Here is a 72,089-nt window from a genome sequence, read left to right as displayed (position 1 = left end):
GAACTACGTAGTTCCATTATATTACTGATATTTGAGTCAAACTGTGCAACAATTCTTTTGTTGTAAATTCAGCTAATTAATCATTGTCATTCCTTCTATTGTGCATCTAGAATTTCTTCTGTAATTTTTCTGTCTATAGAACAATATAGAACAGATACTCATATTCAGGGTGTACATAAGGTTTCATACAAGGTTTCTTTTTCCTCAAGAGGGCTAAAATAAGAATATGCACTTAATAATTAATTTTAATACCGGGCATCATAAATAGTTTTTCCTTACACAGAGATAGTTTTTCCAATCCCTCTTTTGACATGTGCAGTAATGAGCATCTTAACACCTGTAGGTGGGTTGTAGTTATTGCAGTTCAGAGAGTATATCCATACTCAGAGGGAGAAAAAAAGGCTGGAACCAAGCTAAAATATGCTGAACCATTGGTTCAATTTCTTTTCTCTTCACCGCTGTCAGTTAGTAAAGGTAAAAGCACCCATACTATGACTAAAAAAAAAAATCACTGATTTTCCTCACTTCACCGCTGTCAGTAAAGGTAAAAGCACCCATACTATGACTAAAAAAAAAAAAAAATCACTGATTTTCCTCGTGCAGAGAACAATCTATGAAGGCCTAACCTTTGTAGCTGATAGCAAACACATGTTTCGATTAAAATGCAGGTCTTAAAATACCCTGCTCTTGAACACATGCACTTACAAGGATGTTATGTCTAATTTTGGCCTTTTGGAAGGGTAGCTATTTTCAGAACCCATTTTATTGAAGTAGTGAGATACTTGCAGAAGTAAAGTACTACATGTTGATTCAGTAGAAACAAAGTTTCAAAAATCAAGATTTACCTGGTGCTTTCTCCTCACTTAAAAGAATAAAAGAAAAATATACTTTGCACCGAAAGCCAAAGACAATATTATTTTCATTAATTATGGTCTAAAAACATTCAGTGCTGTTCAAGGAGCAGAAAACCGAAAAAGCTTACAGCAGAGCTTCGTTTGGCACCTTTAATTTTTTCTCTTATGGAATGAAGACTTTAGAATTTTCATTACTAATTCCTGATGTTTTGCCCGTTACATCATCATTTTCAATAGAAAGGAAACATAACCTGCTTCTTTCAGAGCACTGAGCAAACCAACAAAAGTAGGAAAGGGGCTCCATTTACAAACAAGGTAAAGAATGGAATTTGTCTCTGAACTTTCTGGAAAACACAAGGGGCTAAAACCAGAGCGGTTAAGAGGAGGAAAGTTTGCCAGTTTTAAAACTGAAGAGGAAGCCAGTTTAACCTTGACTTAGTCAGTGTTTGTGAAATCCTAGCATCCATGCAGACCTTTAAATGAAAAAAATAACCCTGTTTCTCAATTACTCTGGGGTTATAGCAACTGCAGAAATTCTTTGGTTCTGGTGGAAAATATCCTGATTTTATTTTCCATCAGAAAAGATAAATTGTTTCATTCTCGGGTTTTGAACTTGTAATGGCTTAAGCACACAAGCAATCCTTCTGGTTTCTGGAACACCGTATGTTTTTCAGGACTGTGATTGTTTGTTTGTTATGTGTTTGTATTCACTTTTTCATGATAAATATAACAAGTAAAATTGCAAAAGCCTGCTTAGTTCAGCAAAACCACCCTGTTTTCTGCTTACCTAACGAGCTGAATCCACTCATGAGTGGTTGAACAAGTAATAGTGGCTGTAAAAAAAAAAAAATTTGGATCTTGGTGCAGAAGAAAGGGAAAGTGGAAATGGAAGCAGGGATACAGAACCTGAAATCCTCCTTTCCGCAGTGTGAAACTATTGGATGTGCTCAGAGATCTCATCTCTTTGTTGGTTTAAAGACCTGAGTATGACATAAAAAAACAAGCAATCTTCTGCCCTTTTTGCTTCCCTTGCTTCCCAGGGGTACAGTTCTGCTTAAAAGAGCTGCTTGGTCTTATAAGATTTAAGAAACATTTTTTTTAATTGATGTTCAAGCATTTCTAGTATCTCCACTGCATTGAACACAATCAAATAGGGAAAGACCTGCCTACTTAATAACTGCAATTCTTTCTGAAGCTAGTCAAGAGTATTGAGTCTCCTGACGAGACATTTCTCTACAGTTTATCAAAAGCAAAGGTTTTCTTGCTGTAAAAATTAAAACAATTTCTTTTCAGTTTCCATCCTCTCAAAAAACAGCTTGTGCAGCTAAACTTGAGTCCTTTCCAAGTACCTTTTTTGACTACACATCACACTTCAAAATTTAAAAGAGAAAAGTTTTCCTTTATGAAAGTCAGCATTAAAAGCTCTTAACAAAAAATTGGTTCACAACTTTAACCATAAAATTGTTACTGGAAGACTATATTCTCAAGACGGAAAATATTTTGGGGGAGAGAAACAGAAATTTATTTGCAAATAATCATCGAGACATACTGGCAGACTTTGCTGGCATCCACAAAATGCAGAAAAAATGTTGCCCTTTTCTATCTATATTTAAATTAGACTTTTGTTCAAAAGCCCATTTCAGATCTTTTTTTTTTTTTGCTTAAACCAACACTGGAAGAGGTAAACTATTTAAAAAAAGAAATCCTCCCAAATGAAAAAAGAGGATTATCCAATTTTATTTTCTGTCCAGTTTTGATGAAACCTCAGTGATAAAAAACCCTCATATGCTATCCTACATAATACATTGATACATAAGCAGCATGTGCAAAAATCCTAAAAATACAATAAACTTTTAATGCATATTAAATATAACATATCAAAGTCATCAGCCTTACACTGTAAAATAATACAAGTACAGAGACCAAAAAATCTCACAGGACAGCCTTTCATGCTCTCTTCTGCTCTTTTCCTGGACTAGAAATACTCTCATGGCAGGTCCTTTTACAAAATTTACCACGGACAAATAAAATACATGATATTTTCATTCTGAATGTTACATCTACAGACTCCAAATATACCAATAGTTTTATTTAAGCAGCTAAATTTTACTATTGATTGGAGAATGGAAAACAGATGTTTGTGTGTGTGGATGTATAGGAAATGTGAGTGTGGGAGGGAAGGAAAGCAGAACCAAATGTGAACTCCTGCATACAAAAGATGGTGGTAGCAAGTGTGGGGTATAACATATGTTGGAATACACTGTTCTTAATTTTAACATTCTTTTGGATGGGTAAATCCATGGCAATTATACCACCAAGATTCTTCAGCCATTTGCAAGCAAGCATAGGAATATAAGAACAGAAGAATGGTAGGAAGGGACTACAATTAGAGGGAAGTCATGGATAAATCAGCAGAAAATGTGCAGGAGTACTGAGATGATTGATGGACAGAAAGTGAGAAGTAAAAACAGTGTAACTAGAGACTCTCTAGAGTCTCCAGAGACTGAGGTTTGCCTGCTGAGCTCTGCAGCAGTGGGTCTGTGGCTACAAGAGGGGTGGAGCGTACGCTGAGTATGGCATGGAACCCAAGGAGACTGAAGGAAAGAGAGCACATAAGAGGAAACAACATCTTACTCAATTGCAAACACACTGTCAATTGTCCTCCTTGGTTCCTCTTTTTAGAGAAATGGTTTATTCCCCTGTTGAAGGTAACAGAAGAGGCCAGGAACCACTGAAAATTAGAGTTATATATACAATAATTCAATGAGAGACAATTAGGAATACTTTTCAAAGGCTAGTTGTTAAAGATCTTCTGTCTCAGATTATTTCTAAAATGGAGATACAATATCTAACTAATCTATACAAGATACTGAGTTGATGGCAGCAAAGGTCTTTTCAATACATAGGATACTATAAGTGTTATTATCATTACTACCAAGAAGAAGAAAAGAGTAAAATATGGTATTGAACAAAGGGCAACACTGCAATATTGTTACATCCTGTTTTAAAATAAATATATTTCTATCACTGTTAATAAAAATATACTATAAAATGGAAACTTGCAAAAATAAATCTCAGACAAGTAATCTAAGGAGGGTAGGAGTGATACAAGAAATTGGTATTGGTTTGCTTGATAGCTTTTATGCTAAATGACACAGGGATTGGGCTGAATACTCTGGACTGTAATATTCTCTGTTAAGGCTGATTTGTTCAAATCCATTACTCTTGTCAGAGTTTGGTCTTTTATACATCTACTGGGGAGAGAAATCAAATATTATAAACACTCAAGGCAATGATGTAACTCCTGCATTGTATTTTTTTCAGTTTGAAGGTACTGCAGGTCACTTAGATGTTGCAAATCCCTTTATTCCCTCCACAGGAGTATGAACACACTGACCTTTCTTTACTTTATGCAACTTCCAGTGGAATAAAGAATATGCTGGTTTACACTAGGCAGGGTAGCTTGGATGTACATATCCAAGCTGATTTATCTAACCAATTCAGTGACTGACAAAAGTCCATCCTGAGGCAGGATGAGTCTCAGTACAGACTGTTAAAGCCTAAATACATCAAACAGCCTAAATGAAACTCCAATCCCCTGTCTGGCTACACTGTGCTGGGTGTCCCCAAGAGCAGTTTTAAAGCCAGCTCAGGTGTATCCTGAGGAGCTGTAGCTACATTGCTAGACTGGAGTGTAGATGTATGATATGAGAGATGACTGCAGATATTCATCAGCTTTGAAAATTAAAAGTTGCTCAGGATAAGAGCAGTAAAGAGACAAAGACAAATTTGTAAAGGAAATAAGATTTTACTTTCTGGAAATTGCATTTGGACATAAAGTCTGATTAATGAAAATTTAGTAATTTTTTAGCATCTAATCACATTTACTCATGGTGGTTAGAGGGCTCACCACTACTGGTTATCCAGTAAATTCCTAATCAATTAAATACTTAATGTTTCCTCAGTTCCATCTGAAGCTTTGGTGGGAAGATTTCTCACAAGAAACAGATCCCAGGCCAAAAGACTTCTCACAGGAATGCACATATTCTGAAGATTTCTATCTTTAACTTCCTGGGCAACAAGCTTGCTCATTTGCATACTTTGCTCAGCAATTTTGACAACCAAAGGTAGCAAATGACAACTCAGATGGGAGCACTACTTCCTTATGTTTTTAGTTTTATTTTGAGCAAAATATCTCCACAGATATTCTATGGATAAAGCTAAAATCTTTGGGGAAAAAAGTATACAAAAGTCAGATACAACTTATTTAAAATTCATTAAGTACTTCAAACATTTTGGCATGCACATAAGTCCCAACAATATTTTTGGGAAGGGAGGGCAGCAGATCAGTTTCTTAAGAACTCTATCATTTTTGAGGAGAAACACCAGAAGTTTGTTGTATGAAATTAAGAGATAAAGGCAATAGCAGTTTCAAATCCTTTTTTTGGTTTTGAACTGATCTACAGCTACATAGTCAATCATGTGATTTCATTAAGATACCATTTTTTAAGGAACTTAAGCCTGCCAAATTTTAACCATGAATGATTCTATTACCAAGAATAAAATTATTGGAAGACCTTTATCTATTTGGATTCTAGATATTCAGAAAATGAATAAAAATATTATTTAAAAACTTTAAAGATATAGATAAATTTTAAATTAGAGGATACTATCTTTATTTTGATATGAACTGTTTTAGCAAGCTATATTTTTAGGCTTATTTTCTTAAACTGACCTGTTTTCTGTTCTGAAATTCCTTTTAATCACCTCCTTGTTGTACAGTCTTGCACACTAAGTCATTGTTATCACATAAGTAGTTCCCAAAGATGTGACAAATCATTACATTTCTGGACAAATAGAAGTGCTACAAAAACTCCTTCTAGCAGGAGCAGTTACAGTTTGATTAAAGGTGAAACAAAACGAAAGAGAATGCTAGATTTTTGTGCCTCTATAATGTTTTTCTTTACTTGATCTTTAATCTTTTAGAGAGATTAAAAGAAGAAGAAGACCGGTGCAATTTGTTTCAACAATAACAGTGTTAGTTCAGAAGGAATGCCTACAAAGATCTGTAGTGCCTGAGAGCAAGAATTACTAAGGACAGTAGTCATTAATGTAGTCATTAATTTAAAATACAGAGATATAATTTACAAATCTCATTTTGCTTACCTGTCATTGCAATTAGCAATATGCAAAATGGCTGTGATAAGTAGTCATGGTAATAGGAGACCCTATTTTTTAAGTCAGGATGTATTTGAAAGAATTTTTTTAATAGTATATCCTCTCTCTTCAGGGGATCCTTACTGCAACAAAATAGATATGAAAACATAATTGCAAAACCTTAACATTTGCTGAGGCATTGAGTATCTACAGCACTGGACTGGAAAGAACTATTTTTTTTTTCTCTATCTAATCCAGAAAATCTCAGAGAACACATTTCTGTCCTTTAAAAGATATCTATATCCATCTAGCTATCTATATATGTATGCTAAATATAAAGCAAAATATAATGAAATCGCTTGGAGAAAAAAAAAAGGTGTTCAATAACTGACCTAGAGAAGCAGTGAAAGTGCTGTTTATTTGCAGAGATATTTAAAACTAAATTGCCCAAAGCACTGAAAAAGTTTATGGCAGAAAACCATTTTGCTGGGGAAGGCAATGGACTACATAAAGTAATAAGTCTTTCCCATCTCTAGATCCCATGATTCAAATAGTAAATGAAGATGACTGATAATTTTTTTAACCAATAAAAATAAAAACATAATCTTTTGAAAACTATGTCCTTCCTTATTCCAGGAGACACTAAGGTTGAAAAGTCTGACAAGTCCACTAACAATTTTAAAATTGCAACAAAAAAACCATCTTTATAATTAAGCACCATTTCACAAGTACTGTATCATAATTACGCTTCTAAAACATGACTCTGACACATTCACATTTGATCGTGGTCCAACACAACTTGCTGTGAACGCCCAGAGCAAAGTGAAACGGCAAAGACACACAGGTAAACAAAGGGTACACAAGAGGTATTTAAGCCAAATTGGAGCTGTAAATCTACTGGTCAATTTAAAGCAATCACATCAGTGATTGATCACATCAGTGAGAATTCCTGAAATTACACAATGGCCTGGAGTCTTTCCAGCCTCATTTGGGATAGTAACCAAAATACCTAAATTTAACATTGCCACCTGGAGCTCCACCTATAACCATTCACAAGAGAGCTGCTCTGCCATGCAGTTCTGGCTACCTACAACCCTAAGGAAAACAGACTGAACAGGGAGTCTCAGTTATTGATCCCTGTCTCAAAAGGACTCCTGGGATCCCAGTTTCAAATCCTCCCATGGAAATGTTAGCAGACACTGCTCTGCATGACCCCAGCTACTCAACTCTTACAGCAGAGAGCTGTGATACGCAGACCCAGCTCTGGCTCCCTCCTCTCCACAGGGGATAAAAGGGTCATATCCTGGAACCATACAGAGCTTCCTACTGGACAGAAAGAGTAATAACTGGGCTGTGCACTGCCTCTGCCTATCAGCTACTCTTTATTACAACTTGGTGAGCCTTGAGCAACCTCAGGTTCCTCATAAATTTACCTCCCTCAGGATGTATCCCATGCACCTTCTTGAGAGCTTATACACCCCAGTCACCAAAAGTAAAAATTTGAGATCCATTCCTGTGGGCTGATTCTTCCTAAATGAATTATAAATAACTATTATGGACAAGGGTGGTTTAATCCTGTTTCCAGAGAGATAATAAGAGTTTCTTGAGCATAATGATCAATATTATATTGGATCGGAGTAGGAGAGTAAGTGGTCTTGCACCTTCTCTGTGTTTATGGAACAGTGCAAAAAAGTATGTTATTACTGTCCAAAGTTGTATATATTCTCTATAAAATAGTAACATCAATATATAGCATGATACACTTGCCAAATGCAACTTTGGGGGAGGGAGAGAAGGGCAAGATATTTGTGGCATGTTTAGTGCATCTGGATTGCTGAATTATATTCAAATTATTGAATATAATTTTTGCTGAAGCAAAATTATATTCAAACAGCATTCAAGGGAAGCTTATTATAAGAAGTATACATAGAAAGCAGAAATATTTATACCAAATCTGGAAACAATGCTCATATATTTAGATGTGTTTTTCTTTGCATGTATCAAATGTTCTAGGGACACAATTCAGCAAAAATACTTCAGTGTAAGATTACCTCTGTGCACTTTATTGGGGTTATCCACATGCTCAAAGAAAAACACAGGTTTAAGTGCTGAACTTAAGAATTACACATTTTAATGACTTTAAAATTACTGTCTTCAAATAAAACATAAAAAATAGATTTCATAAAATAGATCCTATAGAAATATTCGCAACTCATCAGCAACCTTTCCCTATTACCCAAAATCTGCAGGTATTCTCAACTTATCCACTTCTGGAGATAAATTACACCCTGATAAATAACCAAAACACAAATGTCCAAGATATCCTGATCTCCAGAGGAAGCACAGCAATTTTTTTTCAGAGCTCATCTATTAACTTTCCTAGAGGGAAAAACATATTTGAAAAATATACCTAAAAAACTGCCAAGAACACTGCCAAGACGGTTTCTTGATCCAATAAGTAAGCCCAAGTGCTTCTGCAAGAGGCTATCCCTCTGATCCTGACTAACAGTATCAGCAGCATCTTCCTGGCTTCTAGGCAGGACATGACATAAAAGACACAAGTCCAACAGATACATCACCATAAGTGTGCTCTGGCAACAACTCACAGCACCTAGACAGAAATCCTTGTAGGAAAATCTACCAATTTTTCTCATCTCATAGTCTCAGTTCTTTTGTCATGGATTCATCCAATCAAAATCCAAGCAACTCTATCTTCAAAACAATTTGAAAACTCACAGCAAGAAATGCTTAACTCTGTTACTGTTGGCAAGTTCTTAGATTAACCAGGTAGCTAAACACCAAGAATGCTCCTGCTGATAATGATTTCATATGTGCTCCTTAGGGCACAGGCACTTTTCTCTTCCCTCCACCACAAGCATAAGATAAAAGTTTTGGATTAAAAATATTTCTTAAATTTCTCTAAAACTGAAGCAAAATCTTCCACAACTGCCATCATAGATTTTTTTTCTTTTCTGTCTCAGATATCACAATTCTCTTGCAACAAAGCTGAAGTGCAGGAAATTTAGGTCTATTTAGTATTAACGGTTTAAGAATAGAATTTCAGCTCCCATCAGATCAAAACATCTGTCAATCTGCACTACTATTCTTCAGAGCCCTACAAAACATAGATATTACTAGGTTTCATGACAGACATTTAAAACAGAGTCTAAAAGGCAAAATACACTGCCACATCTTTAATACTGTTCATCAGCAGACATGACTTGGGTAGCTCCTTGCTCACATAGGATACCCTGCACTAGACCAAGAGCATAATCGTTGTAACAGAAGAACTGTCTTCAGCTCTTTTCAATTTTTGTTTTCCAATGAAGAGCAGTTTCTCCAGTCAATCAATGGTCCTTGGGAATGGGTGCTTGGCAAACTCCTCGTAGGCAGCCATTACGAGGGTCCACTGAAAAGTTGGAAAATTGTAAACAGAGTTGTTACCAGAAGAACTGGCCTCTATTCCACCAGTGGCTCTGCCACAGGTAAGTTAGGGCTCAGAAACTGTATTTTCCAAAAATTCAGAGTTGACTAGAAACGTAGGTAGAAACGCAGTGTTTGTTTGCTCACGACACATACACACTGATGATCTTGTTTTGAACACTTAGCATCCAAACTCTTCTACCAGTGTATTATTCATAACTCCAGAGCATTTCCCAATCCTTGCAGATGCCTGAAAAGAAGGACAACATAAGCATAGGCAACGAGGCAATGCCAGTAACTGTGTACTAAGAGGCTCAGAAGAGCCATAATACCATTCTGGGCAATTTAAATATTCATCCTTTCCTTGTTAACATAAAGCCTCTCCATGTTCAGTTTCTCAGTTAAACAGAAGGTGAAGTGGTTTACACAGCAGTGCTTTAGTGAGATGGAATCTGATTACACTTAATCTCCCAATACACAAAAGTGTGGTTTCCCAAGAGTTAATGAAAAGTGATGGTTAGAAATTACAAGAGTACTACTTCCAAAATGAACTTAAGATGAAGCAAAAGAATGTCTAATTACCAAATTAAAAACCTGCATTGAGAGGTATTAATTTCTCAAGCATGGATGGGTGGAACAAGCCATGATTACATTTCTCATCCTTTAGCATATGCATTTCTTACAGACCTACCTGCACTATTGCTTAGGAAGCTGATTGCTTCTGCTTCCTTTTCAAGAAACTAGCTGCCATAATGTTGGGTGTATGAGTAAAAGGATAATAATACCATATGGAGGCAGAGGAACTAAAATATTGATATTTCATTTTTTCATCCTACTGGGGATCTGTCATTCTTTAGATTGTTCTAATAAGAAACAAAGATAGAAAACATTTCATGATCACAAATTTATATGAGTGAGGTTTGTACGGCTAAAAGCACTCAGGGTTTGACCTTGCATTTCTGGATTTTTAGGAGCCTCTGAAGGACTCCAAAACAAAAATGTATTGCATATGCACATTGTATTATAATTGTATTACATATAAGCTGCCAGACAGGGCTTATACTACTCTGGAGGAACTGGCTGATCTTCAGAGGCATATCTGATTCTCAGCTAAAACAGACAATTAAGTAAAAGATGATCAGTCTTTATACTGAATATTCACAGCTTTTCTAGTCTCTAGCTGTGAGAATCTGTGCTGCTTGTATTAATAAAAATTTTCTCCTATCACATTAGAGGAAACCATATACAACTTATACTTGTCAGTCCAGGTAAGGACAGTGCACATTAAGCTACAGGTCACAGTAGGGTGGTGGGACTGCAGTGAAACAACACTGCATTTTTCTAAGCATAGCAGAATTACTGCTTTTGAAAGAGCATTTGAACACTGTCTTCTCTTTGTTGTTACCTACCACAATGAGTTAATGAAGAAAACAAGAAAGTCACAGGCCACACTTCTTTCCAGAAGAAGGGTAACTGTTGCAGAAATAACAAAATATTAGTACAATTCAATAGTAATAACCTAAATGCTAGTAAGTAATAGTCCAATAAAAATTGTCTATGATCTCTACACAAATCTTACTATCTGCCTGCAATAAAAATCATGAAGTGTATCTCTGCTTCAGGTGGAAGTTGCATGAAGGAGATGTAAGTAGAACCAATTCAGCAAATTAAAGAATCTTGTAAGATTATGGGGGTATTTTCTCTAAAAAAGAGGCCCATTACCTTAGAAATTCCTGAGTTTATTCTCAATATTAAGAAATAGGATCTTCTCAAAAGTTGTATGACTCCATAAATACATACACTCTCCAAACAAAATATTCGATACATGACATTGTATAAACAGAACAGTATGTAACAAAAAGACATTTGAGTAAAGCAAAACAATCCTGGTAACCAGCAAAAAGATATCATGATGCAGATAGCTTGGTCACATTCCCTATCCAGCTTGTCTATGTGGTCTTGGAAACCTGTGGGAAGTGGTCAGACATTTAGGGTTCCAGGAAGCTTTACAGTGGATCCACTAAAGGTCAAGGCTGAGCCAAACAACCAAGTTGAAATATATTCAAGAAATACAACAAGCTGGAGAGAGGAAGAGTTAGAAACAACAGAGGGAACACCAAATTTCAAGGAGAAGGAGAAGGAAGGGGAAGAAGGGCTCCATGACACATATCCCTGCAGTAGCTTATGGGACTGGAAATGATCTCACATTGAATCTTGAATACTGTACATAAAGGCACTTGAGGCATATGTACAGGGAAGAGTTGGAAGATTTTACCAATCTCTCACCCTTATAATTTTGAAGGTCAATAATTTGGCACAAAATCCATGGCACAAATAATCCAAAGCAATACTGACTGTAGTTCTTCGTGCAAAAGCAAAGTGCATCTGTTCTAGCTCAGAAAGGAGAAATGTTGAGATTAAGGTTATTACAGCTGTCTTGGCAATTTTAGACGATCTCAATCAACACTGGTTCCATGTAAAAATAAGTGGCACAATAACAAACAAGATGGCAGAAGGAAGAGACCAGGGAGGCTGTATCATGTGTTAGGGCAGCAGAGTTACTAAGTCAGCATTTGTAAAGCAATTTTGTATCTTATGTTTAAGACAACTTCATGCAACCCCTCCTCCCTCCCAAGCATCTCTAAATGCAGAAGTACAGAGAGCACAAAAGCAAAAACTGGAAAAAAAAAAATTAGAGGACAGAATTCACACCAGAAGAAAACAAAGAGGCTTTTAAAAGGTAAGACATGGCTTGTTACATTAATTTTGTATTACTTGGTGATTTCCATGTCAAAGAAGGAAAATGAAATAGTTATACCTGCCCAATGTGCCCTGCCTTGAACAGTGGCTTGGCTGCTTTGGCACAAGAGTCTGTCCCCTGCTCCTGTTTTTGCATCAGTACTTCTGCTACAGTCAAAAAAGAAAAGGATATTTATTTTTGCATCAAATTTATGTGGCTGCTTTCTTTTAGCAACTAGAAATCCATTCTAAAGAAATTAATTGGAAATACTATGATTTTTTATGTCTGGGAGCAAGTATCAGTAATAAACTGGGAGGATGTATCAGGAAATGGCACAGAGTATCAATAGGGATTACAATGTTCTAAGATGTATAAAGCGGAACAAATATTTAAGAAAGGAAGGCACAAGAAGAGAGTTTAGCAGTAAAGATTAGATTAATTACTGTGGGGTCAGTTTCCCCAGGATAGGATTTTAAACATTAAGATTCATTGTTTCAGAACACATATGATAAGGGGGGGAAAAAAACAATAAAAAACCAAAAATTGAACTGGATAACAATAAATCTAGGATTCAGGCAGTAGAGTCATTTGCAAAAAGAGATTGCTGCGGACCTGAAGACCTGAACTGAAGCCTGCAGATTATATATCACAGAACGTGGTGTCTCAGTTCATATGTGGACAGAAGGCAGTAAAAACCTCATTGTAACTTCACCTCAATACATCAGTTTTTTCCTTTTGAATCCTCTAATCATTTAATGCCACTGCAGAAGCCAAAAAAATTCAAGTAATATAAAGTCAAAGTAGTCATTGCTGAGTTCTCTTCTTGACAATGATGGAGTCCTCACTTCAGATCTACATGCAAGGATGGTTTGAAATTACACTATCCCAAAGCACACATAAGCTCCTATTTTGTATTGCATAGTACGTTTTGGCACAGTTTATTCCACAACTATGTGACTTAAATTCTTTTACAATTTTAATGCAGATATTAATGCAGCAGTTGACCAGAAAAATACCTACAAGTAGTCTAGAAAACAGCAAGGAGACAATTAGTCCGAATTGCTACCAAGAGAAAAGCACTGGAAACAATCTTTTGTAAAATTCTCTTTCCTCAAGGCTGTGCACATTTAGACTATAAACGCAATTATGGAAAAATACTGCACAATACTTACAGTGAAATTTCCAGGCATGGGGAATTCTTTGCTGATATTTTACTACACTATTTTCTTTTTTTCTACCTACTTAATTAGTTAATGCACTGAAGTATTCTTTGATACTGCAGAAGAATTTTCCAACTTAACTTGCTCAAATTTATGAGAGCTAAAATCAGAAGAGCTAAGCTTTGATGAATTATGGCAACAGTTTACAGACAATGTGCAAATAAAATCTTTTTCCCTTCCCTTACATTCAATTGCTACCAGAAACTGTGTGGAATGTTCTGGTGAGGGAGGCAATAAAGAAAAATTCAACTCAAGGATGAACAAAATGCTAGCAAGAAAAATCTCCCACTGATTTCAGCAGGCTTTAAACACCTTAAAATTTTTTTTTTCCTCTCTGCCCCACTGTTCTTTGCTGTTTCCACACATCTTACCCTGATGCTGTAACAGCAGCTGGGGTTACAGCAAATAGCAGAATGCCTCTTTCCTGTACTCTGCTCTCCCCTCTCACTTCAACAAAATTCACCTTAACTGTGACTAAGCAGTGAGAGATCTCATATACTTAAACTGAATATAACTTTTACTCCACTTCCCAGAGGTTGGCTTTACCCTCCAGCTGGTTCCCTGAGCAGCTTTGCTGTTCCAACAAAACATTTTAATAAGACCCACTATCTACAACACCTAGGTACCTGGCATTTACATGTTAAACATCTCTCTTCAGATGAGCCATTTTGGTGTTGTCCCTGATGAAAATGGCCCTTTTTTTAACTCTTTTTTGATCATCCCCAAGGAACACCTAGGTACCTGGCATTTACATGTTAAACATCTCACTTCAGATGAGCCATTTGGTGTTGTCCCTGATGAAAATGGCCTTTTTTTAAACTCTTTTTTGATCATCCCCAAGACGGTACTTTCCTTCTTACCAGAAGGAATAAAATAAAAGTTTTGCAAAAGCACTTGAGTGCAACATTTGCCAAGAACAACCAAATTCTGATTAAGGTGCTTGCAAACACTACAGACGACAAAACATGTTAGATTAGGTACTTCAGAGGTCCACAGATTTTAAATGTTGCACAGCACTTATGTACCTGGGTCAGAAAAATACACAAGTAGAACGTGGATTATGGCATTTTTTATTTATTTACAGAAAGGCCCAGTGTGTGTCTCTCCCTCAGTTGTTTAACAAGGGATGAAGATTTAGGAGGGCTGGCACCAGCCCAGCAGATGAAAAAGGCCCATTTTTTTCACAAGAAGTAAACACAGGTTGATGCAAAAGGTTATGGTAGCAGATGATTATGTCAGAGCTTGGCTAGGGAGAGCAAAAAGCAGATCTGTGCATGCAGACTGGAGTGATTTTTACCACTGTACATGTCATGGGAAAGGCAAATTAAGCAGGATAATTAAGACACAAGAAGCAGAGGAGCAACATCAACACATTTAAACTATTGGAAAGGAAGAGAAGGAATCAGCAATAAAACACTGTAAGGTTTGAGATTCTCCTGTTATTGAATTAAATGCCAGATGAAGGCCTTGCCTAAACACACCAGTTGTGCAATTTCTACTCAAATCAATTACAAACCTCATTATAGTTACACAGGTGCAAAACTCTTTACAGACCATCTTGTATCACTGCTTAAGTGATTTACACATATCCACAAAGGGTCGCAGCTGCTGAATTAAACCCATTTTACAATTAAACTTATGTCATTTTTCTCTACATGGAGACTAAGAGATGGTGATTTTTTTAAAGTGTATTAAACTTCAGGTTCCCAAAGATAATTTCAGGCAATAGGGTTATGTTTTCTCTCATTTGAACATTTTTAAATCAATGACCATCTGAGCACATAGCTGAAATCAAGTATCCTCCACCACACCAAATTATGCTTAACTGTACTATTTTAATATTCTTCATTTCAGGAGGTATTGTATCATTAATTTCTAAAGCCATTCTCAAATTATCTTAATATCAAGCTTAACAACTTGTTCAGCTGCAGGAGCACAAAGCTGGAAAGACTGTTTAAGGGACTTGTTTACTCACTTCAAACCTGATCTGCTTTTCAAATGGCTTTCTAAACTAAGGTGTCTACTCCTGTTACTAAACACTGCTGGACTGGTGCTAATGAAGTTTGGTGAGAAATATGAACCATGAGTCTGTACTTCTGATTAATAATTGACTTCCTGGATGTGTCCATGTGCAGTTTTTGCTGCACGAATTTTGCTGCCATTCTTTCAGCAGTACTGACACATGGTGGCTCTTGTTGAGGAATGAAAAGCTCTCTTTTGACATTTTCCTATATGCAGATCCACAGCTTTCAAGATTTTCTGGTTTGTACAACCCCAACATGAATTCTGCATTTGGCATTATCCCCTGAATAATTCCGCTATTAAGGAACTTGGAAATGAAAGACTTTTTTCTTTCCTTAAGGCATTTGGCCATTATTTTACACACTCAGAATAGGAAACTGATTTTCTATACACAAAATTGTTCATAATCACTATGCAAAGTCAACTCCTCAGTCACTAATGTGGACATTTTTGTGGGGTTTTGTGTCCACAGAATGCACCACCACACACAGTGGAACAAATCAAACCAAATTACCTTGAAACAAAACAAAGCACACAAGAGGATGTGGGGGGGTGGGGTGGAGGAAGTAAAAATAAAATAAGATAAAATAAAAAGAGAGAAATTGAAAATGTCCTTCCCTATCAAGCTATTAGTGTGGGTTGAATGCAGTTTCCAGTAGGCACATTTTGCATCTCCTCTACGGAAATGTAATTTCCATTGCTGCCCTGGCAGTGTAGTACCAAACCCACTGAATCCTTCCATCTACCTAGAGGAGTCTCTTAATTTCCATCTGTCTGCATTTGTTTGACTGATTTTATCATAAGATTATTAAGCCTTATTTAAATTCAAACAATATATTTACAGAAACATTAATAAAAGCTTTTACTAGAACTGTGCTTTTGCTGCCACTAAATTTCATTGCCTGAGCTCTGAGATATTCAAGAGTACAGCCTTTTGAACAGTTTGAAAATAAATAGGCAACAATATAATTTGTTACCAATGACAAAGATACACTTTACCATTAGTCAGCATTCAAATAAATCACATTGTCTGGGCTTGTCTATGTTCAAAAAATTGTCTGATCTAACTCTGACAGTACACTCAGAATGATATAACCTCCCTGTTGCAAGTAAAAGTTATAGCACTGAAATTTAAAGTAAACATCACATAACCTTATCCACACCATGATCTGCAATAATTTTTAAATAAATCAGATTCCAAATCAAGGAAAGTTAACATTGGTAGTAAATTATACATTAAAAAAAGCTCTGATATACACATTTTTTCCCAGCTAATATGAATCATCAGCCCTTTTTGGCTCCTTAACATCCAGAAAAACGGTCAGGAAGGAAAGAAAATACAAAGGTATTCTCTCAGCGTACAACACTGCCATTTGAAACAGCTCCTCTGCTGCATCGTTAAGCCTGAACTGCTGTTACCAAAAACAGGATGCCAACTGACAGAATAGAAATTCAGAAAAGTAGATCAGGACTGAGCCTGTTGTAAAATCAGCCAGTACCTTTTAGAAAGCACTTGATAGTTGCAAATTTCTGCTCGCGTTTGCTCTGCATTCACGAGCCAATTAAAATTAAAAAATCCTTCACTTGAAATGCCAGTTGGTCAGCTCATTAAAAAAGCCTCACTGACAACACTAGAAAAGGGCCAAATGTCTATCTTTAACATATTATTGGCCTATTTAAACAAGAAAGAATACAGTGTGTAAAAAAGCAATAAACAAACCACAACCAACACAAACAAAAAAATCCCTACCTAAAAAAAATTTGGCTTTTTAAAAGCCAGATTCAGCAAAACTGAACCTCAAAATCTTCCAGAAGTTTTCCTAAGCCTCATTCTGTGGCTGTGTGAATTGGAGTCCTTTAGGAGCAACAGCATATCAAAGTGCTCAGATCAAAACATACACACACCTGACAACAGAGCTCCTCTGCTTTCAAACACAGTGACCAAGTCACACCCCTTGGCTAATGCAGGGATTGAGGAAAAACAGTTACATGCTCCAAGGACTGTTGAACAGAGCTGTCCACTAAAGGAGCAACTTCAATGGAGGGCTGCATCCAGCCCTGGGGTCCCCAGCACAGCAGTGCCATGGATCTGTTGGAATGAGTCCAGAGGAAGCCCACGGAAATAATCGGAGGGCTGGAACACTTCTCCTATGGAGACAGGCTGAGAGAGCTGGGGCTTTTCAGCCTGGAGGAGAGGAGGCTCCAGGGAGACCTCAGAGCACCCTCCTATATCTAAAGGGGCCCTAAAAGAGAGCTAGAGGGGGACTTTTTACAAGGGCAGGTAGTGACAGGATAAGGGGGAATTGCTTTAAACTGAGAGGAAGTAGGTCTAAACCGGATGCTAGAAAGAAATTCTTTACTGTGAGGGTAGTGAGCCACTGAGAAGTTAAGGATGTCCCATCCCTGGAAGTGTTCAAGGCCAGGTTGGATGAGGCTTTGAGTAACCTCCTTTAGTGGAAGATGCTTCTGTTCATAGAAGGGAGGTGGAAAGTAGATAATGTTTAATGTCCCTTCCAACCCAAACCCTTCTAGGATTCTGTAACAGAAAGATTTTCACTGTGCACAGAAAGAAACATACTGTTTCCTTCCTCTGCCCGACAAAATACAGCTAGAGACAACAGCAAGGACTAGGTAGAATTGTATTAGTCAACTAAGGCCCAGGACAAACCCAAACCCTTCTAGAATTCTGTAACAGAAAGATTTTCACTGTGCACAGAAAGAAACATACTGTTTCCTTCCTCTGCCCGACAAAATACAGCTAGAGACAACAGCAAGGACTAAGTAGAATTGTATGAGTCAACTAAGGCCCTGGACGGTCCCCATCCATACTATGAAATTGAACTGCAAGTCTTCAGGACCTTTGAAGAGCCACATTTGTGCATCAAAGGGAATGCCCACACCTCAGACGACAAACATCGAGCTACTTAATTTCAAAACTGAAGCCCTGCATAAAAGACACAAAACACATGTTGTTCTTGTTATCAGTGCAAAGAGCCATGTAGTTTTTTTATTGTGCATGTGTTTAATATTATACTTTTTCAAAAATAAGGCTGTCCCCTGCCATCTCGGGGTAGAAAAAAGGCCAGCACGCCTCAAACACCATTGACTGTGCAACCCCAGAAGCCTTCCGTTTTCTCCACCTTCTCTTTATAGCCACAGGTTTTGCAAAATACTTGAGGAAGTTACAAAGGCTCCCAAATAGCATTTCAATGGGAAAACTCCTAAAAGCCAATTTAAAAAAACCCCAAACAATCCCACCCTCCCAAAAAAGCCAAGGTGTCCATTTGCTGGACACCTGACCAAGGTGGTAGAGTCACCATCTCTGGAATGGGAAGTGTTTAAGGAAAGACTGGATTTGGCTCTTAGTGCCATGGTCGAGTAGACATGGTGGTGTTCGGTGACCTCAAAAACTCGATGACCTCAAAGGTCTCTTCCAACCTAACTGATGCGCTGACGGATTCCGTAAAAATGCTCCCAGGTGAGGCAAGTGGCACACACAGGGCTCTCCCTGACCTTGCCCTAAGCTACTCTCAACTGCACAAGGGCTAAGCTCGCCCACATCCCTCAGCACCAGCCATCGCAACTCCCACCGGGACAAATAAATATTCCTAACAAACGGAGTTACGGGGGCTCGCCGCGCCCCCTCAGGGCGCACTACAACTCCCGGCAAGCTCCGCGCCGCGCCGCTCCTAAGCACGCCGGGAGCGGCGCCACCCGCCGGCCCACACGCACCGCAGCGCCCTGGCACGGCGCCGGGGGGCGCCCACGTGACTGGCACGCCGCGCTCCGATTGGACCAAACGGCTGCCAGTCAACTGTCTCAACGGCTGGCACCGGGCGCGACGTCCCCCTGCGCGCGGGGCCGTGCCGCTCCGATTGGCTACTGGGGGATGGCCCGCCCCTTTTAAATACCTGTCGCTCCGTGACAGGCCGTCACCGGAGTTCCTGTTAGGAGGGCGCTACCGGAGGGGACCGGTCCCGCCCCCTCGCCTTCTCCTGAGAGCCCCTCCCTCCCCCGGTAGCTCCTCCCGCTCCGGAGGGGCGGCAATGTCAAACGGTCCGCTCGGGAGGGACGGGGGACGGGAGCCGCGGCCCGCCCCTTTCCCTCCCGCCTGGGTCCCGTCCGCCGCCCGGGGGGAGGAGGCAGCGGCAGAGCCCGGGCGCGCCAGGAGGCGGCGGGGAGTCAGCCAGGAGCGCCGAGCGAGAACGGGCGGGCTCCGCCCCGCCCCTTGCCGAGCCCCCCGCCCCCTGCCCTTCCTCCCGCCTCTCCTCCCCTCCTCCGCCTCCTCCTCCCCGCACGCGCCGGGCGGAGGGAGAGGCTGCGAGGGAGCCCCGGGTACAACATGGCGGAGCACTCGGCCCCCGACCACAAGCACAGACCCGCCGCCAACTCCGCGGCGCCGCTCCACAGCCGCGCCGGGGCGGGCGGCGGCCTGTCGGGGGGCCTATCGCAGCCGGCGGGCTGGCAGTCCCTGCTCTCCTTCACCATCCTCTTCCTGGCCTGGCTGGCTGGATTCAGCTCCCGGCTCTTCGCCGTCATCCGCTTCGAGAGCATCATCCACGAGTTCGACCCCTGGTCAGTCGCCGCCGCCGCCGGGCGGGACGGGGAGGCGGGAAAGCGCCGCGCCATGCGCCGCGGCGGGGGAGAGCCGCGGGTTCCCTCCGCCGTGGCCGCGGGGACGGCGAGAGGGCCCCGCCGCCCGCCCCCTGCTCCGCCACTCCGCGAAGTTGCGCCCCTGCCCGTTCCCCGGAGGGAGCCGGCAGCCGCGGCCGCCCCGGGAGCCGAGGAGGGAGGCGAGGAGAGAGCGAGGGAGGCGGTGCGGACGGGACACGCTGTGGCAGGTCGGAGGGAGCGTGAGGGGTCGCCACCGCGGCGCGGGAGAAGGGAAGCGCCGGGAGCGAGCGGCGGTGCCGGCGCTGGGGTGTCCCCTGCGGCGGAGAGCTCGGGAACGGGGCGGCGGCGGTTCCCCCGCATCCCTTGGAGTTGCGGCAGGACTCTCCGAGGGGTACGGGGAAAGAAAGTTGTGGCGCTGGCAGGGAACCGGGAGTCGGGCAGGAGTCAGGGGCCGGTAGCGAAACAGTTGTGGCAGGCGTGACCCGCGCCCCGGTCCGGGTCCCGCTGTCGCGGCGCCGGTCCCGTGTGTGCGGTGCGGCTTCCCGAAGTGGTCTTTGCTGGAGTCCTTGTCGGCCGGGGAGGGAGCAGGGTGAGGAATGCACTGCAGGAAGTAATCTTCATAAAAGTGACTTGAGGGATTACAGCGAAATGGGTGACATTGATTTACTGCCAGGTGTTTCGAAGCTGCGTTTCTGAGCCCAAGGACTTTTGCTGTTTCCCACACATCTTGATTTTTCCAAAGATTGCTTTCTCTCCTGTAGAAGCCGTCTGTTCTTTTTCCCTCTTGGAGGGGACCGAAACCATTTTATGGATGAGATGAAGAAATGCTGCACTCGTTCCTTGCAGCGAGGCGAAGTGAAAGATGACAAGACTTGTGGGGCAGGGTTGTTGTAATGCAAAAACGTGACAATGAATTTTTATATTACTGGGTACTTCATCCTGGGGATCCGTGGGGTTTTTAGAACTTTAAGTAGGGTAAGTGGCAGATGAATTTAGAATAGTGAATTGTCAGGTTTTAATTTAAAATTTTATGTCTTGGGTCTCACTGTTAATTGCACGAAGGAAGGAGATGCTTCGTTTTGAAATGCACGCTAGATATTCTCTGTTAAATTTCACCTAAAATTGTTGCTGAAATTGTTCTCTGCAAGGCATGCACTCCGCTTTGATACTTTCAAAAGCACAACTTCCTCTTTTCTAGTTGGCTTTTCCCCCCTCACTTCTCTCCCCCCCCACCCACTAATGTAATCCATTCACAAATCGTGGCTCGGAATAGTGGATAGAGAACAAGGAATGGCTTTGTTTTTAAATGCTGTGTGAAGTAATAAACCTTTGTGATGTGAAAGCCCAGTATCTCAAAATATCTTCAAAATGTCAAGTAATTGCCTATGATTCAAGTGTTTTTCTGCAGACACAAATGAATGGAAGAAGTGCATACTTCCAGTTAATAAAGTTAAGAATGAGGGGGAGCATAGTTTAAACACATCTACAGTGAGACTGTGGACCTGAGTTTGTATCCTGTGAAGTAGTTGTCTTCTAATCTAAATCTAAGCATAAAGGCTTTCCTTTCTGTTATGGAGGAAACTTTTAAGCATGCAGCCTAAATTTTTGTGCCAGTTTATCTGATTTTTATAATCAAGACTCATCCTTGTTGGATAAACGAAAATTTTACGGTGCTGAGTTGCGCAACTTCTTGCTGAGCCCTGAAGGACACTAAAATGGTGCTGTGGGAGTTAAGTTCATAGTAATGATCTAGCTGTAAAGATAAACTCCTGGTTAAAGCAATGTGTAAATTGATGCAAAGTCATCTTCCTGAGTACACAAACAGAAGGCATTTGCTGCCTGTGCTGCTGGATGTACCCTTGTTAATTAGGGAATAGATGAAGTTGACAAAACTCATTGATTTTAATGCAGGTCTGTGAGAAGCAGTTGAAATGTCAAGAATCACGCCAGTGTGGTGTTGCTGCATGCCAGAAATGGCAGAGGCAAATGCACTTAAGTTAATTAGTAGGAAAGAGAACCTAAAATGGTAGAAACTGAGTGAAAACAAAGGGCTTTCTCTATTGCAGCAGCAAAATTGTTGGAAATAGTGAAAAATGCTGTTGCTCTCTTAAACAGTGTGGAGTAGCTAGGTGGGAATGGTTTTTCATAGTTGCAAGGGTCTTACAAGTCTGAATGTAATATGGGAAGGGAGTTCATGAAAAGACTAGTAGCAGTGCTTTGTTTCTGATTTTTTTAAAAACCACTTCTTTAGCAGCTTCTCCAGGTAGATTGGGGTTTTTTTTTTCAGAACATTGGCTGTAGAATTTGCTGTGAAACAGTTTGATATTTTTCTCAATTCTTTTGGCTTTTCCTGTCAAGCTTGCATAGGATATCTTGCAGTGTGTTGTTAAATCAGTCACCTATTCTCTAGTATTTGTTTTGTGCTCCAGAGAGGAAACTGAGGTATGTCTGATAAAATGAGGAGCATTAGGCAAATTGTTTATTCTTTTGAATTGAAAAATACTGTTGTCTCTAAGGTGTGGAAAGCTTTCCCATTTACTTAGGAATCCAGTCTCCTGGTATGGATATATGAAAACCTCAAGGATGGGAAGAAAAGCACAGTTGCCTTGGGTTTTCTACATATTAATTGAATCAAATACCACTTTTTTTTTTCCCTAACATCCCTTTGACCTTCCTTTCTGACAGTAAAATTAGGTTTTGATTGGCATAGAAAGGAGATTTGCTGCTCTTGTAAAATCAGCCACTGAGACTCACTTGTGTTGGCATTTCTTCCAGAAGTTACCCAAATGTAGTACGATAGGCCAAGGCAGTAGAGGGAGGATGGTGTTTGGTTTTTGATCTCCACTGAAATACAATGCCAGTGCAAGGTAAAACCAAACTGGTATTTTGAGGTCACCATGCTGTCAGTTAAGAACTTGTGACCTGTACATGATGACTAGGGTTTTTTTGTTGGTTTTTTTTTTCTTACATTGACTACCTATTTTGTGCAGTATTTTCACTTTTTGATTTATTTCTCATGTCATGTTTACTTTCCATACTTGAGCTGGTCCAGAGACTTTGAGAAATTTGTGTACTTCTTGGCAGCTTCTAGGTCAGGTGAGCTGATACATGAAGTCAGGCAGTACTGACATTAGGATGTACCATTGACAGGCCTCCAGCATTTAATTCCAGGATTTCATTCTAAGGCCAAGAACTTGAAACATGGTACGTTGGAATGGACAGATTTCATGTCTGAAATCTGGTTCATCTGTTGGCTGGTTTGGCAGCTGGGTGGACCAAGAGCTTAATTTTGGTGCTGTGTACACACAAGTGCAGAGTGAAAGCTGCTCATGAAAGTACAACAGCAGATTTAACTCAGTTGTCAAGTGAAAGCATTCTTACTGTCAGATGTTGCCTTAAATGTCAACCTGGCTGCAGAACCAAGGCAACCAAAATAATGGAGCCCTTGTACAGGGGCTACTTCTATGCACTGGTTTTCTAAAATACAGCTCCAGCATATCCATATGCTATTTCTTTTGGCTGCTTTTATCATATATATATGTGTATATAAATGTATATATAAAAAATAATCTGTATGTGTGCATATGTATACGTATAAGATAGACTGTTACATTATGGTACTGCTACCAAGTGAAATGATAACAACTTTTGGTACATCCCTAGTCTTCAGGGAGTACTGTTATAAAAAATAATCTGTATGTGTGCATATGTATACATATAAGATAGATCTGTATAGCAAGACTGTTACATTATGGTACTGCTACCAAGTGAAATGATAACAACTTTTGGTACATCCCTAGTCTTCAGGGAGTACTGTCAAAATAGTACATTCATTCTGTTTGTACAGTTCTTACCATTAAGTCACACGTGTGAGAACTGTATCTGAATCATTAATCATATTCCATGACATGAGATCAAACTTCTCTTTCCCCTGAGAATTTTAACATCTTGCTAAAAGCCAGATTAATACCAGTTACCTTAGTGAAAGCTTTCTTAGGCTGGAATACTAAAGCTCATATGTGTGAGCATGAGACCCTCTCCCTACTGTTTGCACGTGCAGGATGATGCACCAGTGCTGGCTTTGTCAGTTCCATTTGCCTACCTTCTCCTGCTCAAAATGTTGTCTTCTGCATCCCTGCCAGCTCTTGGTAATGAAGAGCACTGCCACAATCTCATGGACATTTTTGGGCTCTTCCAAACCAGCAGCATTGATCTCTCAAACCACCGGCTTTTTACCTGCCATTAGGGGTGACCATTGTTACTGTACCTTGCTCTGAGGTAACATAATTGTCCTGGTAGCAAATATGGCTTATGGATATAATAGCAATCCACTTTCTCATCACTGATACCATAATCTAGTGTCAGTGGGGTTTGGTGGATAGGGATTTACTGGTGAAAATAAACCTAAGGTCAGTGTCACTGCTTGAGTTTCAGAGACAGGCAGGTTAAAGGGTATTTTTATCTCAGGCACAGTCAAATATACAGGTTTTGCTATGTTCAAATCAATCATGTCTGCCAGGTGGATCCTTGAGCTGTTATAAACTTGTTTCATTAATGAAAACATAATTTAGCATCTATAAATATGTCATGAAACCTTCCTTGAAATTCAAAGTGTGACTGAAGTGAACAAAAAAAGTGGTGTATGGAATTGATCGATTATTGGTGGTTGTGAGTTTGTGTTGTAGTTGCCTGATCTGAGTTGACTTCTGGAGTACTTCTCCTCTGTTGCCCACTGCAGTCTGGTTTTTTTCTTCTTGCTTGCTATAAAGCATGCATAGTAAATTCAGTGAGGTAAACTGATCTGAGTTGACTTCTGGAGTACTTCTCCTCTGTTGCCCACTGTGCAGTCTGGTTTTTTTCTTCTTGCTTGTTATAAAGCACACATAGTAAATTCAGTGAGGTAAATTGTTGAAGTACTATAACATTTTTTGTTTCCTGAGCTGGTTTGCCACCAGTTTTTATATTACAGTTATCTCTTAATTTTGAGGAAGTATATGAACATTGGGAGAGAATGTAAATAGTGACTGGTGTTAGGGGTTAAACTGGGTTTGAGTGACAGAGAGAATGCGTATACAAATAAAACCACAGCAGACTGAGACACTGGAGCAACAGGTGATGAAAGAAGAGGTGAATAAGAGCATGTTAAGTTGGTATTCATAAGGAGAGGGGAAAAATTGCTTAAAGAGGATAGTGTCGATAATACCAATTACCACTGCCCACACAGGTAATTCATCTGGCCACTACTTCCCTTCTAGTGCCTCTTGCTGGGAAAATAGACAGCAGATTGTGTACTAAATGAATTCTTGAGAGATGACAGCCACTTTGGTCTCCAAACTGGATCCGTCTTTCTGGAGCCTTTCAACCCATCACACAGTCCTGTTCAAGTGTAGTACATAAATGTGGATCTGTTTAGGAAACATTTCTCACAGACTTCAGGGTTTTTTCCCAAAACAATTCCTTTTGTTTATAATCTTAGACAACTTCCAGACTTCAGGAAAGAGTTTGATTCCAATTCAGTTTGAATATAATCACTTTGAATTAATTTTGAGATGTTCCAAATTTCATGAGATTCATATTAAAAACTTACTACACGTTCTTAATTCAGAAGTGTTTTGATTATGTGAAGTGAGAAGTACTCTATTTCTATTTTATTGAAATATAGTTTTTAATATTATGTTTACTGTTAACATTTGAATGGGTCTTCCTACTCTAATAGTACTAATAATTTTAACAGACTTTCAGGTAACTCAAACTCGTTTCTTCCATTTTATTATAGTAGAAAAAAATATTCTAGCATAGAGTCCATGTTTGATTCAGTGGGGCCTCATGAAAGGAAAGGTTAGAGATTTTTATGTGAGAATAGTCTTCCAGGCTTCACCACCACAGCACCACCTACCCTTTAATGAGAAGGATCCAAATCAGGCATCTTTTTGATCACTTCTGTTGCAGTACGACGTGGGCTGAGAAACTGTTAGCAGAGGTTAGCCTGGCTTTTGGGGTTTCTCCATTATAAGGTATTGTTGATCTACTTGGAGGAAGCTGTTCTGAAAAGTAAATTTTTCTGTAAGGTTGATAGGGTGGTAAAGTCAAGATGATGTGCACTTGACTGTACTGGACTTCTCTACTGCTTGTGAAATTGCAAAAATAGGTAAATATTAGAAATGTAATGGAAGGAGGATAATTTGGTAAAAGAGCATTGGACAGAGTTGAAGGCATAGCAGAAACTGCTTTGTGAGAGGGGAGACCTCAGGCTAGATTTGTTCACTTGGAGTGATGCAGCTGAAAAGCAGTTCACTGTGTGGCCTCAAAATAGCAGTCATGCAAGAATCAAATCCCTGCTCTGTATCTACTATTGTCTACTACCATCTTTACTTAGCACATAGTGCATCTTTCCTCACTTGCACTACTTGTAATTGGGGTGAACACCTCATCAGATTTCATGTGGGTGCAGTAATGGGGTTATGCATGATAGGTAGGAGGGGCAGTGTTCATAAAACATGTGCAGAGAATGGTTCAGTACAGAGACTCCCTACAGACTTCTTGTGGAAAACATATGAGGTGAGATAGAATGCTTGCAAAGTGTTGACCTGTTTATTGATTTATGGATAGCAGAATGAAACATGAAAAAGAAAACATATCCAAATGTTTTATGTAGGCTGGGTCAGCTGAACCATCAAGTTTAGCTTTTAATGCCATGATTTTACTTTTTTTTATAGTCTTCAGCAAACACTCACAAACACTTGACTAAGTAGAGCAAATGCTATGATTAAAATCCTTGAATGGACTTTTTTTGGGCAGATATCCTATTATTTGAACAGCTTAATATGTTCAGTTTTTAAAACAGAAATTTGATTAAATTACATAGGGTTAAAGTGGCTTATAAAGGTTTGCTTTGCTTCCTATCATAACTCTCTGTAATAGTGTCTAGTTCTAGCAGCCTGTAATCCTAACACTCGTGTTTTTGAATCTGTCTCATGTTGAACTGGTGGGGGAAGGGGAGAATAAAAATTTTGGCTAGTATAGTTAGCAAAAAAATTCAGAATTGTGTAGGAACTAATAGGTTTCGGGTGGATTGCAGATACACTAAGTTTGGGGAGGTGTCTTTGCTGTTCCACAAGAATCTCCTCTAATTTAGTCAGGTTATTTTCCATTTAATGTCTAACTGTGCATGTGTTGCTGAGTTTCCTCCTGAATTTTTGAAAATTCCATTCTTGAAAGCCCTTTGAGGTACATTTGTACTGACATTTAGGGCTACTCCTGAGGGCTTCTTTCTACTTAGGAAAGCTATTAAAGCCGCTGCATATGGGGCTTGTGGAGTCTGCCCCCTGTAGCAGGATATATGACAATGTTTTTACTATTATTAATTCCTTTAGCAAAACTTCTTGGAGCCATCCATCTCACTGCTTGCTTTGAGAGCAAAGTGAACTTAGGACATGATTGCTATAGCCTTTTTATAGTATGTCCAGCACATGGACTGCATTTCTGGCCCCATAGCTGAGCAGGGTTTGTGGTCTTCATCTGAGCTGTTGCTGGGAATCAAACTGAGGTGTTTATAATGTGGGTAGCTGCTAGGTGTGGGCTGGAGGGATACTGTGAAATTGACCCTAATGCTGCACCACACCTTACATAAGTTGAAGCAGCCTGGGGAATGAATTTAAGGATATAGATACGAATAAAATAGATCAGCTTCTGTATTTCCCAACTTACTGCTGCTTTCCCAGAGTAAAAGCTCCTTTGGCGTTTTAGAGAATTAAATACTTGCTATACTTCAAAAGTGCTTGCTATTATGTCAGGCAATATTCCTGCGCTTTAGAAAAAGAAATGGTCTGCTTTAAACAAGGAATAACTGAGTACATAAGTGCTTTAAGAGCAGGAAATGGTATTTAAAATATCTATCTGCTATGGGGGACCCAAGTCCAGTATCAGATGTTACTTTTTCTGAGCCCATCTAACATAATAACTGTAAATGATAATTTCTTCTGGGTGTTACAATGCTTATCATATAATTTTCTGTGGCAGTCAAATTATGGGTTATGTTAGTTTGTTAGGTAAAAGAGCATTTCAAGTTTTCTTCAGCTGATAATCCATGAGGAATTGCAAAACACCTTTTCATAACTTCCCTCAGTTAAACAAACAAATTCCATGGGCAACTACATTGCAATGGAGGATGTGAGATTGGCTTGATTATTGATTTTTGATGGTTTTCTTAGTAGGATAACTATTTTCCTCCAGACTGTTTTATGAAGTATTATTTACATTTATTTAAAATAGTGGCTTGCTCTATGAATGGGCACTCTATATCCTCTTGGTTTAATATGGATTTTGCAGAAGAGAGGAATAACATGTAATTGTGTAATTTTAAACTGTTCTAGCACATGTGACTACATTTTTTCAGTTCTTTATTTTTTTAGTCTCTCTATTCTCTTTTTTGCAATTAAAATGCTATAAATGATAGCAAATTTCTTTAAATTCAAGAAGTGTGCTTTTATTTCCTTTTACTCCTATCTTCACAATAGATTGATAAGTTAAGAAAGTCTAGCCATGGAAAGTACCTCTTCAAGAATGCAGCTGATTGAGAGGAACACATTTAATAGAATATGTGTGTACTCTTGCCAGAGGATTCGAAAACAGAGTGATGCAGAAGCAAAACATAACAAAACAAGCCTTCCTGTCCTGCTTACTTAACCAACTTTACATCTATCTATCTATCTATCTATCTATCTACTTTACATCTATCTATCTATCTATCTATCTATCTATCTATCTATCTATCTATCTATCTGTGTATCTATATGTCTATCTCTCTATCTGTAGTCTGTTGCATACTTTGAATGTGCTAACTCCTTATTCTAAACTTAGCCCAAACAGCATTTGCAAGTTCAGGTAAATAACTTATGATTTCATAAATATGTTTGAAACACTTATCTTGAAAAAAGGTGATTTCATCTTCATGTTTGAAATATTTTATGATTTGAATATTAAAGGTCTTTAAAACGTCTTTAATTCTTTCTCTGGTAATAGATAAAATGCCTTAAAGTTGCAATTCTTCTAATTTAGAAAGTCAGCAAAACAAAATTGGAGCTTTGGCATTGTATCAATGGTAACAATGACAGTAAATGGATGTCTCTTCGATTCACTGTTGTAGAGTGAAAGTCGTGAAAGCCAGTGCAGGGTTTGAGTTTTCCAAGAAGCTGTGTAATGCTACTGTGTTTTGACTTTTATCTTACTCAGGTGACTAGAATGATTCATCTATTGTCAGATGTCTGAAGTAACAGTTGAAAAGCTATTGCATCTGTCTCACAATTAATTTTACTCTGTAACAGTTTTAGTCTTTCATTTGCCAAATAGAAAATGGATCTTGACACTGGAGAGACTACCTTAAACATTAGCAACAGTATCTTAATTTGTGATGTCTCAGGTCAGCTAGTAATGACAACTGTAATTATTCTTCTATGGCTAAATGGGAGCCAAAGAATTTTTAGTGTTTTAATTTTGTATCCCACCTTTACTTCACCAACATTAGCCCTACTCTCCCACAATAAAGCCCAGTTTTTGCTAGGCACAAGCTTGGATGATGTGTTTTGTGTGAAATATGTCGTGCTTGTAATTGTTCCATCACTAAATTTTATTTTCTGGCTTTTGCTTTTGTAAGCCAGCTTCAGGGTTCTTTTTTTCTTCATGCTTCCATTGCACTCTGCTTTCAACAAAACATTCTTAGCTATGCACATCATGGTTTTGCTTTGTGAGAGTGTGTTCCACACTGTGCCATCTGCTGTCTTCTTTCAGGGCTACCTTCAAGAAGAAAAAGCCACAGAGCAGCGCATTTGTGGAGAGAGAGTTGAGAGGGCATATGGTCTGATGGGGATTGAAGCATGAAAGGTCCTGGAACAGACCAGCTTAATTCATGTTTGGAGAGCAAGGAGAGAGAAGATTTAGGATTATGTGACCTAAGAACTGTCCCTTGGGAACTTACACCAGGTCCTTCCCGACAACTCTCACATGTCCCTGCAGTACATGACTTTTCAACAGCGGCTGAATTGAAACTGAACCTCTTGCTTTAGCCTCCTCCTTTCCCCATTTTCATGGGCAGCCACACATTAATTTTATGTCACAGTGGGGCAACAGTGAAAGGATGCGCTTTGATTTAATAATATGGCTTTAGAAATTAAACTCATCCTTTTACTGTTGTAAAAGAGGGGCTGTAGCTACCAAACTGTATATACCAGTGTAGCTGGCTGGTCAAAGAGGTGGTTTGCTTTTGAAAGGGCATGTTCGTGGACATAGGATAGAGGAGGCAATGGTGGGTGTAGTCTCTGAATATTTCTGTACTAACATTTGTGACAGTTTCAAAGCATATGTGTGTAATAGCAAGCCTAGCTCATAGTTAGTGTTCCCCCACCTTCGCATTTTAAGGTCATTTCTAAGCATTCATGGGATTTTACTGAAATGACAGAGGAGCACAGTGAAATAGCTCAATATCTACAGTATTACAGTAGAGTAAGACAGAGCAATACTAGAAGTTTTATCACGTAATGAGAAAATGAACATGTAACTGCAATTTCACATTGTACATGGCAGGAATTTAATATTAATTATAAATACTGTCTTAAACGCTGAGTACTGCAGTCATCACAGTACACACATAATCTTTAGCATTTCTGTGAGAATACCTAAAAAAGCAAATAACATTTTGTTATTACACTTGTGTTTCCTGTGCATAGTCTTTAAAGAAACACTGGTAACCATAAAATACAATTCTTAACAGGTTACATGAAATTCAGCGAAAACTTTGGGTTTCTTTGTAATTTAGACTTACTTGAAGCAGTATGAAAGATACAAAATAGAAGTAGTTCATAACTCATTTTAAATTCTGCTTGCCATACTTATTTGAGACTAAATCAGACACTGAAAGTACCTGAATGCAAAATATGGTTAGAAGGATAAGCTGCACTCTGTTTGTGAGGAAGGATGAAGGCCACTTTCAGTTTTCAGCTACTTTCCTGGTCTTTGTTTATTCTATTGGTGACATCCTATTCCCACACTAATTTGCTCCAGTGTGAGAATGTACAGTCGCTTTGCAAGCATCTGGAACTCTTTTTGCCCTTAGCTAGGGGCCATCATCCCTTCTGTTGGACTGTATTAATAAAGCATGTGGATACTTTTAATCTACTTCAGAATAAAATCAGTTAAAATAGTTGAGGTCAGAGAATGATTTAGGTTGAAAAAGACCTCTTTGAGCAATGGGTCCAACCATTAACCCAGCACTAGCACATCCCACCTCTTTTAAACACTTCAAGGGTTGGTGAGTTGACCGCTTCCTGGGCAGCCTGTTCCAATGCTTAACAACTCTTTCAGTGAAGAAGTTTTTTCCAAATACCTAATCTAAATCTCCTGTGGTGCAACTTGACACTTCTTCTTGTCATCTTATTTGTTACCTGGAAGAAGAGGCTGACCCCCACCTGGCTACAACCTCCTTTCAGTGGTTGCCAAGAGTGATAAGGTTCCCCATAAGCCTCTTTTCTCCAGGCTGAACAAACCCAGCTCTTTCAGCTGATCTTCATAGTGCTCCAGGCCATTCACCAGCCTCACTGCCCTTCTCTGGACTCACTTCAGCACCTCAGTGGTATTTTTGTCCCAAAACTGAAAGTGGGATTTGAGGTGTGGCTTCACCAGTGATGAGCACACGGAACAATCACTGCCCTGGTCCTGCTGGCCACACTTCTGCTGATATAGACCAGGATGACATTGGCCTTCTTGGCCACCTGTGTGCAGACTGGCTCATGTTAGCTGATGTTGAGCCAGGTCCTTTTCCACCATTCAGCTTTCCAGCTACTCTTCTCCAAGCCTGCAGTGTTCAGTGGGGTTGTTGTGATCCAAGTCCAGGACCCAGCACTTCACTTTGTTGAACCTCATATAAGTGGCCTTGGCCCATCATTCCAGCCTGTCCAGATCCCTCTGATCCCTCTGCAGAGCCTTCCTGCCATGCAGCAGATCAACACTCCCGCCCAACTGCTGCAAACTGACTGAGGGTGCACTTGATCCCTCATCCAGATCATTGATAAAGAAATTAAATTGGCCTGGCCTCAGTGCTGATCCCTGGGGAACACCATTTGTGACCAGCTGCCAACTGGGTGTGCAGCTCCTTTCACCACAACTCTTTGGGCTTGGCCATCCAGACAGTTGTTTTCCCAGCAAAGATTGTACCTGTGCAAGTCATGAGCAGCCAATTTCTCTAGGATGCTGTGGGGAATGGTGTCCAAAGCTGCAGTAAAGTCTAGATAAACATTCACAGTCTTTCCCTCATCCACTAAGTGTCACTCATTTGTCATAGGAGCAAATCAGGTTGGTCAAGAGGTACCTGCCCTTCATAAACCCATCCTGAGTGGGCCTGATGCCCTGGTTGTCCTGTATGTGCTGAATGCTTGTGCTCAGTGTGATCTGCTTCATAACCTTCGTGGCACAAAGTGAGTTTGACAGGCCCAGAGTTTCCTGGATCCTCCTTCACACCCCTCTTGTAGGTAGGTGGACATCATGTTCGCTGGCTTTGGTCTACTGGGATCTCTCTGGTTAGTCAGGACTGCTGGGAAATGGTTGAAAATAGCTTAGTGAGCACTTCTGCCAGCTCCTTCAGTACCTTTGGGTGGACCCCATGCAGCTTTGTGTGTGTTTGAGTGGTGCAGTGAGCACTTCTGCCAGCTCCCTCAGTACCTTTGGGTGGACCCCATGCATCTTTGTGTGTGTTTGAGTGGTGCAGTAGGTTGCTGACCATTTCCCCTTGGAGTATGGGGACTTCATTCTGCTGCTCATCCCAGTCTTCCAGCTCAGGGAGCTGGGTACTCGAACAACAGCTGGTCTTACTGTAAAAGGCAGAGGCAAAGAAGCATTAGGTACTTCATCCTTTGTCACTGTTTTCTTCCACATCCAACAAAGCCTGGAGGTTCTCCTTAGCCCTGCCTTTGTTGCTGATGTATTTATAGAAGCATTTTTTGTTTTCTTTTATGGCATCTTTAGAGTGGTTTGCTTTTTAGCTGTGATTCAATCTAATTTGTCCGATTTGCAGACAGAAGCAGATTAGGAGCCCTTCTGCACTCCTTTTAGCTAGCAAAGGTTAGTTGAAGGATAACTGCCACAGCTAAATTTACAAGTGTAATTTAGTACAAGGCATCCTAGAGTTGGGAATATTTTTTTTTACCCTTATGCCTTTCCACTTTGGGATTTATTCCTGCGTTTTTCTTTTCAGCTTCATTTGTTTAGGGCATAATTAGATCTGTCTCTAGATTCCTGTAAACCCTGTGTGTATTGCTTGGTTTGTTCTGCAGGTAGTTCTATCTATATACATACATACCCACAGGTGAAAATTGTCTGATCGGTTCTGCAGTCCTTGGGAATGCAATGTTTGTGTCTATTTATGCCGGGTTACTGAAGGGTTAAACAGAATTTGAGCAGACATTCAAGTTAGATAAAATTAGGTCTTTCCCCTGGTGTTAATCACAGGACAGAAATTCTTCAGGTTAGATCTGTGTCTGTTCTGCTCTCCTGATGCTTTGTATTATTCCTCTGAAACAATTTTTATTTTCTCAGCAGTTATTATATGAAAAAGTCAGTAAGTCGATACAGCAGCAGATGGAGTTCAACAGGTGCACTATGAGAGATCCAGATTCTTGGACTAAACATGATCTACCTACAGAGAGACCAATGGAAAGAAAGTATAGTCAGAGAATTCAGTCAAGGTAGACCGACCTAGATTCAGGATGAAAAGTAGCAGATGCATTAAGAAATGTACTAAAGAGCAAATATGTAAGGATTTTTAGATTAAAAGCTACCTTATTTTAACTTGCTAAACTGACTTAGATGTGCAGCCTCAACACTGTAGATACTTTTAATTCCTCTGAGCTAAAGAACCTTACCTTGCCATAATTTGTACAGAGTGATGTGATGTCTAATGTGAGTCTGGTTGGATTAACCCTTTGTCATGTTACAAAGTTCAAATAACAGACTCTTGGCTATTGAGGGTTGTACAAAACAATTTCTGCTGAAGCTCCTCTATGGTGCTATAACTGTTTAAATGTTCTGCCAGAAATAAGACTGTCACTGCTTAAATATCATCTGTGATGTGAGGGATCTGGAGCCTTTCTAAGGGTCCTGTTTACTTTTTACCATGTCTTGTATTTCACAGGGTAGAAGTAGTCTGCCAGGCCGTGCATCCAGACTGATTTCTTAAATTTCACTTAATGGGAGGTGAAGTTGGTTGAAATGCATTTTGAGTGTAGCTGGTACTTTCTCAATTGCCACAGCCTTGCAGCATATAGGTGACTTTATTATGTAATGGAGATGAAGGCTGTGCCACATACCTCCAAGAAGTTAAAATATAATTAAAGTACCTGTAATGAACAGTAAATTTCCTTTTTTGTATCCTGTATTTCAGATTATTATAAAAGTTATTATTTGCTGCTGCACACATACTAGATCTTGCTACAAGATAGTGGGTATTTTTGGGATCAGTTTAATAGGAGTCCAGTGTAGTTATTTAGGTGTTACAGGTTGCTTTTCTGTACTAGGAGATGGTGAAAAAAGTGGCTTAGAGCTAGCTGCCTCTGTTGCCTGGTACTTCTCATGAAGCAGTCATGTTCACCTCACTGATTTTTAGTACCAGATTTTTCACAGAAAGGATATTTTGCTCTTAAAATATATTGTTCAGCTAATAGCCTTTTAATTCCTTCCTGCCAAGCAGATCCTCATGTATCAGCCTTTAACTTAGAAGACCTTGGAGTTAAGCTGTCTCCATCATGTTTAAAACAAGTACAGCACAAATTTGATCTGGAAAAACACCCTCTTGAACATATAATTGAATTTGGTGCAAAGCTTTCACAGTTGCAGCATACAAGGCTTATTGTGCCACAGAGTAGCCCAAGAGCATTCAGAAAGAAGCAAACATAACACTAGGGTTTTTTGATTTTGTGGTATTAATACTGTACTGAGAGAGAATTGATGCCTCTTAAGAAGCTGATGCTGTCAAAAGGCACAGAACCAACATTGTCATGAATTTGGATGCAAGTTGTAGTGTGGTATCTGGGGTAAATATACTCCACATATGGATCTGGTGTGCATCAATAAAAAATAAAACAAGCATTCCACTTTTTTCCTGTAAAAATTTCAGATTATTCTCTTTCCATCTTGTCTTTGAAACCTCTTGGGAATTTTCACTGTCCCAAGAAAAATGTCATCATCACTTTCTTCTTAGGTTTAAAATGTTGTTGTATGTTATGAATGGAAGAATTGACTGGCAAATATGCCTTTTAATATTGATAAAACCAATGCTTTTCATAATAATTTGCCTTGAGATATGGAATAGTTCAAAAGCAAGAAAGAGAAAAAGTAATAAAAAACTTAATAGGCATCAGGGGAAGTGTCTGAAGTTGTAGACAGATATACGCCCACTACAGTGGTGATGGGAAGCATATCGTGGTTTCAGATGGTGGTATATTGTGTGAAAAAACACAAATTGTGATCATGGAGTGCTCTCAAAAGCTCACAGTTTCTTAGCAAAAATATTGGAGGTGCCCTGGGTTCTCTGAAGAAGCTGAGTGACTGTATGCTCCTTGTAGAATTTTTTATCATTAAGCTACTGGCAGCATGCAGTTCCTGATTTTAGCACTTGCTAAGCGTAACATCCTATTGCAGGCAGGGAAAATACCATGCCAAGTAGTGGCAGTAGGAAGGATGTAATCCTTCTTAAACACATTGGGGACATTCTGATATTCTTAATGGTAATTCTTAATGGTTATTCTATAAACATTCTGGTATTCTTTGGGATTTCCATTGAGCTTCGTTGAATGTTGGGCCTGAAAAAATGTGTGCCATGCTGATTGTGTCATCCACCATTTTTTCTGACTTGGCTTTCTCCTGGTTTACCTTCAGGGATTATTCTAAAGATATTGCAAAGAGGAGGAGTTTTGTTTCTCAGCTGAATTCCAGGGACAGAAATTTCTTCCTCCTTTGACTTAAAATTTCCATCGTTTTTGAAGTTAGGTGGCCACATCACTGCAAAACTTCCTGCTGTTTTGTTACATCGTCATCCTTACTAAGCTCAGTATAAAGAGGGAGCCTTTGCCACATTTTCCTGAGTGGGTGAAATCTGAAATCAGAAACAGGTCCATGACCAATTTTGAACCTGAGGAAACTCAGAATGGCAATACTGCTGCCAGTTCTTTTGTATAAGGTTTGTGATTGACAGTCTGCTTGAAGAACACGTATTTCTCTTTTCAAATGGCCTTGCTTGCATCAAAACTCCTACAGATCATTTGAGCCTCTCTCAGTGTAGGGCAGTCTCGGTAGCCATCAAAAATACTTGACATTATGTCAGAATGCTAAGAGTAATTACATATCCAGATATTTTGATATAAAAATGTAAAGACTAAACAATCAAAAATCACATATTTAACCCCTTAAAACCATCAGAATTAGGATGATATTAAACTCTGCCTCAGTCAAAGCTTTTATTTTTTATTTCTGGTGGACTTGTCTTAGCAATCATCTTTCAATCAAGTTTAGCAAGAGCTGTGCAAACCTGTTCTGTGTCCCTTGTGAAAGATGAGGTAGAGATCGTGTGCTCATGACTCCCGGGTGGTTGTTGTCTGGTGAGGTACAGAAGCTTGAGTATGCAAAGTGATAACAGTTTCCCCATGAAGCCATGGTATGTGTTTATCCAGAGAATTCAAAAAAAAAAATTAGGATTGCATAAGGACTTAAAAAAATATATATAATATGCTGATTAGGGATTAATTGTATAGTGTATGTATTAACTTAGGACCTAATAAAAACATTGAACTGACATGAATGTAAGTTTAAAAGAAAGGAATGTGAGATTTTTCTGAAACAAAATTGCCTGGTGGTTCTTCCATTTTGCAGAGTTGTCAGTTTTGGCTCAGGTAAACAGAGGACCATCCTCTCTGTCCATGGTTCATACACATGAGAGAGGTACAGCTTGGTGTATGTTTTCTTCAGTCTTATTGTGAGGTCTAACATCTTAGGTTTGGGTTGTGGGCACTAGGAAGTGCTCTTTACATGTCATAAGTAATTTTTCCTGTAGGTATTGCTGCTCCAAAGTTCTAATCTTGATTATTTGAAAATGGCTTAAATGTCCACGCATACTTACCAAGGTTATAAACACAACACAAAGAATTTTCCTGATAAGACTTCCTTAGTGCCTTGAATTCATTATGTGATTGATTGGTTGTACACTTCCATTTTAAAAACCTTATGCAGAGCTCTGTGTTAATTGCTCATTTGGAGATACAGAGCTCAGAATGAGACTTGTAGGATCTTGTGCTTGTAGTATAGTCTGTGGGCAAGCAGGTGTTTTAAAATTTAATTTGGAATACTGTATATGTCTTTGTTTCAATGAAAGTTACTGAAGTTTCTCATTAGATTTTCCCTAGTGTTGCTGAATGTATTCTTCCTTTGGATGCAAAGAATATGTCGGATATGGAGTCAATCTGCAACTTTCTTTTTCAAGAATCTACACTTGCCATCTCTAATTAGATTCTGTATGACCAAATTGATTCTGTAATCTACATTTGCATTAAAAACTGACTCCTAGAATTAGTCCTATAGCTTGTAATGTTCACAGTTTGTATCTTGTCATTTTTCTGAGTTTGCAGATGTGAAAATTTTGTGCATCTGCAGCTGAAGACTTTTAAAGCACAGAAGCCTTTATAATTGAAGGCTTAGAAAATTTTCAACAGATTCTGCTTGTAAGGAGATTACATATTCTCAGATGGCTGTAAAATGCTGGATAAAAAGTCTAGATGATGGGACAATAATGGCATGAAATTGATTGGGGTTTAGACACAGTCACCATTCCCACAAGAAGCAACACACTGAGCTTGCACTCTCTTGGAACTCAGGGGGTCAAATGAATTCCATTGCTGTCAGTGTAATTTGTCTTAAGTGTTGTTAAGATGTGGATGAAGTAACTTCACTGCCATACATGTGTCATTCTTTTCTATATGTTCTTATTTCTCAGTAGGCTGAATTTTATTTTAATACTCACCTTAAATAGTACTTTGTCAAGGAAGTACTAAACCTAGGAACGTCAAAGACGTCTCTTCATAAATATAGCAGTAATTGTTGCTGTGAAGTGCTGGAGAATTCTGTAGCTCCTGGATAGAGAGTGATTGCTGTGACTAGCATTAAGTAATTATCCTACAGTATTGCCTTGTGTCATCAAAAAGGCAGTTCATAGCAGGGAATAAAAATCAAACCTAAGCATGAACAGATAGTTAAGATTATGTATTAACAGTGCATAATATATAAGTGAAAACTTCACAGGCTTTGCAAGTTGCCTAGTTAAGCTTTCTAAATTAATGTTGCTACTAAAAAAAAGATTATGCCTCTGTTTCAGTTATTTTGCAGTTGCTGCTTATACTCTGTTCTATGTTAAAATATGTGAAATGAGAACTGAATTTTATTAACTTACCTCCAGTTGTCTACTGAACCAGCTGTAATGTGAGTATCTCCAAGAGTGCCGTGAAATTAATGGTACCATACACAGAACACTTAGGTGATCATTAGAGCATCCCCCTCAAGGTTCAAACTATGATACCAGCCTGGTTTGGTGGTTGAGACTTTGAATTCTGAAATGTGCAAAGACTTAGGATTGTTTATTCCTTTAAAGCTTAGCTTGGAGGAGGAAATAGTTCAAACTACAGACATGACAGAAAGAGGCAAGGAGAACAGCAGAACATCACTTTTCCTCCTAGAATTCTGTCAACTGAAATAAGTCAGTGCTTCCTGGTGTCAGGCCCTTAGCTGAATCTTAGCAAGTGTGTATCTTCTTTACAGCATGGACTCAGAACTTGAATATTTCACTCAGGTTTTCTCCTTAAGTATTTAATTAAAATGTGCTTCACATAATTTTGTTCTTTATTCTTCTCAGGTCTGTTTAAAATCGACTTGCGTCAAGGGGGTGAGGGAGGATGAGAGGGAATCTTGGGAAATGGGTAATCTGCTTCCATACCTCATGATCAGATGGATGAGAGGGTTGAGGGTGGCAGAAAAGGGATCCTGTCCTTCACTTTGGTTCTGTCATCATGCTGCATACTGTTTAGTCAGTGCAACCAGCAGTGTACTTCAGCTCCAGTGTCTCCTTGGATAAGATGGAGTAGGTCAGAAGGAGGGCTGGATAAAAACCCTAAATACCACCTCTTCTTGCTGCTGTAAGTGGAAAAACTGGGGCAGGCAGTGACCCCCAAACCTGACATGCAACCCCTACCCAGCACTGGCTGTTCTTGTCTCTATTCTGTTTCCTTCCTCAGCTGCAGCCCCTGAATCTCCCAGATGCAGGTGTAGGCAAAGATGGCAGTTTTTCTAATATTTTCCAGGGCTCTTTTACACCCCTGTGAAACCTATAGATAGTTGCAGGTACTGTGATAGCCTTGCAGTAGAAATACAATACCACTGTGCTGCATTTTAAGCACAGTTTGAAAAGTACCAAGATAGTAAGGAGGTGTGACTGGTTTGTGATGCTCGCTGTTTGTTAGCAGCTCTCTCTGTTCTAGCTTAAAGGGAAACAGTTTCACAAGGTTCAGGCTTGTCCCTAAAAAAGTGCTGTGAAGGGCTAAGTGATATCAGAGCCTAATACTGGCATAATCATATGATTGCCAAACTATTCTTTTGTCTGGTGCACTGTCCATTGCTGCCAGCTTGTGCATGCCTGAAGCTGGCTTTGATATGCAGCATCACAGCAACCTTTTCCTTATGTGTGCATAGGTTTATGTTGACATTTTAACTTATTTTTGTTTGCAGGTTACCTAGTGGGAGGTGAAGTGGGCACTTTTTTTAAAGTCTAAATCAAAGTGAGGTGCTAAATTAAGCTTCTAAATATTTTTAGTTTTTGTTTTTCTTTCTAGAAGGTTGTTTCTTGTTCTCGCAGGTCTTCTCACAATACACTATAGTGTTGCCAGTAATTTCTGCTGCAAAGACATGCCCAGATGTTACTGCATGCTTTCATTTGTGGCAAAAGAATCACTTTTTTGCAAGAAGGGCTAATAGATTTGTGTCTGTCTAAGAGTATATTAGGAGGGAAGATTAAATTCTTACCTCTGAAGTGGTAGAAGTAAAATGCTGTTACATTGCATTTCAATTTTGAGTGGTAATTCATTCTTATTAAAGACTTAATGGGATGCTGCCAAAGCTCAAGACTGTTGTTCGCATCCTTCTGAAGTCAGTTACGAAGCTTTGCTAATTGGAAACATGAGGAGAATGTCAATATGTATTCTTCTTGCCTATTTCGTTTGTTTAACTAATCTTTTGATGCTGTAAAAGTAAACATTAGTCATATTTTTGTAGCCTCTGTGAGTTTGGATCATGATTTAAAAATTCGAAGGTAATTCATGTTAGTAAACATCTTACTTGTTCCCTTTTTGAAGTTCTAGGATAACAATATTCGGTGGGTTTTCATTGTTTTCAGTCCTGTCTGTAGCTGGATGGATTCTGTATGTCCTGTGCAATATCAAGCTCCTGATTTGCTACATACCATACTGCAGGCACTTTGCACTAAACAAATTAACAATAGATCTTGCTATCCTTAGATAAGAGGTTAATTTTACAGGTACAGCATTTCAGAAATCATATTAGAGTTGACAGTTCAGAACTAGAGAATTAATTAATATTTAGAAATCTAGTCAAACGGGAATAGTTGTAGGCTTATTAGAAACCAATGTCACATTGCTGTTTGAATCAAAGATTTCTAGGTCAGAATGACTGATGTTCGTGTGAATTTTCTTATATAAACGTGATTAATGATTTCTGAAAGTCCACAGTATTATCAGTTAATGTATGCTATATAAATGCTTATTTAACAGATGTAAGAGAGTGTTCCTGAAAGTACTTCACTCTGTTATTTACTTATTTTTAATATAATTTGACTGATGCTGTGATAGTTCAGACACTTGAAACATTCAAATTTGCTGACATCTGAACCTGAATTTCTGTTCTTTTTTGTTCTTCCACTTGGTAGATGAAGAATCTGCTCATGACCTCAATGTGGCTTTATTTCAGATACTGCTTGTACTGATTAAACAATTAGGAACTTGATGGGGTTTGCAGTCTTAAGTGACCTTAGCTTTATTCTGTGGAAATGAATTGCTTCAAATTAAACCTGTGATATTTTGGGAATCCTAGATATGCCAAATAATTTGAATTAGTTTAAAAATTTTTATCAGAAGGGATGTATATTTCTGGTATAAGGGGATTCTTCCATAAAATAGATAAAAAGAAAAACACAATCTTTTCTAGGCTTGAATTCTAGCAGTGTCTTTGGAAGTCTTTTGTGGTGGTTTGCCCATCTAACCTTTTGTCTGTTGTAGTATTCCATTTAGTCACCTGAACTTCTACTTAACTAATGAATAAAATCTTTAATACTTCTTTAACAAATGAATTTCACATGGTTAACTGAAATTCAATTAGAATATCTATTAGAAGGGTTGGCTTTGTGAATGTTGCTTGTTTTAGAAGCTGTGTTCCCCCAGGCTTTTCTCTACCTAAACTTTCTCTACAAACTTTCACATTCTCAATATCTGTAGCTTTTTTAGTTTGGCCTTTGAGTGATCATGAAAAAGTTCCTGGTTTAGGATGATGTGCACTGTAGTGCTTCTTGCAGCCTGGTACTTAATTTCAAGAACTAATGGACATTTTAATAGTTTAAAAGTTTTGTTATCAAATGTTTGAGATATTTTGTGCCCGGAAGGTGGAAGATGAATGACTTAATAGCAGTCTTTTGGTGTTTTTAATGGTTTTTATACGGTGTGGAAGGCTGAAGTGAAGGAGTGCATGAGAGACCTTCTGTTGTATATGAAATTCTCTGCAGCAGAGAATGTACAAACTTTGAAGATGACACTTCACACTTCATCTGTAGAGGTTCTACGTTGGGTAAATTCTTTGTGATTGCAAGAAGGCCATTGGTAGTGTGAAGTGCATGAGAGACCTTCTGTTGTATATGAAATTCTCTGCAGCAGAGAATGTACAAACTTTGAAGATGACACTTCATCTGTAGAGGTTCTACATTGGGTAAATTCTTTGTGATTGAAAGAAGGCCATTGGTAGTGTGAGCAAACACTTCACATTTGATAGTGTGAACAGACAGTCTGATTCCTATTGCCTGTTACTGAATGAGTCACCTGTCAATTTTACATGAAGTAGCACAGCTATTCTGTCTCAGAATGAGAGTCTTGCCTTGACTGCATGTGATAGACTGTGTTTGAAAATTAGTAGTTTTAGAAAGAAATAACAAAAATAACCAGTGTTGTATCAGAGTGAAAGAAAGCCTTTTAATGTTTATGCACAAAAATGAACTCACCAAAAACCGTAAACTGTCATAATTAAAGTAATTTACTTTAAAACTCTGCAGGTTTAGAGAGGACCATTGTACTTAGATAGTAAACGAGATGCTAAAGCTCTTGATTTTTATCTTCTCCTTCTGTTTCTTTCTAGGTTTAACTATAGATCAACACATCATCTTGCATCTCATGGCTTTTATGAGTTTTTAAATTGGTTTGATGAAAGAGCATGGTATCCACTAGGAAGAATAGTAGGTGGAACTGTAAGTATTGTAATAATAAATTTATTAAAATAAAATAAATTTAATAAGTAAGAAATAATCAAAGGTGACTTCAGGAAGTTTTTTAAAGTTTCAATACAAATTTGATGTTGATAAAAGGAGAATCTTAATAAAATATGCTTTTAATTGTCAAATTGCTGCAGAGGGAATATCGAGATGTTTTTAATTTTTTGCTGTAGAAACTAAGTCAACATGCCTTAGTCTTTATCCAATAGCACATTGTGACCAAGAAATACAGAACTTCTTACATATGATATTCTAATACGTAATAAATAAGGGTATTATGGCTCCTGCTATTCTGGTGTATGAAATCAAAACAGGAAAAACTTTTTTTTTTTAAACCATTTTTTAAAAATCGTTACCTAAATCTCTTAAGGTACAAGTTTTAATCCAATTATGTATGCTGAGTAGACTTTTTAAAAGTCTAGAAAAAAGTCAGGATTTCACTGGGAGAAGCCCTTGTAAAATTAGATCAGTATGGCACCTGTATGAAGCATCAGGACTAGTTAAGATTGGTATCAATGCAAGTCAAGACAGGAAAGGTGTACAAAACTATGTTATCAAGTCAAAATGCAAATATCACTCATTGGAATAGCTTTAGTAACACTGAGTAGTGCAGCCACATGTTTCTTAATGTGTGAAAGTTCATTAAAGCTTTTTAATGCTAGTGTATACCACTTAAAGGCATTTACAAGTTTCTTTACCAGTAGCAGTTAGATCACCATTAGTTTAGTATCTTAGAGATAGTGGACACTCTTTAGGCAACATCTAAGTGCATGTTTTTCATACCTGTCTTATATGAAATAAAACCTCTTAAGAAAAAAAATTGAAATATATGCAGGGGAATGTTCAGTCATGTGTTAATTTAATTTAGTACAATGTCCTTTTAATATTTGAAAAAAAATAAGGCAGGTGAAGTGCATATTAACTTTTCTAGGATGTATTGATTTTTCTAATGTGGATAAATATGGGAGGGCAGAATTTCTATTAAGAATGTTTTAAAGTTCTCCAGTATTCTGTGGTGGATTCAATAGATTTGTGTAAGCCTATGCTACCTTTCCTGGAGCACATCTTAATTCAGTTTTTACAGGACTTTGTTTTAATCCTTCATATTTAAAGATGTCTACAGATACTTTGCAAAAATGTAGTATTCAATTGACTGACCATCAACTTTAGATCTTTAAAAAATTAAATCTTATTGAAGCACATTTTTTCTCCCCATTGGTACCAAAAAGTGAAAGAATAGCATGGGATATTTTAAATGAAAATGGATATGACTGGGAAATTTTGGGTTTCTTCTTGATATCTTAGGCTTTTGGGGCTTGTTTTTTCATTTCCTTAAAACTGGTAGCTGGCTTGAAATTCTCTTGCAGATCTTGGTTTCTGCTTCCATACCTTAATGACAAATTGTTTTCATTATATGATAAATGTCAAGCGAGATGGGATATTATCTGTATGCTGCTCATTCATTTATGAAGTAGATTATATGTTATTGTTAGCATTTGGATAAAATTAAAAGAGCCTAGGGTATTCAGTGGTGTTGTCAAAACATTATTAAAGTAGTACTAAAATAATTCTGTTAGATTATGCTAATACTAACTGCTTATATCAGCTTAAAAATTGTTGTTTAATTGCAAGTTCTATGTAAACATGCATACCATGAAGTTTTCTGTAATAACCCAGTGTTCTGGTTTGTTTTGGTTTTTGTCTCCGCATAGGTATACCCAGGACTGATGGTGACAGCAGGCCTTATACATTGGATTTTAAATATGCTGAATGTGACAGTCCATATAAGAGATGTGTGTGTGTTTCTAGCACCAGTTTTTAGCGGCCTTACAGCTATTTCTACTTTCCTGCTCACCAGAGAACTGTGGAACCAGGGAGCAGGGCTTTTAGCTGCCTGTTTTATTGCCATAGTTCCAGGTTACATATCCCGATCAGTAGCAGGATCCTTTGACAATGAAGGCATAGCTATTTTTGCACTGCAGTTCACATACTATTTATGGGTAAGTAATTGCTGAGTCTTTTGCTTTGGAAAGGTTTTTTGGTTCCTCCTCCAACCAAATGACTGATTTTTCTTAGAATCCATTGAATTCTTATTTTCCTCCCTCTCATCCCTCTTCCCCTTGGCTCTTGATTAGGCAAGTACTGAGAAGTCACATGATCTGAACCACTCCATAATTATGCACTTCAGTGGAACTGTGTAAAAGCACAGTTCCACTGAAGTATGTGTGTCCTGTAGTAGTAATAAAAATGATGATGAGTCTAGAAGTTTAAGGCAAACAGAGGGGTTGTTTGTTTTTCAGTTTGGAGGTGTTACTGTCGTGTGCATCAAACGTTAGCCTCCTTATATAGCTGGTGAAAAGCAGTAGACTCAGAATATAAAGTGTTTTGAATTGTCTCTGGAAAGACTTTAGACTGTATGGAGTGTCTGGGCTTTGAGTTCAGTATTTAAATTAAATGGTCAAAGCTGTCTAGAGTCAGATATTAGTGTTTCTTGTGTGCTTAAAAAAAACAGTCTTATGTCTTTTAGTTTGCCTGCTTGCTAAAGCAGCATGTCTGCCTCTCCTTAATCTGTGTAGAATTTCATCCATAAGGTAGTTTTGCAGAAAGGAGTTTAGGGAAGGTGGAGTATTTCTGGATTGTTGAACCCATTTGGAAATAACAAAAATAGCACAACTACATTGTTAATTCAGCACAGACACTGTAGGGTACTGTCTCTTGTGTATTCTGGAATGCCTGCACTTTTCATTTAGAGGGCTGCATATATGTAAGTACATGGTCACTACAAATTTCTCCATAATTTTGTCAAGAGTTCTGGTTTTCATAAGTAGATGCATATTCACAAATGTTTTAGTTTTACAGTATTTCAAACTTGGGATATAGTTGGTAGGAATATAGTGGAAAATAATTGAATTTTTCATGACGGAGTGACTGGTGTTACTTAAATGCAGGTTTTTTTAATCTGGCTTTAGAATAAGCTGCAGCTGGAAAGGTGTGCTGTGTTTGATAACAATAATAGAATCAACCTATGTTGTTACTTTAGAGTAACTGAGATATGATAGCAGTTATCTCTTCTCATGGAATTCATGTTTAACTAAACTGCAGAGTGTATTAATGTTTGCATGAACTCTTGTAGAATCAAATACATTTTCTAGACAACTTTCTAGCATTTTTTAATGTCTGTTCTTCATTCCTGTTCTCCCTCACCACAGTCACCCCCATCAGTTTCAGAAAAATTCATATTCCTGGGGCAGTTTCTGGATCCTGCTAAACCTTTAGTAGTATTTTGATGCTCTTGTTAACCTTAAGTGAATTTTTTTGAATAGCTCTTTTGTCTGTAGTGGCAGAGTTGGATCAGATGCCAGACAAATTAAGGCATGGATGGTCTTCACTTGGAATTATAGAGTGCTCTAACGTCTCAGAGAAAGTAGCACAGAGCCATTGCAGCTACCTTTCTGCATCAGATTATAAGGCAAAGAGTTAGATGGTATGCTTTTGCTAGAGAAATACACCTAACCTCCTTTTGTGTGTGAAAGAATTGCATTTGTGTTACAACTTTATGGATGTCAGGTCAGAAACATCAAATACAACTTGATGCAGGCTAAAGAAGTTCTCTCAACAGTTGTTTTGGGATTAAACTTTAGAGTATTGTCCAGGATTTGTCGTTCATAAATACTTGGTTATTTTTCCAGGTGAAGTCTGTGAAAACTGGGTCAGTCTTTTGGACAATCTGCTGCTGTCTATCCTACTTTTACATGGTAAGGCTTTTATATCTATAATAACTACACTATTTGAGTAACTTACATAATCCATATGTGGACAAAGAAGAGAAGAAGGATATTTTCAGCTTAGTTGGAGCCATAATGTAAAATTATTGCTTTGTATTGTTATTAAAACCTTAAATATACGACTAAGCAACATAGTATCTAAAGTATTTAAATCAACATGATTAAAGCAATTTTTGGGGGAAAAAAATGGAATAACTTTACTTACACATTTTTCCCATGCTGTGAATAGATGCTCTGATTCAGTTGGATTTTTATTTGGGCACAGGTAAATTAAGGTATAATTTTAATATTTATGTGTCTGTGTGTCATTACTATAATGCAATAATAATCAGAATATTTAGAATTTGAGGACAAAGCTACATTTTTGTAATTTTGAAAGCTATTTCTATGGGTATAATTATGCCATAAAGTAAAGCTTACCACCAGAACTGATGAATGACTTCAATGTCATAATAAATTATCATAAATGCCCTTTTGATTCTTGATCTATGAAAATGAAGGCTGTTGCAGAGATTTTCCTAAGGGCTGACAAAAGGGAAAAACAATAGTAAACATGAGGAGATAAAACTAACAGAAAAATGGAGGGAATTGGTTTCCCCCCTCCTTCATCTACTGAAACATTACACTAAGAATTCTCTTGTTTGAATCAAACATGGGGGGTTTTTTTCCCCTAACTGATAAACTTTTTGCAGCTGTATGAAAAATGAATTATCCCCAAAATAGCCAGTGCTGGGACAGCCAGGCTAATTGCTTGGTGACAGTTAAGACTGAGGTCTCAAATACTGCTTTTCTACCATCAGGTAACTAAGTTTACAAAAACAAGGAGCTTCTGGATTGGTTTATGTACCTTAAAGTCAAGGTTAATTCAAAGGTTGTCTGGATGCTGTGTAGTTTTCCTCTAGCTTTAATGTCCATTTGGTTTCCTGGGAGATTTTTGCAGCTAATATAGGAGATAATAGCCTTGGGTTTGTCACCAAAGAGGCTAAGATAACTATTTCTTGTTAATAGTACATTTATTCATTCCATTTCTCCTCCTTTTTGCCACATTGCTTAATAGAGAGCCACTTCTTTATACACAGCATTGGTGTTTATATAGCTTTATAGTGAAAAGGTCCTGTAGCTTTGGGACATGTTTAAGTCCAGTACAAAAACTGCAAGTAAGTTTTTGAATTGTTCTACTTATATAGCACAGTATTTTTTATATTGTGCCAATTTATTGGTAAGATTCTCTAAAGGTGCCTTCATAAACATGCAAATAACAAATACAATACTTTCACAGTTTTACTGCTAAAATCACACAATAACAGGTTCTTACCATCTTGGTGTGTGGGATTGTATGTGAGAGTGATTGATTGTGAGGGTATGTGATCATGTATGTACATGGTATCAGAACCTAAGAATGTCATTGTGATAATCAATCCTTATATATAAATGGGGAGGCTGTTATTTTCCTTTCAAGTTCTATCAGCTGGTGAAAGTTTCAGATTCATCTGTAGCTTAGCTTCACATCTCAGTGATTAGATGATAGAATTTTATTGCTTGTATCTACTTCATTCTGCATGTGATGGCCATCCCTGCATTGTATTTACCTTTTGGAAAGAATTTTGTGGAGTTGCCCTTCTAGATATTTTCCTCGAATATATTTTTAGGACAAAACATGATTTTACTACTTGTTACATTGTAATAATTTGTCTTTCTCTGGTGGAGTTAATAATTTTCAGTGTAATTTGGAAGTTAACTCAAATTGTATTTACCTTTTGGAAAGAATTTTGTGGAGTTGCCCTTCTAGATATTTTCCTTGAATATATTTTTAGGACAAAACATTATTTTACTATTTGTTACATTGTAATAATTTGTTAGTAATTTTCAGTGTAAGTTGGAAGTTAAATCACAGTTTTGAGGTAGTAGGAGTTCAGTCCTTGAATAGGAAGTTTAGACAACAGCTTGAAAGGTGAAGGGATATTGCATAAACTGACAAATCTTTCCTAATAACTAAATCTGCCTTATAATATATACCTAACTCACTGAGGTAATTTGACTCATAGCCTTGCATTGCATTTAGTATAGAGAAGGGCATTTTCTCCTTGGATTTATATTTTTAGCCTTTGTTTTACTTCATCAGCTTCTGCTTCATATGGCTTTTCATGGCAAGGAGGTAAAATAAAAGAAAGCTTTACGTTGAAGCAATCCTGTAGGAGTAATATCATGTCTCCACTCTTTTTGCCAATCTGTGAGGGTGCCTCAGTGTTGTTTGAAAAGTTCCAAAGTGCATCTTCAGTGTAATTTTCAGTGCTTATATTTGGGTTCATATTGTGATAATTAGGGATGCAGTCTCTTGTCCATGCAAACTGCAACCTCCTTCATTCAAACCTTTCCCTGAATTTGAGTGTTCTGTTTGCATGCTTGAGCTCTATTCTATCTTACCTGTCTTCAGATACGTGTTTTCTCCCATTAAATAAAATTACCTGTGTAAAACATGATACTTCATACAAGTAATTAGGCAATAGGATTTTGATAATCTGAAATGAGTTACTAGAGAACCTGTTAGAATTACTTCTTTCACATTGTCTGAATTGCTTACCATAAATTTTGAAATGCTGTGGTTTGTAGTATTAGTGTCAAAAGACAGTAATCTCGGCCTCATGGTTTTTTTTGGAATTTGCTCTATAGAACATAGTCATTTGGGTTTCTTTTTTGATTCTAGGGCTTTAAAAATAGCTACATGAATCTAAACCCTAAAGTACAATTAAAGTGAAAACCACATCAGCTACTGCATGCTAAAAATGAAGATCTAGGTTAGGCATGGTGCATATGGGAGAAGTCTAGACTGTAATATGACAAGAGGACATGTTAAAATACAGATTGTCTAGTCAATATGAGCCTTTCTAAATATGTTAGAAATTTAGGTAACACATTGTAATGAGAGCTCGTTAAATCTTCACCTAAACCAGCAATCTGTTAATAACACTGTAGTGTTTCACTTCTAAGTACACCTTTCCTCAACAGCTCTTGTTGCCACAGGTTTGCAATGTCTATAATATTGTTGTATATCATTCCACAGTGCTCAGTTCTGCTTTCATGTGCATGCATACTCTTCCTTTTGTTCATTTCCCTGCACTGCAACCTGCACTGGCTGCTCTGGTCCCAGAGTTCTGCTCCTGGAGGTGTACCTTGCTCCCTTTCCCCTCTCTAGCTGGAGATAATGTTCCTTGTCCTTGGCAAAAAGTGCATTGTGCTAAATTTGTCAAAAGAAAGTTTTGGATCCTACGTGAGATCATAGAATATCCTGAGTTGGAAGGACCCACAAAGATCATGAAAGCCCAGGTCATGGCCCTGCAGATCCTACCACTGCATTGTGTTGTAGCCTTCAGCATTGGGAAAAGCCTCCTGCATAACATTTTCATTTGCCAGTGTGGCCAGATCAGCTTGGAAAGAGGAGATCCAGGAAGGGGAGCCTAAGAAATCTGTCAGCCAATTTCAGACACCTCTGATATGTGGGCTTTGTTGTGGCTTATTTTTCTTTTATAATATATATTGAGAAGGATTCTGGTGGTATTAGTAGTTCTGACTGCTTGTGTATATGGGCTATGTGTTTTCTTGTTAGACCATAATGATGTGTAAATCCACCTTGGGCTGTCCTAAGAATTTGCAGATATTTTCAGATCTAATTTCCTGTTCCATTTGTCTTAGGTCTCTGCATGGGGTGGTTATGTTTTCATCATCAACCTTATTCCACTGCATGTGTTTGTTCTGTTGCTGATGCAGAGATACAGCAGGAGAGTCTACATTGGTAAGTTGTCTTCATTGCAAAGTCACTCTCAAATACTTAAAACATGATAAATCCTGTTCATTGCAAAGTCATTCTCAAATACTTAAAACATGAGATACAAAATTATTGTACTGATGTGTTTCGTATCAAGTGGGTGTTAAGTAATTGTATATCAGATTGAGTTGTTTTAATTTGATTACTGATTATAGTCAGTTATTTTCTATAACATGGAAATAAAGAGTTGACGCATACTCACACTTCCAAAATTTCATATATTTTGCTACTAATTAATTTTTTCCTTTCTAGTGCATGGGAAAGAAAAATGGGTGGTTTGATGTAAAAGAACCCTATTAATATCTTGTAAATTTGCATTACATGTGTGCCTTTAATAATGTTTTATATTTTTTTCTTTTCCAAGTATATAAAACAATTGGTATTTTTAAAAGTTATACAGTAGAGATTATGCAAACGTCTAGATAAAGACATAAGAAATTTTGAGTAGTCATGTAAGTTTTAGATCACTGAGAAAAGGCATGCACAGTAAGAGTCTGTCCACTCCATGGGAATCCTTAAAATTTTATTGGATTAATTGGTCAGCCTTCCTTCCAGTTTCAGGAATGTTTGAATAGGGATCCTGGGAGCCTAACTTTTTTATTGATTTGCCTGACATTTAAATACTGTGTAAACTGCTTTTACTGACACTTTACCAATAAAATCAGTCGGCCATGATGTAGGTGTGTGAATGGAATAATTAGTAAGCAATTCAGGTATTCAGAGATTTAGAATTTAGCTGGAACACTTTAAATGTGAAGCCCTTACCATAGGTAGGTGGAAAACATAATGTGTGCTGAAGCATAATCACGAAGCATTTCATATTTGTAAATATATTTTTATTCCTTATTTTAATACTGTTTTATCTTTGTATCTTCAATTATTTTAATGCTTTTTTAGTCCCTGCTAGAGAAATTACTTTATGTACGTATGTGTGAACCATTATATATCACAACAATTGCTTAATTTACTCAAGTTCAGTTTTGAATTTTTGTTATCAAAACTATAAATATTGCTTCAATACTTCTTTGCCACTCTGTGTAATTAAGAGTTGGAAATTCATTAAAATTTTGAAAAGAGAGAAAGAAGCAGCTCTAACCCATCTTAGAAACGTTAGTATTAGTTAACTTCTTCATTAACTACTTCTTCTTAACTTAAGGGGAAGTAATTTATCTTGTTTTCAATTTAAAATAATTTTATTGAATATTTTCATTTTCTGATTTCTCTGTATTAGGCAAGAGAAAATTAGATCAGCTAATTATAAAATCCTGAAGCAATATGGTAGCCAGAAACAATAAAGAATAAGTGCTCTTGCTTTTTCAGCTTTAAATTAAGTAGTCTTTGAACTCATGTGGGAAAAATAGTATTGCATCTTCATAGAAATTAAAGGGTTTGGCAGATGTTTGTTTTGCAAATAGCTGCAGTGTTTTGAGATGTTATTGCCCTTCAGCAGTGAGGGATATATGCTGCCGTGGAGTTGTCAGAATGAAAATGTGATCAGTGCTCTGCTGTTTCATTACAACTGCTGTCTTAATTGAAGCCTTCATGGGAAGCCCTAGAGAAGTCTGTGCATCTCACATTACTATGTCATTTCTAGGTTTGTTTAACAGGATGTTTTTCTAAAACAGGTAAGAATGTTCAAGCACTTCTGAGAGGAAATTCGAGTGTGCTTCACCTCCAAACTATTCAGATTGGGAAAAGAGTTTACAAAAGCTCCTTGAAGCAGGGAGAATAAAGATATTTGGGGAGTTTCTGTTGCAATTGCTACTGTGCCTGCAGCAGTCTTATAATTCTTAAAAATCTAACCATGTGCAGCTAAAACTTTTGAAAAATATTGTCATCTGGCAATAGCTAGTAAAAGCTGCATACTTTTTACTGTTATGGAGAATTTTGGGGATTTTAATCTCTAGATCAGTTGATTAAATTTATGTCAAGCTAGCATGAGCCATTTTATAAAGGTTGTGTTAAGTTTAATCCAAAATAACATAAATGTAGAGGTCAGTATTTGTCAGAACCAAATTTTTAAAAATAGTGGTGGATTCCTGGTATATATTTCTCATAAGAGTGTTTGTACACCAAGCAAAAGGTTAGTGGGACATGATAGATATGTCTGGGAACATAACTCAGAATCATGTAATGAGTAAAAATTTCCAGAATGTGAAGGGTTTGCCAATTTTAAAATATTTTAGGGCTGGAAGGCAGATGACTTTATTAGCCAGATAGCTTCTGACCCATTTGGCATCAATAGTGATGATGCTACCTCCATTTGAAAGCTCAAGCTGTGCTTTTATTTTTTCATCTTGACAATGGCCAGTGCCTTTCATTCATATCCTCTAATTTAATCATTGTGAGCAAGTGCTTACAATTCCAGTGTATTAACAGAGAGGTGAATAACTCTTTATTCAGATACAGTAACCATTGATACTATTTCCTGTTATTGTAGTCTCTCTTTAGTTTCTCATATGTTTAAAAAATAAATGATTTTACACTTGGAAGGGTATAGATTTGTGTTATGTTTGCACACTTCAATTTTATAGTTTTTCATACAATTTTTTTAGGTTCTGTATAATTATCAGAATATTTAATAAAACACGTGAGGATCTTCCAGAATTTAAAACTTCATTTCAATAATTCCTTGTTACATGTCTTGTGTTTTATCATTAAAACAGGCATATACTTATATCAACTACTTCAGTGTTCTAAAATTTCAGATTGAGTGTTTTTTCTGGTGATTGTAATCCAGTAATTGAAAGTATGTGGCCAGCATATGATTATACTCTCCAGAGGAGCTTTTCAGTAGGTCTTTCCAGTGTTTGTGTGGTGTACTGCAAATTAAATTCTCTGTAAAATGACTTCATCCACGGTAGGTCAGAATGGTTTTGTTCTCGAGTTGGTCAAAATTATAACCATAAGAACAGCATGCAGGGATCAAAGTTAACTTCTTGTTTTTGCAAAGACTGTGCAAACTGTAGAATATAAAGGAATATTAAAAGTTTGTGATGATATATTGTCCTGATGTTTCTAAGTTCCTAGAAAAATTGTTATGTTGTGTAAATTACCTTTTTAAAAAATCTTTTCAGTACCAGGCACTGTGTAACTTTTTGAAAGGAGTGGGAGTAAGAGACTGTGGGATGAGGGTGAGCAGTGCACATAGCAAGTATAACAGTTGCAGGACTGGGCTTAAAACTGGTGATTTACAGTGGTCTAACAAATGTGAAATGCAGTGATTTATGCCAACCATTGAACCTCCACAGGATGGCAGTGTTGTAACAGTTGCATGGTACAGTAAATGATTTATGTTGTAGTGAATTCTTCAAAAATTGAGCTTCCTATAGGAAAAATGCATTTCAGTGACTTAAGAGGGCATAGGTGAGTTGCTAGGCCAAGCTGTGCAGTACAGGTACTTGAAAGAATAAACCATCACTTCTGGCTGGTTTGGAATTCAGACAGTGCCCTGGGAGCATAATCCCTCAGTGAGACCACATGGGTGCTATGGAAATGACACCACTGCTCAGTGATGCACTCCTCAGAACTGACCTCATGGAGCTTAGTAAAGGACTCCATGAGAACAGGGATCTCTTTGTGAGATCCAGGTTATCTACAGCCAGATAGTGGTTTAGGATTTGTAGGAGTTTAAAAATGTGACAGGTGGATTATTGCCATTTTCCACTGAAGGACCAGAACTTCATTTGGACTTTAGGTTGGCTGGTTACTTCAAATGTAATCAGCCTCATGGCTTTTCAGATTTGATATTTTTATCTTCCCCTTCCATCTCTTCTTCACCCTGTAGTATTGAGGACCAAAACCCCTTTCAAAATAAAGTATATGAATGTTAATGCATATACAACAAGAATTCATATATAATAGTAATTAATTATGCTCTTGGCCTCTGTTTTCTGGGGGATTATAAATCCCTAGGGTTGATACAGATCTATCAATACATATGCTTAATATTAATTTTTAATTCTATTGTTGTTCAGTTTTTTGCCTTCCCTCTGCTCTTGTGTTAAATAAAGAATAATGGTGCCTGTTTGCATTTTCTAAAGAAGTAGTGAACTCTTAAATGTTTTGCTTTTTGGGGTCTGGTGCCTTCGATTTCTCCTCATATAGAAAGCTTCTTATGTCACTTGTTATTTGAGAGCTCTTTCTACATTCATGACTCTCAAAACCAAGATGGGAAGAGAGAACTTTTTTACAAGCTGGAGAATCTTAGGTAAATGGCTTATTTTCCTAGGAGGAGATAAAACAGTGCAATTCAAAAGAACAGTACTCTGCTACATCCACTACAATTGGTTGCAATGGACAGCTTTATTCTAGTCAGTGAAGGAAAAAAGCAATTAGGATGGCTGAAATGTTTAGCATACTACAGTTCTGTTTTGCTGTCAGTGAAGTTAGGGGGGAAGATGGACTTCTCTTTGAAGATGGAGACAATGCTTTTTCAAACGTGTATTAATTCTGTTCCCATCTTTCTCTTCCCCTCTCCTCACATTTTTCTCTCCTAGCATATAGCACTTTCTACATTGTGGGGTTAATATTATCGATGCAGGTACCTTTTGTGGGATTTCAGCCAATTAGAACAAGTGAACACATGGCAGCTGCAGGTAAGAAAATGAAGCTTCTGCATCCAACAGCCTCCTGCACGCAGGAAAACCTCAAACTTGCAGCTTTGTTTCCCTGTATTAGAAAAAACACCGGCTAACAAAGCAAATTGTTAAAGAAAGAGTTAGAATTTAGTGTCTTTTGGGAAGTTTTCTTTCCAATTGACGTATTATCATCTTTTTGTGTGAGCTAATGGAGGTAAAATGCTTCCATAAGACTGGATCAATTAGCATTCTGACAAGCACTTACTTTACACATTGATAATCTCTGCTGGTTTGCAATACAAAATGCTTTCACACATTGTACAATTGAAACATTCCATTGTACAATTGAAACATTGGTAACACAGTTTTTACTGAGCCATTTGGTTTTAGAGTTGATAGTCTTCTGTAATTTTTCAATGCAGGCTAAATACAAATTACTTAAATTACTAATCAGGAGGGTGATTTTTAAATAACTGATTTCAGTCATGTTTGGAATTTTTTTGATTTTTTAAGTTGATTTTTCTGTAGTTGTTGGCAGACAGACATCTTGATTTCTTGACAGAATAACCTCTGCTAACACTTGAGTTTAACTGCATGCACTGTTTGTGTGATAGAGTCCAGTTTGTTAGATTCCCCTGGGTTTTTTTACATTTAGTCACTTACCAGAATGTATTTGGGGCAGTGATGGAACCATCAGTAAAACTTAACACAAAAATACTTTCAAAATGGAGACTTGCAACAATCTGAATATAATGGAAAAAGAAAAAATTACCAAGCCATATTTGGATTCTGAAGATTTCTTACATTTATTTACTGAATGGGATTTTTGTCTTTCTCTATGAGGTCAGACCTAGTGAATTTCATTGTGTACTTTGAATTCCTTGTTAATTTGAAGAAAGGTGATACACTTTTGGTTTATTTTATTCCTCTATCAGCCAGCATTGAATTTTCACTTTTGAAAGGATTCATCAGTGGATTGATCTGACTATATACCGTGAAATGAATAATAATTGAAATACCATGTCCAAGTTCTGGGTTTAATGTTAAAACTCTGAACAGCCTTTTTGAGTGTGTTGGGTGCTTCACCATTGAATTCTGGTGTTTCAACACTACCTTTATATAATTCAGTTGACTTAATACTTACTTGGTTTGGGTTTTTATTTCATTAATTCCTCCTGTTTTACTCAGTAACTTAGTTTGTATATATTTCTGTATTAGCATAGTGTGTTGCCTGAAATCTGTCTCTTAATTTTTTACCACATCTAGCTAGGTATGTTACCCTGTATTCTTGTCATAATCAATGCAATCTGCTTTTCAGGGGATTCTCTCCTTTAGAATATTTTATCTCATTGGCAGTTTCTGGTTTCGCAAGTGTCATGCCTATTAAGTATTAAAGGTTATTTGTAACAAAGTGATGTTATACTAGTTTCTAGATGTGAGGATGTACCTTATGTTTATTTTTCCAATTCAAATATTGGCAAATATGCTGGTTGCTTTAACAGATGTACTGCTTTTGAGCATTTAAATAAGAACTTTCCTCTTTCCATAGGTGTTTTTGCACTGCTGCAGGCTTATGCGTTTTTGCAGTATCTGAGAGACAGGTTAACAAAGCAAGAATTTCAGACATTGTTCTTCTTGGGTGTCTCACTAGCTGCTGGTACTGTATTCCTGAGTGTCATCTATTTGACATACACAGGTAAATAAATGTGAAACTCATTTACCTTCACAGCTTGTAAGCCAGATGATCAACATTTCATTTACCTATTTAGTAGCAGTTTTATTTTTGTTACTTATGATATCATAATTCCAAAAGAATTCTTGGCATCTCTGTTTGTTTCAAAGCCTTCTGAAACATGGTGGTTTGATTTGCTTTTCCATGCATAAGTTAGCAGAGTTTTCAGACTGGCATATCAAAACAAAAATTGGCTTCTAATCTCAGCATGCAGCCAAATATGTATTCTGTTGCAGTTCTTGGGAAGTGTTGATTTCATCTTCTGAAATTCAGTGATCAGTATCCCTGCTTCATCAGCTGGAACAGGCCTTGTTCCCTCAGCTTCTGACAGGCTGTGTGATCTGGGCTCCTGACCACCTCACAGCGCTCTGACCTCTCTAGATTTTCTTAATACTCCTCTTGCAGAAGAGGGTGCCCACATCTGGACCCTTTATCCCAGCATCTGGAAGAATGAGCTTCAGGAAATCCTGCCTGCCACAAGGCATGTCAGCCCTCCTTTCAGTTTAGCACAGTTCCTTTTGGCCTCTGGGATACTTTTGCTTTCTGTGAGCCAGCGGCTGGACCCTGATCCATTGTGTACCTTGAACTTGTAAGGACAGCCAGTTTTCAGTCAGTCAAATGGTCCATTTGTCCTGTCCATTCTTCCTCAGCTATTAATGAGCAACGAAGAAAACATTTATCAGTGTATTTCAGGAGGCTGTGTTCCATGGTTTTTCAGCAGCTCAGGTTACTGCCCGGTAGGTTCTCACATACAGCTTCCTGCCTTGCCTAGAGGTGCAGCAGTAGCCAATTCCCAGGCACCAGGCACCCTCATCACCCAGGTGAAGATGGTGGGTAGCTCTCATGTTGGCCAGCTCTTACAGCACCCTCAGGTGAAGGCTGTCTGCATCCAGAAAGATCATAACCAGTAGTTTCCTGTGTGCTGACAGCTCCTTCTTCATGTGCACATAGTGGGTTGGAAGCAATCTTTTCATCTGAAGACTGAAGGGAAAAATATGTCTTGTATTAGAATGTTAACCACAATATTTAAATGTCTAAATTAGATACTAAACTAACCCTTCAGTCAGATTATACTAATTTTGAATATAAGATAGAGGGAAGACTTACTGAGTCACGCACAAAAACATGGGTAATAATGAAAGGATTTAACCTTCTCTTATTTCTCCATGTCTGTATCTGTCTTCAGGAGGAGCTGAAACAATTGCAAAGAAAGTGAAAATAAAAATTTAAGAATCATCTAAAAACTTTTAATAATAATTTTTCATTCATCTAATAATTATACTGTTTCTTTTCATCTTATCATATTCAACTTACCTAAAAGCCTTGTTTTATCAAATGATATGTAAAGCTTATCAGCATGTCTAATAGCAGCTTTTATATTCCATACCACAAGTAGATTCACCAGGACAGAAATAAAAGGAAACCAGCATTTCATTTAGTGTTTGTGTTTTGGCTATAGAATGTTCCCAGTTTCCTGCTCTGACATTTCAGAAAAATGAAATACTTTCTTATCAATTATGTTTTCTTTTTCTCATACTCCGTCACAGAGTATAGTTTGCTATCTGTCATATTATTTGAGAAATATTTAGTATTGCATTGCTTTGACTTTTGGGAGTGTGCGTGTCTTGATACTCAGATTGTGCATAAAGAGTACAATGTGATCCTGTAAGTGTGTTCTAAAACCAGCTTGCTTCATGGTTGGTAGATTTTATAGCCTGCCTAATGCAGTAGGTATGGTTCACATATATTACAAGTTCATTGAAAATTTTTTGGGTTTGTATTATAACTTGAGGGAGTAGAAAAATTACTTCATTTTAAAACCTAGGCAGCAAAAAGGTTTTTCTTCCTCCTTCTCTTTTTCAGGTTATATTGCTCCTTGGAGTGGCAGATTTTATTCATTGTGGGACACTGGGTAAGTAAGGATATAAGATTTAGATATCGGTAGCATTTTACTGAAAACTAATAATCATTTACTCTCCTCATCCCCAAATCCATTTAGTAGTTCAGTCAAGGAGAATCAGTTCTCTAAAGAGAGTATTTGTAGTAGCTGTTTTGTGGTCTTTATAACCACTTCACTAATTTGTCTGTGAAAATTCTTGCTTCTTTGCAAGTCTTTGAATATGTAATATGTTTTTTCTGTATGAAACTGTAGTATGTATGTCAGCATGAAATAACTGAAAGCTTGCCAACACTTGACTACACATTTAAAAATTACTAAGAGCCTTAGACTGTTTTCATTGTGCAATATTGCACTAAATCACAAAAATGTTGCACATATGATCTTGCATGTTGCCTCTATATTACATTCATACATCTGTTTTGTATATACAGATGTCCACTCTGAACAATTGTTTTATTAATGTGTGTTTTCACAGGTAAAAATCTTGTTAATCTTCTGTTTTAGTTAACCTTTGAAAATACTATGTTGGATTCTTTAGTCAGCCCAGAGGAAAAGAATAAAATGGAAAGTAGTTTTCTCAGATCAATATTTTAAAGTGAAATTCAGTTGCTAGATTTTTTTTTTAAGATTTAAAGCAAGGATAGAACAACTTCAAACTCTGTGCGGTTCAGACTTTTTTTCAGACTCCAAAATCTAGCTCATACAGGATTCTGTCCTAGCTCTATAATAAATGTGGTAGAACAAATGTTAGTAAAGAAGCCTCAGATTTATTTGAGGAATATATAGATTTTGTTCTTTGCCTGTCTATATATATGTATACACACATATATATGTATGTATGTATATACAAAGCATTAAACTTTTGAGGGCTTGTCTACATTAGAAAAACACATTGTGTTAAAAACACAATACAGTTTTGAATGAGAACTAGATCTCAGTGAAGAAAAGGACATATGTTTGATACCTCACCATTCAATCATGGCAGCACCCTAGATTAGGTCCATATGTGTAGTAGTCTGTAATATAGAGCACAGTTTTGTCCTTGTCTGCACTGAGTGTTTGACAAGTTGTTTAGATGACATGTGTTTCCAAGTGTAGACAAGGCCTGTTTTTTTCAGTATCTGAAAGAATATGGGTGCATCAATAACTGATCTGGTATTTACTACTGTAACTTCCTTTACTAAGAAAATGAAGATACTCTGTGTGGAGGTTTTGAAATACAATGTTGAAAATTTAGGAGATTTACTGGCATTGATGGTTCTCTTCAAAAATGTAGTAAAGGTGCTTCCATAGCTATGTGTTTCCATTTTGGTGAATTTGGCTTCATATTTAGCCATAAACAAGTGAAAGATCTATAATTTTAATTGTCTTAATTAGTATGGAAATGATTGTTGTTTTAAATAACTATACACTAAATGCTTCCTAGATACAGTAAGGCCTGGGGATTTCTTTGGTATAAGAGTTTCATCAGATTTCTGCTGATAAGGGCACTTGCCATTTAAAATTGAAATGCTTCCTTTTGAGATGAATTTCAGAATTCCTAATGTTTGCAGGTTTTAATAATTTTATCTTTTCAAAATAATTTGAACTGAATTTTTTTTAAAAAAGGTATGCGAAAATTCACATCCCGATCATTGCCTCTGTGTCTGAGCATCAGCCTACAACATGGGTTTCCTTCTTTTTTGATCTGCATATTCTCGTGTGTACTTTCCCAGCAGGGCTGTGGTTCTGTATCAAAAACATCAATGATGAAAGAGTCTTTGGTAAGAGAAAATATTTTTAAATTATTTTGAAACAGTTTGCCTTCAACTTCATTTTACTTTGGTTTTGTTTGCTCAAAGCTGATGTGTGGCTTGTTCTAAAATATGGTTTAAAAATTATGTGTTTAAAGGTGATTATTAAGAGTTGCTTGCACCCAGCAGTCTTTAAAACAGTTTATAAAAGTGCAGAGATTGCTGAAATGGATATGGAGTGTAGTCCCAGGAAGTGGGATGCAGTCATTTGTTGTGTTCAGTTCTGCAGCTGCAGTTGCATGTTCTGGTGGGATGCGGTTCCACAGTACAGGTCAGCCAGGAGAACAGCTCTGTGCAAAGGCAGGGTCCCTAATTTTGATTCTGGCACTCATCCCATCACAAATTATTAAAAATGCCTTTGCTTTCCAGGTTTTCTGATATTTTAGTGAACAGAATCACTTGCTTTGGAACAAAAGCTAGATAAGGCATGAGCCACAATGGAAGTGTGAGGTCTCCCTATGTCAGTGACAATTTTTTTCTTTTTGTGCAAATCTGTATTGTGAAAGCCAGCTTCTGATTTTGAATGAGGCTTGTAAACAGTTGTAACCCATATGGAGGAGTGAAGATCACTCAGGTCTTGGACTTTTACAGAGACAGGAGGCTCCAGGCTAATATAGCTGCCTCTTAGGCAACCTAAGACATGTGTGGGCAGTATGAATGTTTACAATGAATGTTTGTCAATTTGCTTTCAGCCTCCTGCTGAAGGCTGCACCTTCTGTTTAACACAGCATAAAGAGACCTGTGAGTGAGGATGGAGAGCCATACTGCCTCATCACAATGTAGAAAATATTTATATGATGTAATCGGATAAATCAGTGTCCCTTGATCTCTGTGGCAAATCTTTCACAAGAGAATATTGTTAAACTGTAGCAGATGAGTCTTCCACAAGGAAACCACTACTGGATATTCCCAATCGTGTATACAGGATTTTTTGAGGTTCTTTTTTTTCTTTCTAATAAATATGTTCCTAATGTTATGTAGTATTCTGAAAATCTTGGTTTATATTTTGTGGAAGACAAAGTGGAGGTAATACTGCTCAGGAATACTTACTTCAGAAGAGGGCTCACAATACCATGTTATTAATCTGTATAGAATGTAATGTAGACAAGCCCCCAATTTGTCCACAGATACCTCTAACTTAAATCAAAATTTAATATTTACATGAAATTGTAACACTTCCTTTTGCTTTTTCATTTCTAATAATTTGTTTGGTCTAGAGCTGTTTGATTTTTTTAATCAAATGAAGTTACCTATTATGCCAGTAGTATTGTTGATATATAATATTAAATTTCACTAATAATTTATCTTGTGACACATTACTAATGAATATTGAAAATGGGGTTGTGTTATTGTTAACAGTTGTGGAGATGAATCTCGGGAAGGGTTTGAGGCTTCAAAGGGATAAACGTTAATTCAGCCGTATGTCTGTACATTAAAAAGCAATGAAATGCAAGATGCACACTCAAGCCTTTATACACACAGATGCTCAACCCACTTCCAGAAGCAGTTTTATGGAGAGCATGTATGTGTGCAGTCAGAGTGAGGTATTATTTTCAAAGTGTCACCATTAGATGTGTTTCCTTGCAGTTGCTCTGTATGCAATCAGCGCTGTTTACTTTGCTGGAGTGATGGTCCGCCTGATGCTCACTTTGACTCCAGTGGTCTGTATGCTGTCAGCAATTGCTTTCTCCAATGTCTTTGAGCGTTATTTGGGGGATGATATGAAGAGGGAAAATCCACCAATAGAAGACAGCAGTGATGAGGATGACAAAAGGAATCCTGGCAACCTGTATGATAAGGTGAGGGGAGGAAGCAAGAATTAGAAAATTCGGGTTCCAATGTCAGGGATGATAGAAGTTACCATAACAGATATATTTGTGTTTGTTTAGGCAGGCAAAGTGAGGAAACATGTGTCTGAGCAGGAAAAAACAGAAGAAGGGCTGGGTCCCAATATCAAAAACATTGTGACTATGCTGATGCTGATGTTGTTGATGATGTTTGCTGTTCACTGTACCTGGGTAACCAGCAATGCATACTCCAGTCCCAGCGTGGTTCTCGCCTCCTATAACCATGATGGGTAAGTAAGGTCTACACTCTGAAGTGATTAAAGCCTTTTTTACTGCCATTGCATTAGCAATTTGCTTTTCCTTCTTTAAATCACTCCTTATTATATAAAGGAAGTGTGACCTGAATAAAAAACTATTCATACTCTAGTTTTCAAAAAGATACAATGTTTTCTGAAATATTTAATGAAATATATAAAAATAATCCTACCCAAAGCCAATAAAAATGATGGTTAAAAAAAGCCTTGGAGTGAAGTGGGAAAACTTGTTTAAGAATATATATTTGACTTGAAATGCATTTAGTCATGTCTTCAAAAGCAGTCTTGTCTTCAAAGCAGTTTGGCTTTTGGACATTCAGCTGTCAGAAAGTTCAAACTTATGACTGCTGGTGACAAAATCCCTCAAAGGGAGCTGAACTCTTAAGAAAACCCTTATTTGTGAATCCAGACTTAACATGGTGCAGTTAATTAGTGGGTAGTATTTGTATAGATGCAAATAAAGTGAACTGTTTTGCAGCACTCGGAATATCCTGGATGACTTCAGAGAAGCCTATTACTGGCTCAGACAGAACACGGACGAGCACGCCAGGGTGATGTCGTGGTGGGACTATGGGTATCAGATAGCAGGAATGGCCAACAGGACCACCCTGGTTGATAACAACACTTGGAACAACAGCCACATTGCCTTGGTAAGGGTGGCAGTTCTCTATGGAGCAGAAACACCAAAATGTTTACACTGCAGTCCAGTATGAAATTGCAGATGCCTCTTAGGGTGATTGATATTAAGGAGAAATTGCACAGAGTGAGAAACACAAATGAGAAACACAACTTCTTTCATTTGTTAAAACAAGTATAGGGATCAATTTTGCTCCAGTTTTCATTTTTCTTACTTGGAGCTTCCAAAACTTCACTTCCACTTCAGTTTCCCTTCTTTTCTTTGGGGGAGGATAGACAAATCCTAAGGTAACCATTCCCTTTGGGATTAATGCTGTAACAGCTGGTACCACTGCATTACTGGCCTATCAAAGTAAGGATCCTTGCATTTCAACAGTGTCACTGCTGAGTGGATTTCTGAATGGCATGTGAAAACTGACCACAGTTTTCAGACACCTGGGAAATCACAGGAAGAGATTATTTATAACTAGCTGTGGAAGTGTAGCAGACTTGATGCAATTCTGTTTTCTCAAATTTGCAGATAGACAAAATGACTGCACCTTTAATGTTTTTCAATTCTGAGGACTAAGTTTAACCTTTGTACATGTGCTTAAGGCAGGGTGTTAGTATTCCCTGTGGTTACAGGGAACTACCTTGGGCAACTTGTGCTGTGCAATGACTCCTCATTAATCACATTTCTTTCCAGAATGTTTTGCTACAAGGGCAGAATGGGATAAGGGCTCAAGAAATTAGGATAATTAGGATAGTTTCTTGTATTCTTTCTGTCTTGGGTCAGTGGTGAGTACAGCTGTGGACCAGGTCTGCCAAAATGCAGTGTACAAAGCCAACAAATTAATGAAGCAGTGCTTTGAGCAGAGTCCCAAAAAATGTGTATCGTAGGAACAGAGATCACACATCCACACTTTTTACAGGGCAGGAAACTCACATTCAGCTAGAAGCAAGCTTGAGAAATTGCACTGATGGTGTTAATATCAGTGTAATGTCAGTCCACATGCATTGTCATGTACTCTGAGGCACTTGTAATTTGGGTGTTGAGCTGACAGCATTTTAATGGACACTCAGCTCTGATATCTGTGTGCCTCCCTCTGCTACAAGAGGTAGAAATGCAGATACTGCATCCATACTCACAGTTTCTTGCAGGACAAGGTGCATCATGTGAATAGAGCCTGTGGAAGTCATCTGTGTTGCCTAAGCACAGTAACCACACACATTGCAGCAGCTGGCAATAATGGCTTTCAGTAAAGAATTCTCTCGAGTATGAGTGCTGCATTGTCAAGTTCCATTTTGGAATGAAGACTCCATAAAGGGAAACCCAAGCAATAAATGTGTGTTGTGGCCAATACCTGCACTTGTGCTGTAAACAAGGCATGCCCTGGAGATGTGTCCAGATGATTTTCTCCTGCACAGAGATGAAAATCTGGCAAATAACCTCACATTAATTAGGATAATGGCCAAGAAGCTGAGGTTCTTGGTCTTATGACAGCTTGCTGCCTAAGCTTAGTGCTCTCAAATTACATTCTTAGCTGAATGTTACCAAGTCAGATGCAATATTATGTATATTGTAGTTACTGCCTTAGACTACAGCAATACCTTACTATGCCCTAAGTACAAGAGCTTCAAGAGCAAACAAAACTGCTGAACTGCATGCCAGTTACTGACCAAATTCTCTTAAGTGTGGGAAGTGACCAGGATACAAGAGGTGCTGGACACAGCTCTAAAAAATATTATTCTGACATTTTCTCTGTGTAGATTTACCTTGAATTCAGTGCTGAGAGTGCCTGTGTGCTACTTAGTGCAATGCACAATGGCTGCTTCATTAATGAAGGACAGAGCTCAAAAAAACAAAAAAAAGAAATCACATTTCAGATAATTTGTACACTTTGGGCTGTGTCTAAAGCTTTGAAAATAATTTGTAATTAGGTATTTTCTGCAACACTTAAGCTTTTGGTAATACAGTTATGACTTGAAAAATGTGTAGGTGCCGCAGAAGGAAAACCCTTGTTGCTACATTTCATACTCAAAACACTCATTTCAACAGGCTGCATTCTTCTTACAGAGGAGAAAGTATTTCAGTTTAGGCTGAGCTTTTGCAGTTCTAAATATTCACAATGGGTTTTCTTTATCTAGAATGAAAATGTTGGCTTTGGATGACAAGCAGGTATTAGAGAATCACAGAACCACAGGCTGGAAGGGAATGCAGTGGGTCACTGGTCCAACTTCCCTGCTCAAGCAGGGCCATTCTAGAGCACGTGGCACAGGATTCCTGGGCTTTGGTCTGGCTGTATTGATCTGTGGAGCTGTTCAATAGGCAGCTATGCAGAAATTTAAGATATTTTTGCAATGATACAGGTGGGAAAGGCAATGTCATCAAATGAGTCTGCAGCATATGAGATCATGAGAAGCCTGGATGTGGATTATGTTTTGATTATTTTTGGTGGTGTGATTGGCTACTCTGGTGATGATATTAATAAGTTCTTGTGGATGGTGAGAATAGCAGAGGGGGAACATCCCAAAGACATACGGGTAAGTGGAACCTCTACTTTCTGTTGTTTTAAAAATAAACCCTTTTATTTATATTATCACTTGTCTGGGAGTGGTCACTACAGTGGTGGGAAATCTCTACTACTTAATTGCCATTTTATTTGAAACATGTGCTGGCGTTGTTTTTCTAGAATAGTAGGAGTGCAGTGGCCTGTAGCCCAGTTTCTTTCAATGTTTTTGATTCTGAAAGGTCAGTAACCTCAAAAGCTTTTCACGTTTTTGCATGATACTAAAAGTAGGATTTTTTTCTGTAATTCTTGTCTGTATGTCCATCTGTGCATCATCACATGCTTGCAAAAAGTAGGAGTGTTTAGACTGTTTAAACAGCATTACAAATTTCTTCAGACTCTGTAATAGTAGGAGACAAGTGAAAGTGTTAATATTTACTTATGTAGAATTTAAGCTGTTCAAACACCTCTGAGATTGCAGAAGTCTGTAGTAATATTTTCTTAAGCCTAACAAAAACTCCTAGATATTGAGCACAGGCTTAAGGGAGTAGCCCATGTGCATACTTTCATCTTGTACTCGAGATGAAAATGGCAGAAATTGTTTGTTTAAACATGGAGAATATATGAAGTTTCTAGTGGCCCTGTAGATCTCATACATTAACAATACACCTTCGTCACTTTTCTGAAGAATAGACGCCCAACTAAATTTTACACTTTGAGGTAACTTTTCCAGAACCACTTACATGACAAAACTTCTAACAGCACAAAGTACAGATCTAGGAAAACTGATCCATTGGGGTCTGGGTTACAAGCAGGTAGTTTGCAATTATTTCACCTTTAATGAGCACCATCTCTTTCATTTTAAGGTTACCTTAAATCAGCTTTTAAACTGTAATAGCCAGTTGAGACTCTTAGGTGTCTTTCTGTGGGGAAAGGAATGAGAAATTCCCTTAAGATTTTCATCTGCATTGACTCTTTGTGTCTTCTTTTCTCTTTAAAGGAAAGTGATTACTTTACCCCTCAGGGAGAATTCCGAGTAGACAAGGCAGGCTCTCCAACTTTGCTGAACTGCCTCATGTATAAAATGTCCTATTACAGATTCGGAGAGATGCAGGTTAGTGCTACAACTTCTTCTGAATCTTAACTGAAATGTGAGAAAACAAATATTATTTGGATGTATTTTCTATCTTTTAAATTAAGCATTGCTTCTAGTAGCAGAATCTGCAGTAAGAGTGAGCTTTACAAATTAAAACACATCCAGTGTGTCAGACAATCGTGGTCTGCTGTTTATAACCTTTAGCAAAAAGCATTTCTGCTGTTAACCCACATTTGTACTTCATTTTTTGGTGTCCTTCACATTGCCCCAGATGAGTATTTTGATTGCACTGTGCTGTGTGCTCACTAAAGCATCAACTGTGACATTGTGGAGAGCTTTAGATTTGTTTGTTGTAATAGCAACATGCAAGTGGAACTATTAACTGTTTAATGTCTGTCAGAAACTACATGATTTCCAGAACACTACACTATGTAGTACACTCTGTAGTAAGGGCAGCGGTTGTCACTCCTCTTTGGGAGCACCAAACACATGGATGGAGCTAAACCTGTTTGGTTTTTCCTTTCCTTTTCTTTCCTTGTTGCCCCCATCAGGGGCCCTTCCTTCTGACGTATTAGCACAAGAATTCTTTTTTCAGTGGATCTACTTGTAACACAGTGGGGCCAAATTTAACTCATAACTGTGAACTACTTCTGGATTATATGGAAAACCGTGGAAGTGCAAATAATTGCAGTATAGGCAAGAGCACAAAGGCAGCAGCTCTGCTGAAAAAACACCACAGGCTGTTGAGTTGTTTCATCTCTGAGCGCAGACAGGGTAGTTTTGCTGAGACATCAAGTATTGTCTCCTGTGACAGCAGTAGGAGTAAGAATTAATTTGTCCCTCAGGATCTCAAAGGTTTTTCTGTGCAGTAGAGTAACCAGTGCAAGAAAAGTGTTGCCCTTTGACACGGGCCAGCTGAAAGTATTGCCTTATAGTATGAAGTTTCACAGTTTGCAGTGATTGGTGCTCTGGGTTTTGTCTCAAACTAACATGAACTTTAATTTTTATAGCTGGATTTTCGGACACCCCCAGGATTCGACCGTACACGCAATGCGGAGATAGGCAACAAAGACATTAAATTTAAACATCTGGAGGAAGCCTTTACCTCAGAGCACTGGCTTGTTAGAATATACAAGGTCAAACAACTAGACAACAGAGAGACACTGGATCATAAACCTAGAGTAACCAACATTGTACCGAAACAGAAGTATTTGTCAAAGAAGGTGGGTTCCCAGTGAAGTAACTGAAAGGGGTCAGGAGTTTATTTTTAACAGTGAATCACATAGCTGGTGAATTATATATTTCCACTAGCCAGAATGTTATGGATACTGTTCATGTTAGTGTCCAATATCAGACCTGCCTGCTGGTAATAATTGTTAATTTACTGTCTGCTTAACTTAAAAGCATGTGAAGACACAAGGCTAGATTTTTTTTAGGCAGAATGCTAACTCAACATAGAGTGTGTCACTGGCTGTTACAACTCTTAAGTCTTCATGTAACTGGAAGTATAATCTCTAAAGTACATCAATTCATGTTTCAGTAACTATGGCTCACTAAGTAAATGTGGAAGTTGCTTTCTGACTTTGTTTGAAAGTAGTGATGCCTAGAAGTTTACAAATGGCAATTTTGTATGAAATAAATTAAATATGAAACTTTTGTTGATGGAACTTTAGTGTCTGTCTGCTTACTGCTTGAAGTCATCTTCATGGTTTTAAAGTGTTTGTTGTGCTGCCCTCCTTCAGCCTGTTAAGAAAGGCCTGTTCCCAGGGGAGCTGGGGAGACTGTTAGCAGCCCTCTCCTTCACAGCATCTGTTTTCTATATATTCAAATTGATGTTGCAAAGGGAGCTGCAGAACCCTGTCTAACAAACTAGTATAGGCAGTAGACTTAAACTGTGTCATGGAAATACAAGTAAAGAACATTCTCTGCAAGTAGAGAATGTTAAAGATGCTTATTTCTGTGAGTCAATGGGAAGTACATAAAATAAGGCATTTGGGAGTTGCCACTGCAGCTAGACATATCTTGAAATGATAAGCTTTATTGTGCCTGTCATACACTTAACATTGTAACTTTTGATATCAAATGACAAGCAAGGCTGTATTTATCTATGATAGATGCACTGACCCCACTTGAGCCTTGGATGTGTAATTTTCTGTCTAGAAGTTGATACAGCTTCTGAAGACTGCAGTACAAATAGGCTGTACTTCCCCTTAAGATATCAGAGAACCAGGGAGAGCATGGGGCAGGTCTCCAAACTAGAATGTATTTCTTAAATACATTCCAAGGGCTCCTTAGTAGCCACCGTTTTTCAGCAGTTGCTTCCTTACTGGAAATTCAGTCCTCCTATTATAATGTTAGGAATGACATTGCTGAACCTCAGAGATTCAGTATGTATCTGAATATTACATATTAGTTTGTATCTGTCTCAATTTATTATAATCATGTTGATGGTGTCATGTTGATTAAATGAAATTTTTTTTAATAGTAATAGACCCTGCTGCTCAGCACAGCAAAGTGCAGCAAGTGTGGGAGCTGCCTCTGGGCAGGTGTGTTGAATGTACAGTTCTACCTGCCACAAACTATGTACACAAATTTGAAGTTAATTTTACCCATGACCAACATTAATGATCCCCCCATTACTACCTTAAAAAAAAAATCTAAAACAGGCTGATAAAGGAATGTGCAGGAAGTGCTAACTAAGCAACCTACAGACCAACAGCAGAGTTTAGAAGACTAAAACAGGATTATTCAGGATTTTTTCTTTTGAAAAATGCTGCTTTGAGCAAATATTTCTACCTAACTTTAAAGAAAATAAAATAGCGCAAAAGATGCAAGAAGGTATTTCCAAACAAAACTAAGACTTATATCAGTTTTGCTCTTTGGGCATATTAGAGTTTTATCATGTTGGTTAATTATTAATTCTGCCTCAGCACATGCTTTGAAAAGAATTCTATAGATCTAGTAGACAGGGTTACAAAAGCACATCTTGTGCAAAAGCAACTGTCATGCAGGAATTAACAATCCCAGCATTAAAAATAATAACTGGATAATGCCTAGTTGAGGGTTTAGCATTTAAGCTCTTTAAAATCAATCTAAAGCTCAGGCACTGAATGCACATCATTAAACCGCGGTCAAGACTAAATCATTAACTAATACCTGTTGTTCTGTTTTTCTTTTTAGACCTCCAAAAGGAAGCGTGGCTACATTAAGAATAAACTAATTTTAAAGAAAGGCAAGAGACCCAACAGGAAGACAGTTTAAACACACTGTTCTGATTGCTAATACGAAGCAGTTGTCCTTGAGATAACCAGTCTTTGCCTTTAGCTCAAATCATGTTTCACAGCAACATGAGGGTACAGAACCATCATTGGTCCAGAATATTGTACAAAATTTTCAGGCAATGTCTGATTAAAAATATTGGCTTATTGAGAACAGCTGTTTTAGATTTGTAATGTGAAGCAAGACAGAGCTGCTATCCAAGTCTAGCAGCATTTTTTTTATTGGTACATATTATCCTTCAAATCTGTTGAAAATTTGGACTGACTTTACCAAAGAACCCTGTAATTTGGTCCTTGGCACATGCATTATTGTCAATCTTTTCTGGAGAACACTGTTCAGCTGAATAGCAGCAGTATGAAAACTGGAATGGTGACATCTGAAAATGACTCTTTTTCAACAAGAAAGAGATGGCAGAGCTCTCTCAAATTCAACTTTCAAAACGAGTTACTCCCATGATTATTTTTCAATGGTTTCTTTCCATGTCCTTTTACTCTTGCTGCAGGCTGGTTTTGAGCTGGAGTGTAAGAAGCAAAGCTGCAGTTTTCACAAGAGGTGACAGGACAGATTAATTGGACAAGCTGCTTTTGTTCAACACGGGATTGCAGTATTGCTGCCTTACACTGTCATTTCACAAGGTAGACAAGGCAAATCTTGCACACTGTAGATACAAGGGCTAAATTTGTAACCTCCTGAAAGATCTGAAACGACAGTAATGAATGCTCTAACAACATACAACTGAGCACCATGGAGCTGCTGGTGCTTCAGAAAAGAAATTAAACTATTTTAGGTGAATGTTTACATTGGTAAAACAAGTATAGCCTGCTTATTGGGGAAAAGAAGGTTGACAGGTATACAAACCCCTTTTCTGTGGCTATCAGAGGTTGAAGATTTGCAAACCTCTTCAGCCCTCACTGCCTTTGTGGCAAGGGTGGAAGTTTTTCTGGAAATCTGTTTCTGCATTTTATTTGGAGTGCTTAAATCACCTGAAGAAATTCCTGCTCTAGTGCTATTTGCTTTGTCTGTCTTTTATACTGGTTCGGTTTGGGTTTTCTTTAAGTGGTGAAAACTGTCAGATTAAATGCACTAAAATATAAATGGAGACTGAACGTGTTCACTTTCCAGATATAAGGAAACTTTATACAGACTTGAAATTTTTCTTTAATTAAAATGAAAGGGTTTTTTTGCAGTTTGTTTTCCTGCCACAGGTTGTAACTTTTTATAGAAACAAATCTTGCATCAATAACTTGATGTAAAATGCAGAATAGTATGTACCTTTCATGAAGAAAATGTAAATTTACAGTGTTCTGTGAGAATGTTACTGCTGACTTCTTTCCCAAGGTGTAGAATATTTTTTTGATTTATGAACTCATTTTTGACTCCAGTGGTTTATACAGACCAATACTACAGCTGCAACATTTTCACAAAGGTAATTAAATCTGGATTTCTGGCCCCCGCCGTTTGGAGATTTCATTTTATTTTGTTGCTTTAAAGCTCAATGCAGACCAGTTGTCAACTGTAGGGGAAAATAAAGTTAATTCAAGTTTTGTGTTAAGGCTGTTGTGTCAGTTTTGTTGTGATTAACTTGGTAACATGCTGCTGTAGTGAAGCCACAGCATCTTCTTAACTCCCTCCAGCTTAAACTAAGCCAAATCCAGCGCCTCTGCTGTGATGAAATGAAGGTGGTTGTCATATTTCCAGGGAAGAGCAGCCCCTTCCCAACCACACATTGCAGCAACTCCTTCCAGCATCTGGAGCTCCTCGAGCTGCTACAGCTGCTCACCCACCAGCAGGAGGGCTGATTGATGAGGTGATGCACGATTCCTAGTGTCGTGTGCTTCCAAGCCAACCTGCATCCTGACCATGGGTGAGAAATAAGGGATCTAACATTTGGAAGATCACCTGAAAGGCAGCAGGACAGAGGCTGCCAGTCAGTCTGTGGCTTGGCAGTAACTCAGCCTTGTTTTAAAAAAGGAAATACAAGATTGCCCTCCACTCTTCAGGTACCTTTGCATTTGGACAGACTGACTTCAGCCTTAGGCAGCAGTGTTCTCTTTAACAGCAGAAACAAGTGAATCTGAGGCATGTGAAATAAAAATAAGCCAACTACAGGGATCACAGCCAGCCTGGGCCTAAAGTTGCCTGCTACTTACCTGAGCTTTATTTTTTCCTAAATCTAACATGACTTCAAGGATTCTGCCAATGTTCTGCAGTTAAAATGAAA

The 72,089-nt window shown here is 38.1% G+C and overlaps 1 protein-coding gene across 1 annotated transcript; it reads left to right on the top strand.

The window, feature by feature from the left end:
* The first annotated feature begins 19,758 nt into the window (after positions 1–19,758).
* On the top strand, positions 19,759–71,420 carry STT3B (STT3 oligosaccharyltransferase complex catalytic subunit B). The gene is made up of 16 exons (XM_039704195.1): positions 19,759–19,991; positions 42,522–42,630; positions 44,367–44,654; positions 46,344–46,409; positions 50,130–50,229; positions 54,762–54,860; positions 56,392–56,538; positions 58,438–58,486; positions 60,083–60,237; positions 61,855–62,066; positions 62,157–62,344; positions 62,847–63,018; positions 65,354–65,527; positions 66,494–66,607; positions 67,600–67,812; positions 69,770–71,420. The coding sequence occupies exons 1-16, from the start codon at positions 19,759–19,761 to the stop codon at positions 69,848–69,850; spliced, it is 2,400 nt and encodes a 799-aa protein (XP_039560129.1). The 3' UTR covers positions 69,851–71,420.
* The last annotated feature ends 669 nt before the right edge of the window (positions 71,421–72,089 follow it).

The sequence above is a fragment of the Passer montanus genome, unplaced genomic scaffold, assembly GCF_014805655.1.
Source record: "Passer montanus isolate IOZ18808 unplaced genomic scaffold, ASM1480565v1 scaffold10, whole genome shotgun sequence".
Classification (NCBI taxonomy): Eukaryota; Metazoa; Chordata; class Aves; order Passeriformes; family Passeridae; genus Passer; species Passer montanus.
This window is presented reverse-complemented; position numbering and strand designations above follow the sequence as displayed.

Bases quoted from the DNA above. Each gene is read 5' to 3' on its own strand.
- STT3B (XM_039704195.1), top strand. From the start codon at position 19,759: ATGGCGGAGCACTCGGCCCCCGACCACAAGCACAGACCCGCCGCCAAC. The intron at 46,410-50,129 runs GTAAGGCTTTTA...CATTTGTCTTAG, and splicing joins GTCTATCCTACTTTTACATG to GTCTCTGCATGGGGTGGTTA. The intron at 66,608-67,599 runs GTTAGTGCTACA...TAATTTTTATAG, and splicing joins ACAGATTCGGAGAGATGCAG to CTGGATTTTCGGACACCCCC.